Source organism: Xiphias gladius, chromosome 21 (genome assembly GCF_016859285.1).
Source record: "Xiphias gladius isolate SHS-SW01 ecotype Sanya breed wild chromosome 21, ASM1685928v1, whole genome shotgun sequence".
NCBI lineage: Eukaryota > Metazoa > Chordata > Actinopteri > Istiophoriformes > Xiphiidae > Xiphias > Xiphias gladius.
Window position 1 is genome coordinate 20,417,032 of NC_053420.1, and position 72,089 is coordinate 20,489,120.

Here is a 72,089-nt window from a genome sequence, read left to right on the forward strand (position 1 = left end):
TTATTCCACATGTATTTGCCCTGTCTATACCACACACACACTTACAGCCCTCAAGCAGCATCCCATTATTTTCCCTGCTACCCCGTCATCACCTTCTTGTCATCACTGCCCTTCCTCTTTGTCGCCATCATCAGCCTCCGTCAGAAAGGGGAACGGCCATTAAGTAACCATGATTTAGACGTGATGTCAAAGAACTGTCACTCACACACATACATGTTCGAAATGACTGACAGGAGGTTCCTCGCTAGGGTCAGCACACGGGTTAGCAAATGCTCAGGGAGACTCATACTGTACATGCACACATATGTGTATAAAGAGATTTTTTCAGAGGGTGGAAAATAACTAAGTAGATTTATGGTGTGGTACTTGGTTGTAAAATCCTGAGGTGCTGGTACTTTATTTGAGTATTTACAGAATGTGCAGTTTTATGTTTTTATTCCACTACTTTCAGAGGCAAATAATATTGTACTTTATAGTTCACTATATTTATCTTAAGGCTGTAGTTACAAAATGATTTTACATGAAAAATATATCATCTACAATTAAAAAAAAAACCAGATGGGTTTAATCAAACTTTATTTGTGTATCACCTTATATACAGGTAATTTTACTTTACTATGTTATTCTTAAAGCGGCAGTAACATAATGGTTTTACATGCAAAAAAAAGTAGACCAATATAAGAAAAATAAGATGCTGCATTCAGAAAAAGATCAAACTTCATTTGTATAGCATGTTTCCTACAGCTTAGATAAGAGAGACAAACTAAGATGGTTATACAATGGGGCAGAAAAGTACGCTAGAAAATATGAGATATATCATATATAGAGAAATATAAGCTTTTAAAAAATAATATACCCAGTCATATGTATTTAATCTTAGCATCACCTGGATGACCTGCAACATTAAAATGCTGCTTACAGGTTAATGCATCAATAATTTAACTCTCTGAAAGGGATCGTTCCGCATAATGAGCACTTTCACTTCTGATACTTGAATACATTTTGTTGCCAATACTTCCATGCTTTCAAGAATTCTACTTGTCGAGGTGTGTTTTTAGATTTTGGTATTGTTGCTTTATCTTAAGCATCTGAATACTTGCTGCACAGTTGTAGGCACAAATGCAAAGGTGTGGTCTTACGGGAGAGAACTAACCTGTTTTCTGAGACATTTAAACTTAAGCCAAGCTGAGCTGAACACTGAAGGGACCAGAGGAGGGCAGAGGGGTGACAGAGAAGCGCCTCTGCAAAGAAAGACAAGTGCTATTGAAGGTCTAAATAAGTAACATGGTGTGTCTTGCTGTGTAGGTGAGAAGACTGGTCTGTGTTTCTCCGTCCTCTCATGTATAATACATCTCTCTCTGTTTCACCCCAAGGTTCAGAAGCCCAGGGCCCCAGAGACCAACACAGTCTTTTAAAGATATGTGCTCACTTAATCACTGAAGAAAAGGGCCCCTAGAGCTAGCCTAATATTATAATTAATTAATTCAACCAAAAAGGGGTATTAAATTTCCTCCCTCTTAGGATATCAGCTGAATACATTGACCTTTGTGGAAATCACCCTCTAATTCGAATCAGGTTTTCGAGCCGTTTACAGACGAAACTTGTTTCTTTTTCTCCTCTCTCGTCTTTTGCTTCTCTTTTTCCATGCGAGTTCATGCAATAGAGTCAGAAAGCTTTATATGCGAGGGTGAAGCCTTTCTGTGTGAGATTGGAAGTTTGCCTCTATATTGTGCCTTCATTTTGTGTCTTCCTAGATTTTGTGTATCTCTACCGTGTGCATTTAGGAGATCATGTGTGCGAGTGTGTTTCTGAGCACATATATGTGTGAAAGTGCGCACAAAAGTGCTCGTGAGTGTGAGTGATCCCTAGTTTTATCTCTCTGCTGTAACACAGAAAAGAACAGAAACTTTTCTTATTACCAGAGAGAGTGGTAGAATAGCAGGCAGCTAAGTCTCTGTCTATCTCTGTCTCTCTCTCAGCAGTGTAGCTGACTCCCTAGCGTACTCCAGGTCTTCAGTAACTCTGACTGAAGTTCAGAGGGGTTAGGTAGTATACTCAGGAGGAAGGGGGAGACAAGGGAAGGAGGAGGAGGGGGGGGTTAAGTAGGATTGGAACAGTGGCAGTTTTAAAACAGAACTTTAAATCTCCACCTACGAGAGAGAGAGGGAGGACAATGGCGTCATGTTGTATGCCGTTATCTTCAGGTCTCTGAAAGGCGGGAGACGACAGGATGAGAATAAAAAGAAGCTTGAAGAAGGGCATAAATGTGATAACAGCTGTAGGCTGTATAATCTATGCTGCTTTTCAGGGAGGTATGGAAAAGAAAAGTCAGATCTTTGCGACCTTCAGATTGTAAGTTCACCAAAGCAGCCTCTCACTCACAACAACACCAAATGAAATAGAAGAGGATTTGCAAGATGGACGGATGAATGGATGAGTGGATGGATGGATGGATGGATTGGCAGAAGTAAAAACAAACACAGCAAAAGAACAAATAGAACTCAGGAGCTTAGGCTAGGATGAATCGTGTGTGCCAGACCATTAGTTAGTCAGTAATCTTCATGGTTTTTTTGGTCCTCAAGGACGATAATGTTGTCCATCATTTGAGGTCCCGCTCAAGATAAAGTCTGAAAAAAAAACCTTCACTGAGGATATGATACGGGACTCATCACTCTCATAGTCACTCCATCAACTGCCGGGGAAAAGGATGGAGTGGATAACCTTCAAGATGTGACAAATTCTATGTCAGTCGTGTTATTTATCTTAATAATGCTAAGCTTAATTTAGCACCTCTCCAACCAACCCACAGTACTAAGTTGTGTTACAGTATTTGTGTTCCATCTTTAATCATTCAAACAGCTGAACAACAGTTCGCTGTTAGCGGGCAGCCTGCCGGTGGAATTTAGAGATTACACTAATTTTGCAGAGGTTGCACCGGATGCTCTTTCTGTCAGTGAATGACATTAACTGCAATTCCAAACAACATATTCTTTTTCAGTGCTAAGAAATGTCAGTCAGGCCTTGTTTGTCTTCTCTCCTGCCTGTGCTAGACTGTGTTGTGGACCACTAACTCCCCCTGCTGGCCATTTAGGAGGAAAAACACTCCTTAATAACATCTGGGGAGACATTATTGTAAGAATCCAGGATACATGGATTTCATTTTGGTGCAAAATTGAATTTCATCAATAAAAAAAGCAATGATGAACTGATTTCTAATTTATTTTTCATGATGTTAGGGAAAAAATCTGAATCACACCTTTCACAAAGTACTTTTTATGCCTGTTCCAAAAGAACCAAAAGTCAAAGACTCAATTGTTTTATCATTGATGAGTTTTGATTTTTAACTCAAATGTAAATTTGTGACTTTCATTCATGCACACACACAAACCATCACTACCACACTTTTCTCGACGACTATCTTACTCTCTGCAGGCTATAATATATATAATAAGTCTCCATACAAGTCACTCATCCTCTCACGTCTGCTTCTTCCTCTGCTGCAGGCAGAGCAAAGTTAGAAAGACCACAGCCCACCCCACCACCACCACCACACAGTCTTCACCTCTCCTGTAGCTCATCTTTTCACCTCCACACATGAAAAGACTGATCCGTCCATGCCACTGTTAATGGAGGGGACATTATTCATCTCTCCAGCCAATTTGAGCTCCTTTTCTTTCAGGAATAGAGGCACGAGGGGTTGAGAGGAGTCAGCGAAGAGTATTAAATATGTAGAAGAAAATGGACAAAGGAGCGGCAGAATAAAGAGGGGCAGGAGAGGTGGGAATGAAGAAGGAGAGGAGGTGCGCGGCGACGGTGTCAAGACCAAGTTAGTTAGTGAGAGAATTTGGGGAAAAGAGAAAAGGAAGGAGTGGTGGCTTTGCCTGTGTGATGGGTGTTTGTGAGCTCTAAGTTTCGACCTTATCATAGGAATGCTACTTTTACCATGTGTGATAGCCTTTATTCAAGCCTTTTAAACACTGAACTGAGCTCCATTATAGATCAACTGAGCATGGTTCGGACTGGGAACACATGTATGTAAACAAGCAAGCTGTGCACTGCCAAAATCTTGTAAAAAATGAACTAACTTTGGAAAACAATTGAAGAATAAGTAGACATCAGTGTTCCAGAGGTGCTCCAAAAACTTTAGGACAAACTTGAATCTGCAGTGTTGATGATTTATGGTTCTAAAGCAATGTTGTGTCATTGTGCCATCTTCATTAGTCTTTTTGATAGCGGGCCATCAGGTCCTATGGGAGTATGTATGCCTGCAGAAGCTATAAAAAAGTGTCTGCAATTTCATCCGTGTGGTAAAAGCCAGTATTTTTGGTGAGTTCCAGTCTGCCTTTCAGGGAGGATATGATTGGCCCGCGCAGGAGAGATCATAAAGCAGGCTGTGATTGACGGTATCTTAATGGAGGAGGACGGATCAATAACTAATATCAGCAGGTTTTAATCCAAGGCAACACACATAAACCTTTACCAACTTCACAATGTCACTCAGTGTTCATAAAAGTTTTCTCCACATCCCCTCGGACAAAAAGAGATAAATCCATCAAAAAGTCGTCTCAGTTTTATAGTCCTCCCTCCTCTCTTCTTTCCCTCCTTTCACCCCCCCCACTCATCTCCATTTTGATGTCTGTCTATTAGCAGAGGGTGAGGCCTTTCCTGCTCTCACATCCAGGGGCTAAATTAGCTCAATCAGCCCCCTTTCACCTTACTTCTGTGGGCTTCAAGCTGAGTGACACACTGCTCCCCTGGGAAGGGAGGACTCATACACACACACACACACACAACAAGCCCAGCAGCCAGAAGAAGACTATGGAAGGAGAGAGTGAGGGAGGGAAGGACGAGGAGAGCTGTAGAGGGAGAAGATGGAATGAATAGGAGGAAGGATGAAAAGGAGGAATGGTTGGAGGAGAGAATGAAGCTTCCACAGCTCTGAATGGAACTCCTTGCTCGCTGCTTGTTGAAATCTATGAAAAAACCTCTCTGATTGACTCGGTGGTTCTCAAGGAGCCGTGCCAAACCCACTTCAAGAGATTTAACCATCAGAAAAATAGGTGATGAGAGTTTCTCAGTGTGTCTCAGCTCACTCAACCCCCGGCAAACACTATGCCAGGGCTCAACTCTGCACTCCCATGCCAACATCTCTTAAATTGCACCTTCATGTTTGATTTGTCTCAACCTTTCCCATCTCTCCCTCTTACTAAACAGCCACCCAAGTATCTGTGGAAGTGCAAGGCAGGCACTTCTGCTGCAGTAATGTGTGTTGGGGGGGAGATGGGCGAAAAGGTGGTGATCGGAGTGAGCCATAAGATCTACTCTTTGCAGCTCTACAGGGATTTATTAGACTTGGGAGTACATTAGCATCATAAAGACCCACGAGAATGGGCCTGTGGATGGGCTGCAGACACCACCACTACACTTTAACATGCTCTGCGGCATCAGTCAGTGTGAATGTGTGTGTATGTGTGTGTATGTGTGTGGATAAGGAATAAGATTAACCCGATTTAACTTAAGAAAAGCTGTTAAATGGTTTATGGATCAGCCTGAAGCGGCCCTGGACTAATACATCAGGAGATGATGGAAAAAGATGCAAAAGAGGAGAAAAAAGGCCAACAAAAGAAGGAGGCAGTTGAAATGTGAAGGCCACCACATCTGAGAAATTATGATTTTACCAAACTGGCACCAATATATTTCATTTGTCAATACCTTTTTTTATTTTCTCGTTGAAGGTGTGTACTGGGAATGCTGTCCTGCTATCCTGGGATTTTATAAAAAGGATCAATTCACCAGGGCAAACTGCAGAAAAAGCATAGTTTGAATCACTCAACCTTGCCATTTGTGAACAAGCAAAAGTGAGATTGGGTTGTTAAGTAGCATTTAAAACAGGTCAGTTGCACGGTGGCTCAGTCCTTTCTGCAACTGCTCCGACAGTGGTATCGCAGGAAAAGGAGTCACTGGGAATTGTCATCTATAGTATAGATCTCTTGTGCCCCCTGGTTGACATATAATGTAATAACATTTAGTGGGTTTATATAACCTGTTTCAGTTTTTTGTCACCTAGGAGGAAACTGCATCGACTCATATTCGTTCCCAGGAGACTAACACTAAATTTTATATTTAGTTTCCCCTCAACACATGTTTCAAGAAATAAAAATATTGCTTGGAATAATAAATTGTCTCAAAATTAATAAACTACATTTTAAAAAATCTTAAATCATCCCTTTCTCCCTCATTAAAAAACACACAATCTATGAATATGCAAATATTGTTCATTTCAAAAGTTTAACTACTAGACACAGGATGTCTTTCTACTTCACTGAAAATTCTGAGTGCAAGTGTACCTGAGGTTTCTAGTTTCATATTGGACCATGACTGGCATCCAAACTAGTTGTGATGTCACAAAATCCTCATGTATGTAAAAAATTCTTCAGATTTTTGAGTGGAAGGGGATCTTTGTCCATTTGTCCCCAAATGGACAAAGATTTCCCACAATGTGACTCTGTGAAACAATATTTTTGTCTCCACACACACACACACACACACACACACACACACACACACACACACACACACACACACACACACACACACACACACACACACACACACACTCAAGTCATATTAATGAAGAAAAACACACCAAAAAAATGGTTTCTGGTAAAACATTTTATGTTCTCAGTAAAATCAGAACCACTTTTCCCTGTGTAGTTTGCTCTGCAGAGCGCCCTCTAGTGGAAGATTAGAGGAGGCCTGAGCAGCTCTTTGGAGTGTCGACTGGGTGACAGTACAATAGTCAAACTGTGGCTGATAGGGAAAAGGCACAAATCTGGCTGGCAGACAGACAGAGGCAAAGGCAGAGTCAGTGATACAAAGCCATGGCAACCACAACTCCTTGGCTCAGAGTTTATGAGAAGTCAGTCGTTTTCTGGTCTCCAAGGAAACCAAAGTCAGGGAGGAAGGAGGCATGGCGAAAACGCCAACCTGCTTCAGTCTGACCAGAACCACTGGTAAACCTTACATTCATGAAATGAGCAATCTGAATTTAATCATATCAAAGAATCACCTTTCATCTACGTATGGCTCCAAATTTCAATGTTAAAACAGAGAGAAAAATAAAATCCCAATCATATAAAAATGGCATCATAAATGTACATAATCTCTTCATCTCTCTAAAGTCACTTGAAATCTGAAAGTTTAATAAATGGCTCCCCACTCCTTCCCCAATGAAACATTGGTGGCATAAATGTCTTTACAGTGTACTTCCTGAAAATGGCTTTGAGAAGAAAGGGCAATTTTGGAATCAAACTGAAATAAAACTAAAACAACAAATACAAATAAAATACATTTAAGTGGCTTAGTGGCATAAAATATCTGAAATAAATCTTATTTCATTATTCTTCCATGTACAAAGTCAAAACAATAATATAGTTTCCAGTGCTTCGGGAGATAAAATAAACAACAAACTATAATAAAGAAAACAAACACTTCTTTTAATCAAGAAAAAAAAATCACCATCAAAGTTATTTCTACCTTTATCTGTACTGATCATAAGCTATATCAAATCAGAGCCAAGCCCCAGGTTTACCACAGCAGAGATACAACTCAGGTACACCTCAACCTGCCTCAGCCACGCTGCAACAACAGTAGCCAGTGGGATAACGGATTCCCTTTGTGTGGCAGCTTGAACTGCGGGCCTGCGATTTACCTCTGCAGCTGGCAGCTTCACTCGGCTCATCAGGGGAGAGACTGAAGCACAGAGGACTTGTTAATGTGCTGATCTGAAAACAGCCTCAAGGCACACTGCACTGTACGTATGTGTATTCATGTGTGTGTGTGAGCACTGTAATGCACTGTGTGTGTGTACTGGGCGGGCATGTGTGTGCTTAAGGCATGCCTTTTTTCAGGAGCCACATGAGGGCGTGAATGCATGCAAGTGTGTGCTTATGCTGCGATTTTACAGTGAAGACCACAACTACTGCCGCTTTCAGCTGGGACAAACTATCTCTTTCTCTCTCTCTCTCTGCAGTTTCAAACTCTGTTACTCTATCTTTCCTTCATCTGGGCCTCTAGTGCAAGCCCTACAAAGTCACTTGGTGAATGAAACTTTAACTGTTTATCTCCTGCATTAATAAAGATATAGCTGGTATAGAAGCAAACTCCAAAGCATTTACAGGCATTACTGAGCTTGATATTAAGTCTAAACCCTGGTCATGACCTCTAACCTATAAAAGCATGCCTTTGAGGAGCAGCAGCTGCAAAAATCTAAAGGCACATTGATAGGGGTCATGGCCTAGACACAGTTCAGGTTAACATCTGCTTCTACTTACAAACAATCCTGCTTGTGTATTCTGTTACATTACCTGAGTATTTTGACACTTCATAGATTTGGATGACACTGTTTTTTGAAGACCATCAGATGGTTTTCTTTCTTCATGCTCTTTCCAAAGTCAACACACTTAACAGTGTCTGTGGCTAAGCATCATGATAGTGTAAAGTGTTAAAGGTGTAGAAACTGAGGGACAGCAGTGTGTGTCTACGTATTTGTGATGAGACAGCAATTACATCTAAAACAGATCTTTGTCAAACACCAAACAGCTAGCGCTATCTGTAATTCCACAGAAAACTGAGGAATAACAGACTGAGGAACAGAGCAATGTGACTGGACTGCATCCCCTTAAGATAAATTATGCATGCAGGACCATAAAGCTATTTCCATTTTATTCGCTATCGTTCATTCAATCATTTATGGTTCCTAAAAGGGGGTGATGTAAAGGGGAAAATAACTTGTCCTCTATTGGGTGAGACAATGCACTTGGTTGTCCTTGTATCTGATAACTTCAATCTAATTAACTGCTGGTTTTTGTCCCTTGTTCAATTATGATTCAGAGCCACCTTTATGGAAACAAGGCCAAGTGCGCTATATAACTCCTGACCTGGCAGTGTTGGTTCACCCCTTGTAAATGCTCAGTCTGTTGGGCAAAGTTTCAAGCTGCTCAGGTTATCTCACACTCACTCGTGCATGTGCACAGATGGTTGCACTATAGAGAATGTTTGAGACTGTGTGAGAGCTATGTACCTTCTTTTGCTTGTACCGTTACCAGATAATTGTACAACAAATGAGTGTCATTGGTGTATGTTCAAATTGTGTGATGTGTATAGTATGTGCAGCATGTTGTGAGTTTGTGCTAGGTGAATATCTGATATGATGTCTAGTGCCTGATTTCTTTTTGTTGTATGTGTTGTACTTGTGTCACAGTTTTTCAAGCTGTTTACATTTTTACTGCACCCTCTGTGAAACCTATGCACGTGCATGCGTGTGCTTGTATGAATGTATGTGTGTATGTGTGTACGCGCATGTGTCTAGAGTATGTCTCCATCCTCTATGCTGAAGCTGGATCTGCGGCTGGAGTCGATCGAGGCTTCAGGGGACATAGCAGAGAGCAGCGGGTCTCCGCCCATTGGGGACAAGGGCTCGTCCATCATTAGGAAGCCCAGCTCGCCTCTCCTCCCTTGGACGTCCAGTCCACCCAGGTCGCCCAGCCCCGACATGCCGTCTGAGAAGCCTGGTATCCCATCGCACAAGTCCAGCGACTGGGCAAAGTCAAAGGGCTGGGAGCTGCCTACAGCTGGGAACTGGATGGGTGGCTGGGGCTGGAGGTGCTGGGGGAGTGGCGGCAGCTGCCTGGGCTGAGGCTGAGCCTGGCCCTGAAGGTGGAGGTGGTTTTGTGGGAGGAAGTGGTGCTGGTGGGCCTGGGGCTGAGCCTGGTTCTGGGATAGGTGCTGGGGCTGGTGATGGGCTTGTACCTGGGGGTGAGAAAGCTTCTCCTCTGGGCTGGTCTCTTGTTTTATATAGGGGGCCATCAGGTCAGTCGAGTTAAGGCCAGAGGGAGAGGTGTTGGGCAGGCCATGCAGTTGAGCCTGCATCTCCAACTCCTGTAGACAGTGGGCAGAGGGCAACACCATCACTATCAGTGTATTTGCTGTGTTTGTGTTTTTCTGCATGTGTGTGTGTGTGTGTGTGTGTGTGTGTGTGTTTTACCTGGATGCGTAGCAACAGCTGTTTGTTGGCCATCTCCATCCTCTTGAAGTTGTTTTCCACCTCTCTGGTCCTCTGCACATCCTTCTGCATGCGTTTGATGTACTCGACAGATGCCCGCAATATAGTGCCTTTGTTCCAGCGCACATCACTATACACACAGTAAAGTACGAACAGGCAATTTCATCACATAAGTAACTGGCAGTAACTGATTTCTCACAACAGTTCCATCTGCACAGCAGAGCAAAGCAACTCACAGGTCATTGGTTTTGGGGATCATGGTGCCCAGCTCTTTAATACGATCATTGATGTTGAATCTCCTCCTCCTTTCAACTATTAAAAAGGAAAGAAGAGATGAAGGGTAGATAAAATGGGGAAAGACAAAGGAAAATACATTATGAATACAATAGTACAGAGGAATCAAAGGCATGAAAAGGGACAAAAAGATAATTTGTGCAAACTAGATTGCGGACTCACAGTGCATATATCCAAAGTACACATCAGTCAGATCGGAAATATACAGTAAAGACGAAAAAGGGACAAACGTTTAGGCACAAACACATGCAAAACACACACACACACACACACACACACACACACACACACACACACACACACACACACACACACACACACACACACACACACAGAGTCACAGGCAATTACACTTTAGTGCCAGAACAGCAGAAATGAGCAGGTTAACCATCCACCAACTAGTTGCACTATGTCAGCTAAATCAGTGCAAGGATGTATAAAACTGTTTTTGCAAGAGACAGATTATGGCATGTGTGCATGTGTTTGTGTGAATGTGTGTGTGCTGCTTGCAAACATTTCTAGGGGCATGTATAGTGTCGGGGTGAGAAAAACGACAATTTGGGCAAAGAGCATGCAGAGGGAAAGACTTACTCAGATTGTGGTTGTCTTTCTTCTGTCTCTCCTTGGCCAGTGCACGGGCTTCTGTGTCTTTGCAATAACAAAAAGTGATTAACTAATGGCTGAGACTGTGTCGCGTCCCAACAGAAACAGTTTTTCAGTGGTGTCAATGCCACAACATGCACCGCAAATCACAGGACAAGGTAGAAGGCAAATGTTTTAGATCCACACAGTGACAAACAGTCTTCTATGTAACTTGTATAAGATCTTAACAGTTGTTATTATAATGTGCAAAACTTCGTCTTACGCACCTGACAGTTCTCGTTTGATGGTCAGGTTGGCGGGACAGGAGTTACTGGTCATAGCAATGGCTGGCCCCTTCATCCCAGGACTTGTATACACATCCAGGTGACTGCTAGACAGAGGGAGCTGGGGACACATGTAACCACAGACACACATGTACACAACAAATACACACATTTAGAAAACGTTTACACATGACATTTACTTTGACTGCAGTTCATAGATCTCTGTGATACAAATAAAGGAGCACAGAGATCGGAAAAGCATTTATGTATCCCTTTATGCAACGATAGTTGTCACATTAGAGTGTGAAGTAAGCTGTATGACAGCTTTGTTGTCTGTGAACAAACTGGTTGCCAAAAGCACTCAGACACTCAATGAGTTATGCTCTAGCTCAACTCAACAAAGTGAAAACCCTAAAAACAATTCTCCAAAGTCTGCAATTTAACATGATATCACATTACATAAAATAAACTTTACTTGTTCTTTAATTATGACATGAAAAGACTGAATGTTGGACTTAATCAAATTAAAAAAGTAATTAAAACAAAGTGATTCAAACTTAGGTCAAACTGGTGTGAAATCCAAATTATTTCTCTCTGTTTCCTAAACAACTAATTTGCAGCTTCACACACCTTGGTGAGTACCTTTATAATGTCAGTGTTCATGTTTAGTGTGCTGTAAAAAGCAGATAGCAGGAGATAAAGCAATAATATCACACCTGAGAATGGCCTGCCATACACACAGCAATGATTGACTATCATGCTATCTATCTTATCTCTCTTTTTGGCTTGATTCTCTCCTCTGCCTTGTCCAGCTCCTGAACTCACACTTGTGGAGAGGTCTCCTAACTCTTGTCCTTTAGACATTGTGCAACAGCTGTGATTTAGTTTTGTGTGGACTCCTTAAAAGACATGATTAACTTTTAATTGTATGGTTTAATGAGTGCAATGGACTTGTTATGCCTTTTTGCCAACTGTGTCGTACTCCCTGAAGCGAGGGCAAATGTGACGCTGCTAATGAGGCCCGAAAGATAAAGAACTCAAGGAAAAGATACCTTATCTGCTGGCTACTGCATGAGTTGTGAGATCCAACATATTCACATACACAAATAAACACACAGACCTCTGCAGGTTGACTTCTGGATTTAAATTATATGCTCTTTTAAAATTCTCACAAAAGATCTAAAGAACACAGAGATGAAGTATAAATGTTCTCTTGTAACAGGCTTTTTTTAATAATGTTATAATCTAGAGCTGTATCTGGAAAAACATCCCAATAACCAAATCTTGCAATATTGATGAACAATATTGATATTTCAGATCAGCTTTTTCGACCTGAAATATTGATGTTGATTGATTGGTCCCATGGCTTGCCACGTTGCTTGTTATTTCACTGTTTATGTAGCTAAATTACTAGTGTTTGCGTATATGCAAACTTAGCCTGCTAAATTAATAAGCTAGCCAGCTGATAGCCATATTCAAAATTTGGCTGTATGAATGGTTGCTTTTCAAGTGATCCTCAAGTGAAAAGGTTCTGGCACACTTTTTATGAATTTCTTGTGAATGGTTAGAGCTGGGAAAACCCTGTAATTCTTTGGGGAAACAGTAGGCTTGTAACGTTACCTAGCGTTAGCAGCTAAGTAGCAGTTTAGCCACATATTAACGGATCCCCAGTAATGATAATAGCAAAGAGTTGTGTTGTCAGGTGTGATACTAATAGCAAATGAAATCCCAATGTCAAGTTTTATTTTTTATCTAAGGCTAGAGACTGTCAATAAGTTAATTTGCCTGGAAAGTAACATTATAGTAATGACGGACAGTGTCTGTTAAGAATTTTAAGTGCTGGCAGATACATGCATTTGGTCAGCTGTCTTATTTGGGGAAAACCCATGTTTAAATAAATCTCCAAAGTGACTCATGTGATCTTGTTGATGGGAATATACAGAGGAAACCGCTTGTAGCGTTCGCAGTTACAGTGATCAACCGCTTATTTGGTTCAGTAATAGTAAATGAGTAGTCAGCTTACACTTTTCATTTTTGTTCTTTTCATACATGACAACATATGGAAAACGAATTTAAAACTAATGTAGTCTACTACTGCACGTTGTCATGTATTTTGGACTGCCACAGTGTGTAACGAACGTCTCTGCCGGCTCACCCAACATAAGTTCACTGTGTCTGAGTGAGTGAGAGTGTGTGTGTGTGTGTGTGTGTGTGTGTGTGTGTGTGTGTGTGTGTGTGTGTGTGTGTGTGTGTGTATGTGTGTGTGTCTGTGTGTGTCTGTGTCTGTGTCTGTGTCTGTGTCTGTGTCTGTGTGTTTGCGTCTGCTGTGCCCACCATGTGATATCTTCCTCTACTCACACCACCATGGCTCTGTGAGTTATTTTGCCGCTTCTGCTCTGCCTACATGCTGGGACTCTTGTTAATTGTATGTTGTATGTTAAGTTTTTTTAGCGTAGAAAATAATATCTTAACATTGTCTACTTGACCTTAATAACATGGACTTCAAGGTAACAAGAACTGTGGTTTTCAGATGACATTCTCAAATACTTCAAACATAATTTGTATAAAAATATAACTTAATAACTGTTATCCAAAGTCAATATTAAAAACAAATCTGTGTATCATGATAAGTGACAAAATCCCATATAAAAACAATACAAAGCCCCATCCTTTTATGGCTGCTTCATATTTTCTGATTTCAATTTAAAACTCACTCCAATAAAAACCCACCTAACTCATTTGATAAAGCCAGCATGACTGGGACTCAGCATAGCTCAGTGTAACCATCCATACAGACACACACTCACACACACATACATTTAGGAGTCGCATTGCTCAATTGTGCCTGGTATTCAGTGGTGTTCCTGGCTCTCACTAAACTTCGAGATTCCAAGAATTCCATGGAGTTTGCTGCTTTAATCCGCATCAGGATTAGCAGGTGAGTTTTACTCACTGGTCTGTCAGTTGGGAATAAGGCTCTATGTACTGTTTTCAGGGTGTCTGAACACAAAACACTGCTTCATATCAAACTCTACAAAGCATCAGTAATATGTTCTGAAAATGCAGCCCCATTAACGTTCGACCTGTGGTTTGAGTTTCTATCTCATTCAATCTATTGTGCTAGTTTCACGCACACTGATCATCCTCAGCGTTGATCAGTTACCTAATCTAATCAATCAGTGTGATGTTATACATGCACACAACATACAAACACATGCATGTAGACTGACTCAAACTGATTAAAGTAATCAACGACAGAGGACATACTGTATTACCAGATAAAGCTACAGGAGTCTGTTCGGCCCTCTCTCTCACACACACACACACACACACACACACACAAACACACATACACACACAGACACAGACACACACACACACACACACACACACACACACACACACACACACGCAAACACACGCACACACACATAGCTGTGAAGCAGTGTATCAGACCACACAATGTGCCTGACCTTGAAGCAGTGTAGACCCCAACATGATGCTCAACATCAACTCAAACCAGGGCAACAATCCTGATTTCCAGTGCAGTAACATCCATCCACACACAAATATAAAACACTTAGAAACTAAAACTCCTCCACCCCACTGACCCTGCGATGGCTCATCTTATAATCAGGGACCCGAGGCTGGGAGTTAGAGCCGCCACTGCATCAGTCCAAATTGTGGTTTTCTCCAAATGACAGCCAACTCCCACAACACCAACCAAAGCTCGCATCTAGTAGTCTTACAAACAACAGCACTTCTGTGTCTTACCAGCTGAATCTGTTCTCCTTCAATAACTTCCACAATGGCATACGTCTTATTCATCTCCTTCATTCTCTACTCTTTCCCTCACTTGGTAGATGCTCTTTCTTCTTCGCTCTCAGGCACAAGCAGCACAGGAAGCTCTCTCTGGCACTGCCACCCCTGTCCAGGGAGAATGACCTCGGCAGCACCGATCCCGTATTTCTTCTACCTCTGTTCCCCACCAAACAAGAGTGAACTTTCCCCTAACTGGACTTTCAGCCTGTTTTCCCCTTGCACAAATTGCCTTCATCCCCCTTTCCCTCCTCCCATCTTTTTTCCTCCCCCCTCTACTTCTCCACCTCTCTCTCTCTCTTTCCAAATGTGTTGTAAACAAGTTGAACTGTAACTGCTTCCAGTTTAATTGTTAATTTTCTGAGTTTGTTCCCTCAAACACAAAGCACTGTACAGTCCTCATCTTACATGTCTTCCCTACAGTTTCTAACTATGTCCTACGTGGATTAGAGAAGGAATTTTTAGGGTTTAAGTTAATTATACACTTTTGCATTTGTGTGTGTTTGTGTATATGGCTGTATAAAGAAATAACGTATTGCTTCCTATTGGGGAAGTGCAGGCACAGACTGAATGCCAAGAAAGCAAGTTTAGAGTAAAATGAGAACGGCTACCTTGCAACACTGAACATTTGTTACACTCACTGTGGTTGAACAGGACTAACAACTGTATGAACACCATCACTGTCCCTCATAACAGCACAATAAACAAGGAGGGTGACAAAGAGAGAAAGAGAGAAACTACATAGATGCAGGAACAGTGGTTACAGGAACTACTGAAAAGCCAGAATCTGCGTGAACTACATATTCAGTGAATACAACATTTGGGAATTCTAGTGTTATATTTTAAGGGCGATGCATTAAAGGTGTGAAAAAAATGTAAATCTATACAAAACATCCATGCATATATTATATTACACTGCAATTTGTGATGTATTTCCTATAAATTCTACTATTAAACAAACAGTACAAACATAAAATGTTTCTTTAATTGCTTATTTTGCCTATTGCTGAGTCTTGAAAATATTATTTTCCTTAAAGCAAGTTAAAATAGCTGCTAGGTTATTACCAATCAGTTCATTTCATTTTACAATTTTCAGTAATTTTCTTGAAAATGTTCTTGATAAGGTGAATAAACCCGTACTGGACACTGCCATCAGTATCATCATCAATAGATTACCAAACATATTTGTAATTTTACAGTTTTGTTCTGAGGAAAAAAATAAGTTGTACCACAAAGTATCCATCTTTCCTAAAACACGTACTGTAGCAAGTCTATGGTGATAATCAAACCGAAGCATATGACAGAAAAGGGAGCCAGCTGAATGTAAAGTACATTTGTCATATAAAGGAAAACAGAACCGAAGCGTTCCTAAAAGCACACCTTATGGTGCGTTTGGCCCTTCTGTTTGCTCTACTTACTGTGTTGGGCATCTGGACAGGGTCAATGTATGCCTGAATATCATCGTAATTGGACTGCATGCTGATGATGTCATCAATGACCTCATCCATCTGAAAAAAAGCATGGCAAGTGTGTTACCTATGTGGTTATGAAAAGCTTAATGAACCAGCATGCCTGACTTCAAGACAGAGACCGCACCTCATTTCTTTTTAAATGTGAAGCACATGCCACACTGAAAATACCGTCACTACTCATACATTTACTAGGCCTCCACAGGAACGTGCCTGCAGGCGCAGGCACTCAAGAGAAAAGATGCCTTCTGTGTCATGGAGGCTAACTGGTAAAACAATTTTCTCTGAGACACAGAAAAAATGGGGTCGAGTGTTAGAGGAGGAGAGCTGGTCAAAGTCTGCCAGGTTCAAAGGGCCTTACATTCTGCTGTTTCTCTGTCACCTGTTAAGCTGTAATTACTGTTACAAGGCCATAATAGAGCATTTAAATTCCAATGATAGCCAGTGTCAGTTATTGCCAGTTACTCAACAGATACGTCCACACGCCTACTGTGCGCACAACACATTAACACCAGTGCATTAAAAAAAATGCTGCTCCAGCCTACCAAAGACCTATTAAATCATTATGATGCTTTCATAAAATGTGGAGATAATGCCACTGTTGGGGTCATTTTCAATCCTCATAATTTTATATACAAGTCTAATCAAGTCATATTCTAGGGATATTTGTCCAATCTGCTTCTTGTAAAATGTACTTTATAACATGACCAGGAATTAATGTTTATGCCACTGTCTGCTCAGACTTGCAGGCGACTACCTCATTCTCGTGGCTGGAGCCGATGTTGAGCATGGCCATGGGGCTGTTGGGTGCACTGTTGCCAGACATGAGCTGCTCAGTGCGCATGTGTGGAGACTGGAGGGGTGGGGGGGCAGACGCTGAACCCCCTGTGGGTCCCATGTTTGTGGGAGGAGAGGGTGGAATCAGCCCTGCTACTGCATGGACCGTCTAATGACAGAGAGAGAGATAGAAGGAGGGGGATGGCGGTGTTAATGACTGCTAGAGTACTGACACAGATAAATGTATTGCAATACCATGTGGACTGTTGACAAACCAGACAAAAACAGAGAGACAGATCATATATACCTGGAGTTGATCTAATGAGAGACAGACAAGCATAAACAAACACACAGTACAGTACTGAGTAAAGGCATCCAGACAGTTACCTGTTTGGTGGCATAGGTGGTAGACAGGTATTCTTTCACCTGTTGCTTCCGAGACTGACGGATGTGGTAGTCTGTAGGATTCTCAAGGTGGGTCTGTACCTGTATGAAAGATGGAGAGTAAAAAGATGTGATCAATTCTTATTCCAATATTATTTTGCACATCCAATCCAACTGATCCAACTCCTTGTTGATCATGTTAATGATTCCTCTTTGATGAATTGTTAGGTGGAGACGTAGCACATACAGGTTTTATAGCAGTAATTTGGTGTTGCTGAAAAATTGCAATCTTTGATCCAAATCTATGTTGATTCACCTAAAATGATAGACAGTTCTTTTAATATAGGGACTGGCAGCCTATAACTTATAGGGACATAATACTATGGGGATTTCACTATGATTGAGCAAAAAGAAGCTTAAGCTGGTGGTTGACCTTAAAAACCAAATAAACCTGTCAAAGTTGACAATAAACTAGTTAATCTATAAATCAGACTATCATCTACAATACAGTGTATAAAATGAGACAATATTCATCATGTTTTTGCAAAACCCCTTTTTACTTTAGGTATTCTTATTCTTATTGCTAAGGCTGCTTGAGTGGGTCAGTTTATAGATTCACTAGCACTAACTTGATGGGAGGCAGCTCTTATGTGAAAGCCATCAATCACAATATATATCACAATATATTCCTATAATTTATGTAACCATATAAAGTAAATATATAAATGTATATGTGGGTACACTGATACCATTGCATGAAATCAATGTTTTGCAACTACTACTTTTATAAAATCCACCCAGAGAAATGAGCATCTTTTTAATTCTGCCACAGCTCAAGTGCCGCATGAAAAAACAAAATAATAACAGTACCTGCTTATCAATTCCCATCCCTAAGCCACGCTAAATCCTCTGGTGAGGCTACAAAGAGCAATGGGCTGGCTTCATTTCTTCACATCAAAGAGTAAACCTCAGTAGAGAGCAGGACTGCTTCCCATTACTACAGAGGAAAGACTCAACTCCTCAGCCCTTCAAACCCCCAGCCAGATTATATCAAATGAACCAGATAACTTTTCAGTAACTACATATTTCTACTTCTTCTTTCAAATTTGTATACACATATCTTTTTATTTACAGCAAATCTTGACACTTTGGATAAATACAAGATTGGCTGTCAGCTGTCCGGGTCTCATAAGGCAGCAAAACAACTATCTAGTTATAACAATTTGACCTATTTGGCCAAGCTCTGTCAGCACAGATCAAGTCCAAAGAGGCACAGTAGAGGAGGTATGACAGGCTCGGTGGGCCCTGATGGACAGACAGCTCACCTTATCTACAACATGAAGGGGAAGATACTGACAAGTCTACACAGTGAGTTTTCATAAACACCATTCCACACACAAACACCCGCACACACATGCATGCACACAGAGTCAACTGTCATTACATCAAGTTGGCCAACACAGTTACCAATGCATACAAACTGTAGATTTACATTTCCAAACACCATAAAGCAACACACACAAGCTCATAATGGAGTATTGCACAAACCCATACATACACAAACACACACCACAGAAGATAAGGACACACACAGGCATCTTTGGAATCAGGCAAAATGTCACTTCAGCTTTATCTGTCCCCGTCTGACTCAGACTATCTGCATCGCTCCTGTCTGTCCTATTGCAAAACATGTCAAACCTCTCTTATCTATGGGTCTTCCTCCCTCGTCTGTCTCCCTACCTGCTTGCTGCTCCACCGCATTTTTCTCTCTTTGCCTTTTTTCAAATCTGTCCCTGATTTTTCCCTCTGTGGCAGTGCTGCTATGTGAGAGGCTATGACATCCTGTGAGGTCTCTGCTGTGCCCTCCTATCCTGTCTCCTTCTAAGCAACATGTGAGTGGATTAAAGTGCTGCAGCCCCTTGTCATTTTGATAACCCCCTTAGCCAACATCTACTCCCTCTTCCGCCAATCCCCTAACTGAAATCTGTTTAGCGCTCTGTCTTTGTGATGCGATTGCATTTTGACCAGAAGTGAGTCACAGAGATTTCACTGCACTCATTATTTTACTCCCACGAACTGCACGGTGGTCCAGTCCAAGTCTAAAAAAAGAGAGTATGCTGAAGGATAGGGGGGGTGTGTGTTCAGCGGACAACGGATCAAACCACAAATCCCCATTAAAGTTTTTGTTCTTTTCCTGCCAAAATACTTCCTTCTCATTAGATTATGTATCAGTCATGCTTTGCGAAAGAACTGCATTCACACACTAACCTGAAACAATAATTTGATTAAGTGATCAGTATATTAAAAGAAAACCCAACTGTACTTTCATTTTTCAAGTAATTTATCAAGCAAAAATGACAAGCATTCGCTGGTTCTAACTTCTCAAAACAAACCATTTGCTGCTTTTCTCTGGTTTCACATCACTGTAAATTCAATATCTTTGACTTATTGACAAACAAAGACAAACAAGCAATCTAAAGACATCAACCTGACTCTGGGAAATTGTGACGGGCATTTTTTCAGCATTTTTTGAAATTTTATTGGCTAATTGAGCAATTGGTTAGATAAAAAAATCAGTCGAAAACAGAAATGACGAAATAATCGATGATGAAAATGATCTGCTGTATCCCTACTGACCTTAAGGACCTCCATGGGGACTTGCATGCTTTGGTAATGCTGTGGGGTGCTAATGGCTGGAGTGGGTTCAGTTGGCCCGCCCATGCGATGCTGCATGTAGGGTTGCAGAGCTGCATTCTGTTGCTGCTGCTGTTGCTGTAGCTGCTGCCGCTCACGCTGCTCCTCTTGCTGCAGCTGGTCTCGCATCAGCTGGACACACACACACACACACACACACACACACACACACACACACACACACACACACACACACACACACAGACAGACAGACAGACAGACACACACACACACACACACACACACACACACACACACAGACACACACACACACACACACACACACACACACACACACACGCACATCTAACATCACAAGAATGCTCATAAAAGCATTCTGACCTATAAACTGACTGTGATGGTTGATGTTGCTTTTGGCTTTTCTCTGTCCCTCTGCTTTTTTAAGAGTGGACATGAGGGGCTGGCAGCTTGTTAGCAGAGAACAACTGGTGACTCACTGATCTATTAAATCACCCTGTAAGAAAAGTATGTACAGTGCACAGAATAAAATATGCAAGGGTCAATAGCATGGCCAAATTTATCAGTGGAAAACCAGTTGCTGCATGTGGATGCCCTTCAAATAAATGACACACCCAAATGCACTGACCAGAATACCTTCCTCTCCAATATCCACTAAATCAAATAACACTAAAAACAGACTATGATGTCCATAGCTAATAAAAGGCTTGTTTGTACTGTATATTGGATAGTGAAGGGTAGATGTAGTTGTGTGTTGTACCTGCATCCGCAGCCCGATGCGTGAGGCCATTGCTGAAGGCCGAGGGGGCAGGGGAGGGCGAGCCGACGTCAGTGCACCGCAGTCCAGCCCGAGAGGTAGAGGAAGCTGTGGAGGAAGAGAAAAGGGTAGGGAAAAAGTGAGTTTGGCAAGAGGAGGAGTAGAATGAAAGGAGGGGGAAACAGGTGAAAACAGAGACGGATAATGGAAATGAACAGAATTGAAGATAAAGTTAGGTCTGATTTTTGCAAAAAGAAACCTTCTCTATCAGAGATCTGCAGTAATTCCTAAATAAGAGGAGTACATATCAGGAGTGGATGCTATGTGAACAATTCTTCCCCACGGACAATCTCTCTTCATACAAGCACCTGATTCAGTGTTTAGTTTTTAATGGGAGCACTATTCACATGCACTCAGTGTTCCTACTGAATTAAAGGCACCAGGTCTAATTTTTGTCGTTCAAAGACCGGTTGTAAGACTCCTAATTCTAGTTACCAAGTGTATATGCTCTAGAGCATTCACTGCAATATTTGTGTCTTTCTGTCTGCATGTGGCTTCAAATAACTGCCTCCGGAATAGATCAGGCTTTTTAAAGGATGTGCAGTGTACCCTTGATGTCTGCCTTGTACATAAACGTATAAAAAACAGACGATATGGCTTGTAAAAGTGTTAGTAGCATACGCGATGTTGTGATGCAGCATCCTTTGAAACCGTTTTTGTAATTCAGCAAAAAAAACCCAAAAAAACACAAGCTTCTGTAAACATATCAGTGTTTAATGCTGTCTTTGCACACTAAGAACTTTGCAGGAATATAATACGGTCTACATTTAAAAAAAAAAAAAGGGATGTATTAAGTATGACATATTATTAAGTAATACCAGATAATACCTGTTAAAAAAAATAAGTTATCTAAGGATCTGTCCAATAATTCTTTCTATCAGTTTATCTAGTTATTTATCAATCATTTGTGTCTCTGTTACTCAGTCATGTAAAAATTAGGTTGATTCAAAATCCATTCCAGAAATTACACATCACATGAATTTGTTTTCACCTTTGAATTGTCCTTTTAAATCGACCCCTGCTGTACAAACTAAAACAGTAATAAATCCAACCACTATAGCTACATGCACTTTTCAATTATCTATTTTTAAGTCAAGTAAGGAGAGGGATAAAAAGAGCAGTAGGGAAAACAGTTTAAAATCCACTGGAGCTAAATAATCAAGTGGTCATGCATAAATCACAGTACCAGTTATACAGGATGTAATTTAGTTATAAATTAACAACCCACTCAATATGACTGACTGTGTGTAGCATGGCCAAAGGCCCTGTTGTGTAAACAAGTACAGTAACTAACTCAAAACAAGGAGCATCTCTAGGTAGCATCTGCACATTCGCCGTGTCACTCGGACAGCATCTATTTAATGGTAGGTACCATATCTATTTTCATGGTCAAACAGGGCACTGGGGGGAAGGATGTTAGCAGTAATAATTGCTTGCCCTCAATTCTGTTCCTCCAAAAAGTAGGAAACTAAGGAAGACTTCCTCGATGGTGGACAGGTCATGTGGGAGTCATGTGGTCTTGTTGTTCTTGCGTGATCATGTGAGCAGAAAGACCAGGGGGAACAACCATCACCCCTATACAACATCTCCTCCTCTTTTCTCTCACATATACACACCACAAACATGCATGCACACACTCAGAGGGGACTCCCAGAACTGACAGTTCCCCTTCTGCAATGACTTGTGTTCATTTCCTGCATGACTAAGGTGGTCTGGACTCAAAAAGGTGAGACTTGGAGCCTAAGCTACTGTGGGCCATGTTTCTACTCTCTTCTAATGTATCTGCTGTTTGCAATTTGTTGTGAGATGAGACACAGAAAAGTCGTGACAGAGACATCAGTCAGAATCAGATTCCTCCAGTCTCTCATCAGAAACACTGTCTGTATATGGTCATAAAGAGAGAAAGACACAGAGAGAAAGACAGAGAGAGAGAGAAAAGCTCATTGTGTGTGGGGTACAATAAGAAGGGCAGCTCCTATTGAGAAGGACTGAAGCCGCCTGTTGTCCGAAGTGTACATTTCAGCACCCGAGGGGGCACACACTGTCCGCTTTGTGCGCATTGGATGGCCCACATGAAAAACACACACCCATGCAGAGATACACATTGAAACACACATTCCAACACAAACATGTACCAGAACTTTGGCTAAAGGAAAGGCTGACTCCACACTAGTAACCTCAAACCGCAAACAAAAAATACTCTCATCTCCATAAAGAAAAGGTACAGAAGTAGAGACACAACAGCGCTTTCCTTGGACACTCATACCTACTGATGCTGGTGGAACAGTTTGTGTAGCGACTGCTACCAAGTGGAGCTTTAGAGGAAGGCCCTCCGGTAGTAGCGGTAGTAGCGGTAGTAACTGTGTCTTTCAAGGTGCTTAATACTTACACAAACACACACATACGCACAGTGGCGGAATGCTGTGCAGTGTATTTATAGAGTCTGACAAATGGGGTGATTACATCTCCAAACTCAATCGGTAAGGTAGGAATGCCAGCCAGAGAAGGACGTGTGCTCTATGCTTTGAGAGTCTAAGGATAGACCTGTATGCGGTAGAGATTGTAAAACTCTTTGAGGCAATATATTTTGGCAACATAAATAAAAACAACATTGACTCCACTTCCACCAAATAGAGTATAGCCAACCACAGTAAGTTCCACTGTAAAGGTCAAAGCAATTCTTCTAGCATTACATGCTATACCCAAAGCCATAAATTTCATACATGCTGACTTAACTATCTTGAACTATAGACTTCCAACTTGACATGCTAAACAGAGTCCATTTACAGCACTTTTCCAACTTATCCATGGCTTCTACTTCATAACACAACAGGACAGATTTTAGGACAATATTTGGTTGCTTAACTGAAAAACCAAGACTGAAACAGGGGTGCTTTTCAAAGAGCAACACATAAAACAAGACTACAGTGGCATTTCCATTTTATGTGGCATGGCAGAGTTTGGCTCTTAGACACAGTTTTGAAGGTTTGCAAATGTATGCAGATAAAGGTCACATGCAATTTATTGCCCAATTGTAATTTTAAAATGCTTTTTTAAACCCCCCAACTCAGCAAAATGGAACTGTTCATGACACTATATGTGGTGGCTACAGTGTTTACATAACACTACCTAACTTTCCGATACATTAGTATGTAACATATAGCCTCTAGCATTGACTAAGCTATGATACATGACATACACATAACACATGTAGACACAATGACAGGACATCACTTCCTGATATCATATGGTGACACACTGCTACCAGGCAGCATGATCTCCCACATGGGCCTTCCCATTGCCTGGCATCCACTGGGGTAAGCAGGCATCTGTGACGCAGTAGGAGCACACAGCGACCATTGTGTGTCCTGTGCTGTGATGTCACAGTCCCTTCACTTCAAACACTGACAGCCAGTGGGAGGATGCAGAGCGGAGGAAGCCTGGGTCAGAGGTCAACTCTAGATTGTGCCACAGATTAGTCACAAACATACATGCCAAAAATACGCACACAGTGCATAAAGGTGTGCAGAACATAAGATTAAAATACATGCCGTGCACAATGTGATGAAAGCTTTAGTTCCTTCCTATACATACATGGGCAAGGTGTGATACATACACATTCACAGACACAAACACACAAAAGTGCACACACATATGGGGACAGTGTGGGGCCATGGCACCTGTGCTCAGGGACATGGTGATAATTTGTGGGGTATATATTTTTAGAAGTGACTGTGCAATGCCAGGGAAGGCCTTTTTGACAGCCAACAGTTAAATGTGTGTACATACACACACACTGTACACTCAGCTGCCCTCTAACAAAAATTGTGGGCATTCATACGGATGAGGCTACAGCTGCATAATAAAATTCAAAGCGAATTTACAGCCATATTTTCAAAAGGCTGTGGGACAAATGCAAAATCGAAAAGAAACGTTATTTCTGTATCAAGAACACAGAAGTTTTGTACAGATTTAGTGAGACTAGAGAGAAATCCCTCAAGGTCACTCAAATGCCTCCACATCCCTTGACAACACAGTGATTTTAAGCTAGCCAGGCCCTGCTCTGTCCCAGAAAAACATAAGAAATACAGCAAGAGATGTTCAACCTCACTCATGACAGGTTAAAGACATGCAGGTTTATTCATTCTTGGTAAAAGTTTCAAACTATTAAGCACCTAGTCCACTTCCCTGTTAAGATCAATAAGGTTCCAAATGTGACACTGCACTATACACTTCACCAGCTTTTCCATCATTGCACAGAAACATGCGCACTCACATAAACACACACCCTTTCCGCATTAAGCTATCTGTCTGCCTGCTCTAATGACTAAAATAACCCCCCTGCTCTCTGTTCTCCTTTTCAGGAACACCCTGTTCCCCTAAGCTATGGTGTGTTTTTTTGTTTTGTTTATGTGCATGTGTGTGTGTGTATCTGCGTGCATCTGTACGTGTCTGTTTTTGGGTAGTTGGGGGTGAGAGCAGGCCATGCACATAAAGGGTAGGCTTGCTTGTGTATTACTGCTCTATAGCGTCTGTTGGGTTTTGAGTAGGCTCTTTCAGAACATATAAACAGATCTACAGTATCAATGTACCTAAACCACCACCACTGCACACACACTCACCGAGTAAGGCTGGTAGGATTATGTGTCAAGGCCGGCATGGCAAGTATGGGGTCCTTACCCCTTCCTCTTTGGTCTCACACACACACAAACTGCTGTATCACTGAGTGACAGAACACACCGAACTCTTCTGCATTGATATGCAGACAGATGGACTGGCAGGCAGACAGAGAGTCAGATCATGTTCAAACGCTTAGGACTGGTATTCTGTTGAGTCAATTGCTACTTTAGATATAAAAACCTTTCTGTTACCAACTCACATCTGTATTAATTACAACAGATACTAGGGATTTAGTTACAGCACACAGGGGTTGTGTATGCACACCAGAGTGGATGAGCTAACTTATGGATCCTAGAAATAATTTTCTGTTTCTATTTAAGTCAGGATCGCCTGCTGTGTTAATGACGGGTAGATCAGCAATCACTGAATGGGTGGATTTCTGCAGTAGCATATACACAAAGGCACATAAATGTACACAGACAGCCATACAGACATATGCAAAATTACCTGTTTGAGAGGAAAAGATGAATTCACAAAGACGAATATGCTCTGCTTACGCTGCTGACTACATTTCTGGACGTTGGAGTAAGTGGAGGGCAATCTGCATGGGGAGGTCATGGAGCAGAAAGGGATGAAGAAAGGTGATGAAGGTGCAAAAGGAAAAAGAAACAAACAAACAAACAAAGACAAAAACAAAGAAGGAAACAAAGAGAAAAAGATGATTGGTTATAAAATGTAAAAAGTGCAAATGGTATGAATAGCTGTAACATAAAATATGTGACTGTGGTAGCTGTGGAAAAGCAACAGAGGAGCAGTGGAGTGTTTAAGTGGGGGAAGTAGCAGGTGTGCAACACACACTGAAGAACTCAGAAAAGAGAAGAATTTCCACGGCGGAAGCAGGGGAAGCAACAGACCATGGTTAGATGCACTGAGAGGATATTCTCAACTGTTTCACGATTTATCTCGTAATTCTATCACATGAGACACCTTTGATTCAGTTGATTAGCTTTGTTTTCTCCTACAGTAAATTGCTGTGGCTCTTCTGCAGCTGATTTTTGGCCAACATGGTGTCAAGTTTGTTGAGGGCTTATGGCACATATCTTGTTTTAGCTATTTCAACACCTCCATTTTTCAAATGAGTAGAGGTTCAAGCATGTTCTCGTAGAAGGTTTCTATAATTAGAGTAATTGACAAATAGACTAATTGAGTTGTGCACACAAGTAATATTCAAAACACTGCATCCTCTTCCTTTTGTTATATATTTTATCACGGTTGAGGTTAAGAGTTGGATGCGTGACATCTGCTATAAAATAGTCAGTGTCGTTATTTAGTCCTCTAGCAAAATTGAGGTGGACAGAAACTTTGGTGTAATGTCTCCAAAAATCCTTTGGTATAAGTTCATCTGAATGAATCATCACAACTCATTATCACTGTGTGTGAATCACTATGCTTATCTTGCTCTAAACACAGTCTATATATAGCTGGCCAAGAGAGACCCTTGCGCAGAGTGAATCTGTCAACTCAGCCCTGCTTACCTCAGGTCACTGTTTTACAGATCATACAGAGGATAGTGATGTAAAAATAATGTATTGAGGAAAGGACAAAAATAGGTTATCAGCACAAACACACTTTCAGCTATATCTTATCAAAGTACAACACAATGAAATACAGGAAAGACAATAGACCAGCATCATCAATAATAACCACAATGCATCACTTCCCCTTTCCTTCCATCAGTTTTCACAACTCCCAGTTTTGTCAGGGGTGAAGCAACTTCCTCTGCAGGCAACCCAGGAAAAGAACAAAAGCTCTTTGTGATACCACAGTCTCTAGGACTGAGGCATGCTTTAGGTATAAATCTTTGCTTGTTTTGATTTCGATAGCCATTCAAATGCAATGCTTGAAAAATTAAAAGAAAAACTCTAAAATAAAGTAAGTGTTGTCTAATGTGAAATCAGCAGGCTATTCCCGGTCTAACCAAAATGGTTAGACACAAACAAGACCATCTGGTACACACACAAGTCATATGCAGATCATGTAGCAAAACAAACTCATGCACATACAGATATTCATTCTCAGATCTTCAGAAATACATTTAGTCAACCTGTGATATTGCAGTTGTAGTACAGCAGGCCTCCAAACACAAAAGATCTCTCAACACTCTGGCCACAGTTTACAATTTCTATTTCTTAGATTTCTTCTGGTATACAAACAAACTGTTGTATTTTATGTAGTAACTTTCATTGTCTCCCCACCAGACTGGCACACAATCAGTACCATCTCCATGCCTCCACTTAGCTGCACGTAACCAATCATACATTGCTAAAAGATGAAGTAATGACTCTAGATCCAATTTTTCTGTTTTTGAAGGGTCAAACTGTATGTATAGCAATCAATCAGTTTACTCCTAACAGCAATTTAAGGAATGCTTTTTCTGCTGCTGCTACTGCATCTATTAAATACATGATACTAAAATCACTTCACACAAAATCTGCTCAGACATTTTCAGTTTGATTTCTGGATCAGCGGTAAATCAGCATGAATGAGGCTCAGACTGAACGGTTTCCTGCAGCCAGCCAGGCAGCGAGAAACACTGATACTGTTATAGGACTATACTGCATAGAGTATAGTATGAACTTTTTCTTACCAGCAACTCTCCAACTATCCCAAAGACAACATTGCATATCCAAGAAATAGCTGCTCATCCACGTGTTAATGTGCACACTCTCTGACAGGGACAGACAGTTGTCTGCTGACTGGGCTAGACCAACTACTGCATACATATGCTGGTTCACTGGTTGTGCTGCCACTCCTTCCTCCACCAGTCGAGTTACAGTAGGCTGAGTGACATTCACTATTAGTCACCTTCCTCCCTCTCTCAAACTACGAGCTCAGCTTCCAATTTCTCCTCCTCCTCCTCCTCCTCCTCTTCCCTTAAATTAGCCTGAATGCCGTAGCCTGGGTCAACAACAAGGAGAGCCCTGTGTCCAGCAAACTCCTCTCTCTCTTGTTCTCTTTCTCTCTAATCTGGAACTCCTCCTTCAGTCCAGCCTACTTCTTAAGCCAGTCCACTGCATTTGCATACAGTAACACTTACCAATGTGCGTGCATAAACACCAGAACCCGTGAGGCAATTACTTTTTTTGTCTGCCAGGTCATGGTGTGTGTTTTTTTCTGGACTATGAGGCAGTGAATCAGCTTATTTACTTCTTTAATTGCACTCCCACAAACTGTCATCCTGCCACACGCATGCAAATGCAGACACAAATCTGAGCGCTTAGACAACGTAAGATTTAACAAGCCTGCAAGCACAGTTATGAAGATAGTAAATAACAGCACATTCATTGTCATAGATAATCTGTGTTCATTAGTTAGTAATCACCCACTCATGCCTTGTCATAATAAAAAGACATATTCCATCGTTATCATTAAGAGAAATTCCCGGCCACTGCATTGTTATGGGAAAATGAATGGGTGTAGAAAAATACAAAAAAAATGAATACACATTGAAAAATATGCATAGTTGAACCAACCACAGAGCTCTGGATCACAGCAGGAATCTAATAACTGACGCAAATTTATCTTGATAGACATCACAATTGTGGCATTGTGCAGGTGATAAAACAAGGGACACTATTTTTTCAAATAAAAAAAAGATCATTTTAAAGCATTGAGATACTACAGTGCAGTGCAACACATGGTTTTGTAACTTTCACAATTAAAACATTACAGAATATCGTTGCATTTCAGTGAGCACATCAAACAATGAAATATTATGAATCCAGGGCTATGTGTAGCTACACATGAATGCTGAACTGTATGCAAATTATGCAGGGCTTTCGTTCCATCTGGTTGTGTTATATGTACGCATGATGTTCACTTATAAAAATCATGAGCTGTCAATTGCATACTTTTCAGCTGAGGTGGAGCTGTAGAACAGTATGTTTACTTCCCAGCAATTGGCTGTTCTCTACAAACCCTGCAGCAGGCTGGTGAGTTAAAATAAAACTTCCTCTGAAAAAGTGCTGTGAGATTTGTTTACAAGAAATAGTAGTCACAATGTGAATCAGTTCTCCGTACCACTCCTCTGTGGTTTTGCACTCATTCTCATGTATGCACATGCAAAAACACTCACAAATGCAAAATAGTGTCTCAAACAGACATACTTAATAAAACATATACACACCAGCAAATCCTTTCAACGACAGACAACCAACTAAACAAACAACAGGATCTTTGACAGGCTCTTTAAAGCAGCCTCCTAGTGGTGAGATCATGCCTGTTAGCAAATAATTTCACTTCAGAATGTGGAAATGCTGTACATACAAGTGTCAAAAATAAGGGAGAATATGATAAAGGTTTGAGGGCAAAACTTTTCTAAAAAGTTTTTAAGTAAGCGATCAGCGCAGGTAGCTTATCGTCTGTCATACCTCCTTATGAGGTGAAAGGACTCTGATTTCTACTGTTTTTAAGCCCAAAAATGGTACGTATCACTGAACAAATTCCTCCTTGTTAGTCCTTAATGTGAGCTCAACTAATTTAAACAAGAATTCAGAGTGACCAGCTTTAAAATCAATGAGCAAATCAATCTGCATCTGCCTCTGGTTGTTCCACATACAGTATGGCCATACAAGTATACTGTAAAGGCCACATGCAGGATATCCACTATAACCAGCAGCTTGATTGAATGACACTCTTTGCATGATGTTTGTTCGGTATTGGGAAGTGGAGTATTGCCATGTTATTAAAACCTTCATTTCTTTCCAGTTTGGAGAGTATGTAGTAGGCATATTTTCCAGTAGCTCCCACTGTTAAGTTTTGCAATTTTAAAATATCAACCCATTTTTCTGTCAGTGAAAAGAGTATTTGTTTGTTGCAGTTTGACAGCTCTAAAAATTGCAAAAGATGCCTAAAGCGGGGAGACAAAGAAGATCAATTACTTGGAGATACTGCTGCTAACGATAGCATAACAATGGCGGACATCTCTATTCTGGCCCAACACAGGTCGGTGCTTGTCGCAGACCTCAAGTCCTCTTTCCGAACTCTGGACACAAAACTTGAGAAGATCCAAGCTACAGTTTTTAGACAGGAACAGCAGATCACTCCCTTGGAAACACACATGGAGGATGCCAACCAATGCTTAGCACATCTCAATTCCACTTGCTCTATCCTAGCTCAAGACAACAAGAGGCTATAATCTAAACTTTACAATTTGGAAGATCCAGGAGTCAAAACATCCGCACTGTGGGCTTACCTGAGTCGATAGAAGGTCCACACCCAACCAATTTTTTCCCTCAGATGCTTATTGATGTCTTTGGCAGCCAAACAAATCCTTCACCTCCTGAATTAGACAGAGCCTACTGGAGCCTTGCGCCCAAACCCAGACCACGGGACAAACCGCACCCGGTCATCATTCGCTTCCACCGTTATCAGATGAAAGGCCTAGTTATGCATGAGGCTCATAAATGTGGCAATCTGGAGCACAATAGCCACAAAATCAGATTTTATGATTTTTTTCAGAGTCTGCCAACTTCCTCCAGACCTTCCAGGAGGATTTGGCGCTTTCAACTTAATGTATCAGCCAATTGTTGGCTACATCTATTGGTCTGAGGCTGTTGGACTGCAGAGGGATAAACGTACATGTATATTCTGGTCGCTGTTCTGGTCGTACATGTCATCAGATTAATTTTTCATATGGTGTGAAGAAGCAAGAATTGCAACAGTTACTCTTGGCTCTAACCGGACTTTTGTATCGGCTACCCCGCTAGCTTGATTGTATCTCCATTCCACTGAGAAAAGATGCTGAGACTGTCTGACAGAAATGGGACTTACTTCGTCCGCTCAGTGAGTATGCAACAGACTGTGATTTTCTATTGTTTTGACCGGTCACCAAGTGATCTTTTCAATTTCAGTATAACTTAAGGTGACAAGGACTTCTGCAGGTGATTCTGGTTGGAAGGAAATTGGTCATGTCAATTTCACAAAAAATTTGCTTTAAACTATTTTTCCCTGTTTACTGCTCTGTTAACTGATCTGCTCTAGACCCATATAAATCCGTCATAACAGGGTTGATTTTGGTTTTTGTTTTCGCGGGAATACAGTGGAGATTGGAAGTTAATGGATTGGTTGAAATGGTCTCTACATGATGAGATAATGTTCTTTCAAGTTTGCTTTTGCGGGACACGAGAGGAGGGGTAAAGTGACCATTGGTTTGGTTATAGTTTTTTTCTCTAGTTTTTTTTTGCCTTCCTGTCTTTATGTTTTCTCTTTGCAGTTTGTTTATTCTGTTCTGTTGTGTATCTTTTCTCGTCAGAGCAACTAATTTCATCCCGTTAATAGCATAGTGAGGCTTTGCTGCCTTTTCACTTCTTACAGACCCTTTATAGATCTAAATGGCCAGCAATCTCGATTTTATTAGCTGGAATGTCAAGGGACTGAATCATCCAGTAAAAAAGGAATAACGTTTTGGCTCACCTTAAGCAGTTGAGGGCAGGGGTGGCATTTTCTTCAAGAGACCCACCTGCACAATGCTGATCTGTGGCATCTAGGCAATAGATGGTCAGGGCAGCTTATTCATTCTCAGTTTGGGCTCAACGCTTGGGGTACAGCTATTCTCATTAATAGGAATATATTAAAAAAAAACATCCTATTCTATCTCAGATAAAAATGGGCATTTTATTATTGCTTCAGGAAAACTTTACGGCAAGGCTGTGACGCAAAGTCAGATGATGTTTTCTTTTTTTACAAATTTTTCTCCCAGCTCCATGATTTGATCTCACACTTGTTAATTCTCAGAAGGTATTTCAACTCTTTTTTGGATGCAGTCCTAGACCACTCCTACCTCAAATCCACCTCTCTTAGTATATCTGCCAGGCTCATTAAATCTTTTCTTGTAGATTACAGTCTTTTTGACCCATGGCATTTTTTACACCCTACAGGTAGAGAATACTCCTTTTTCTCTCACGTTCACCAGACCTATAACCACCTGGACTACTTTTTTATAGTGTTCTCCCTAATTTAGATCATGTTCCTATCAAAGTATCGTAATATCAGACCATTCACCTCTTTTTGTTGAACTAACTTTCCCAAATTTGAATTTTACAGGGTAGCACTGGAAATTAGACACACTGTTGTTGAATGATGAGCACTTTATTGCCCATATTTCAACTCAGATTAATTTTTCTTAAGTATTAGAGTAACTGGCATTGTCTTCAGTAAAACCAAATGGGAAGCCATGAAAGCATACATAAGAAGAGAAGTGATTTCTTTTGGTGCATTAAAAAAGAAATGCTTGAGGCAGAAAAAAAATCCAAAAAAAAAAAAAATCGACATTTCTAATCAAATTTTAAGTTTAGAGAAATAACATGCTAACTCTCTCCATCAGATTCAGGACCAACACGCTATCCGACTCAAAAGGAGAGATACTGCCTGGGAGTGAGACGGAGAGGACATTATGCTGTGTTTGAAACTTGAAAAAAATCAGTCACTCCACTCAAAAGTCAGTGAATAGGTTCTATAAAGTACTGGGCTCTTTTCTATTCTTTTTTTGAAAAACCTGAGACTTTCATCTCTGAGTAACTGCTACTGACTATTTCCATTATACTTCAACTATTTATTTATTATTTTGTATTTTTGTTTGTTTTTTTTTAATTAATTTACACTTTTTTTTTAGTATTGTGGGTTTTATTTTTTTATTTATCTATTTAATTCTCTTTGTAACTTCCATATGCAACCTTTTTGGTCATTGTCATTTGTGAGTTAATTATGTGTCTGTTTGTGCAGGTTTGAGCCATAAGCTTGTGTCTATCATATGTCAGTGGGATGCCTGGGGTTGGGATAAAAGGAAAAATGTAATTTGTTCAAGATGTTTGTTTGTACTGTTCCACACTGACATTCAATAAATAAACCTTGGGGGGGGGGACTTTGTCTCAGGCCTTGATCTTCCATCTCTGTATGTAAACAGACTATTAATACCCCTCCATCCATACTCTCCTATATGCCCTCCATCCTGTGTCCATGAATGCTGATACACAAACATTGCTATCAAAGTGCCACTCAGCTAATTGTGCCTATCACTACAGAGGAGAACACTAGCCAGCATGGTTCAGCGGTGCCCAACTAACAAGCATCCCTTGTTTGTACACAAAGCATTCACCAGTAGGCAGGCTCCAGTTCTCATAGTGCCCGCAGTGTATTTACTGGGTTATTTTGGTCCAGGGGCAGGACCCCTCCAGGCCCTCAGCTTATTGGTTGGGAAAGCTGTGTTCCTGTCAAGTCTGGCCAGTCATAAGGCATATGTGTAGGAGGGGAAATCATTAACCAAGACAGTTTTGTACTCTTTTGACAATGGCCTATGGAGGAGGCCGGACCCAAACACACATATGCACACACACATACGTCCACACACACACAAACACACCCCCCAAGACCCTCTTTACTTGTCCGGCGGGCAAGTTTCCCATCATTTACTCCATCCGTTGCCATTGTTGCAAGAAGGCTGCAAACAAATACTACATAAATAGACCATCATTGTAGCTCTATTGAAAGTGTCAAACGACTGTGCTGATATGTCTGAGTGAAGTCTGACCCAGCTATGCTAACCTTAGGCTATCTATCTGTTAGTAGGACAAACAGTGCTGTCAATATACCAGACAAGTTATGGGTAGTGTTGCAGATGATTAGTCTGCCTTTAAATCATTTAAACGTGGATTTGCACACAAAATTTCGAATGTTTTTCTAAAACTTTGTTTGTATGATATATACTCTGTATCTGAAGCTATATGATGCTGCTGACACTGAGTGAAATAATCAAACAACATGCCATTTTTAATGGTCTCACATCAAATGGAAATATTGTAGATATATCACTCTTCATTTTATACACATTATCCTCTACATCAGCCTTAAATATTTGGTATCTTTTCAAATAAAGTTCTGTAAGTTTAAACAATCCTAGGTTAAAAAATGGTGAGTTTGCAGTGGGTCCAGCATGACACTGCTGTCAATATTCACTTTTCTCAGACTTGTTTTCAATTCAAATAATTTATCCATTACATCATGTGACCCAAGGTGACCTCAAGTTGTGTGCATGAGTATGTAACCTCCTTTTGTGGTTTAACGATACATATCACCAGCTATCTCTGATGACATTAACCAAATAAAAGGATGAATAATGATGAATGAATAAAATTGATTACAATCCCATGGATCTTTGTATTGTTCCTCCATAACTTTGAAAACTTCGCACAAATAAATGGTAGTTGATTTACAAACCGAAAAATACACTAGGATCTAGTGTTGATGTATTACATGGGCTGCTATGAATGGATGTCCCAATCACATTGCACTTATCCACCAGATGTTTATTTTTCACTCTATTTTTATTCTGAGCATATAAATTATCTGTCATTAATACTGAGTAAACAAAAGTGGGGATCTATGAGTGTGCTTGTTTGTCATAGAGAGAGAGCAGTGAAGTAATCAGCCAACCAGCCACACAGCATTTCTTTTTGGATGGGTGAGAGTCACCATGTGCGGGGAGATGGAATGGAAGGCATTTGGGAGATGAGTTGGAAGATAAGGCACACACATACACGCACACAATTAATTCCACTACAGCCGTCACACCACAAAACCTGATTCTTTACAAATCTTTCCATTCCCCCTCACTCTCATTCTCATTATCCCTCTTTCTCCCATTCTCCTTCTCCAACTTTCATCCTCAGTGTGTTGACAAGCTGAAAACTAATTACCATTAAGTATGAAGAATTTGGCTGCCTTTGACCTCTTCAGACTTCTGAGAGGAAAAGAGAGAAAGAACTACAGAGAGAAAGGGGGAAGACAAGGTAATAAAGAGAGGACAGGAACAATGGAAAACACGGGGAGAGTTCAAGGACAGGTCAAGAGGGTGATAATCAATTAGATAAGCTTAAAAAAGAACTTCGTAACTGTATGTGTGTGTGTGTGTGTGTGTGTGTGTGTGTGTGTGTGTGTGTGTGTGTGTGTGTGTGTGTGTGTGTGTGTGTGTGGGTGCAGGATCAGCATTCGTTTCTTGTCCTCTGACCAAATATGGGGACAGTTCTTGATTAAACAGTGCAGACAAAGGAAAACGGTGTCTCTATACACAGATTCACAGACAAAAGCTTATACAGCGTATCACTGAATTTTTACTACAAATGATTCCGCTAAAGACTGTGACTAACCCTGTGACTAACAAAGACGAGAAAGAAACCGTCTATTAAAAATGTCAATAAGTTTTGGCTGCGTACAGTGCTGACGTTTTCAACATTACTAATCCTAACAAATAAGAGCCCTTCTAAAAACTGTTCAAGGAAAGAAGATGCCTGCTATTGACTGAAGGAGACTCCCTTGAGTTCTTCAGCTGAGCAGTGATATCACACAGGTTTAAAGTGATAATCTCCACTAGGACAGTTTCACTTCTGCTATAATGAAGTTCAGTATTGATCAAGGCCAATTTAATACTTTCCCCTCTCTCAACCAAAGTTGTCATGTCACTTAATGCAAAAAGTATTTGTAACAACAGCACATGTTCTTGCTGATTTTCAAAGTGCAAAAGGTTAGATTCCTTCTCTTTCCTCCTGGCAGTTGACAAACATCTGTTTGCCAACTGCCAATAAATAGCTTTGTGATTTGACTGAGGGTCGTAAATACTACTTGGTAACACAGACTAGTTCCTAGACTACTGCAATGAGACCCTGAAATACAGCATGTTTTAGATCAGGTCATCTTACAATGGAAACATTGAAACTGAAACACATGCATAGTGTGATACAAAAAAAGCAAACGAAAAGAAAGTTGGAGGGGGCAGAGAGTGGCATTACTAATAATCTGTGTATGTTATGAAAGGCTGACAAGGTGAAAATCATAATGTTTTCAAGAATGTCAATTTTCACCAGCCTAGACTTGAAACCTGAAACAGGCATTTTAAAATGAAGTTTGCTGAGATGAAAAAGGGTGGTTTAGTATAGTTAATGCACAAAAAGATGCATTTTCAAATTTGTATGCATAAGTGTGAGCAATCTTAAAGAAAGAAATGGGTTTAGAGGCTGTATTCAAGAATGTCAACAGTGGAAGCAGACTCGAGATTAAAAGGGGAGGCTGTTCCACAGTCTATGGGTCTGATCCTCATTTACTTCAGCAAACAAACAGCCAGCAGCTTCAGGTCCTATGACATACGGCAATACAGAGAAAACACTGGTGATGCAGGACATCAGAGACATTTGAAGGGGCAAAGGTATTAAGAATCTGAACTGAATCTGATATAATCAAACAGTAAGTGCTTATATTTGATTCTGAACGGAAAGCCAAGTGTCTTCAAGATAAGTGGAAGGAAATACTGTACTTCTCAATGATCAAGAGGAACCATGAAGAGCTATGTAACCTAAAATGGGGCCCTATGTGAGCCCAAAAGAGCTACCACCTTTTGTATCCTAAGGAGGATAACAAATTGTCCATCTCAACTGAGGTTGACACTATAAAAAGGTAAAAACCAGTCCACGTACTCTGGCATTAATACCAGCCACATACTGAAGACAATCATTAAGTCATGGTCTACCTAATCACAGGCAAACATAAGATCCTTAAGACGAATAAAAGTTGCACAATCATGTCATGAATCATCAGTGGGTCTTTCAACATCCTCATATGAGCTCATTTCTCTTTCTATAGGAAAAATTGAAACCAGTCAGAAGTTGATCAAAACAACAAGTCCTCCAACCTACAGGAACATATAGGTCATTTGTCTCTGCTCTTAATTCAACCCATAGATGTGTGCTGTATTGTATCGTAGCATTTTGTCACAATCAAATTAAGTGTGGTGCTTGGGAACAGTTAAGTCTATATTTCTAAAAAGCACAGCAGAGATGACTGCTCAACATCTATAGTAGGGGATAAAAGTATAACTCTGTCACATTTATTGTGAATCTCTGAGAGAGCTGAAGTTGCAGAGAGCTACAACCACGAACTACAGATGATCCCTGCAGTTCATACTAACAAGCAAATTGTCCAAACACACACAACAGGGCAGCTGCAGTGTGTGCTTCACAGATGCGGCTGAGACGCCATTCTTTCAGATAAAAGAGTGACTGCGCTAGGCAATCACTACTGTCTGTCAGTCACAAGAGGATATGAAACAGTGGAATGGCAATAAGATGAGGAAGTGGAGTCACACATTCAGTAGATGCTCTAAAACGTCCCACCCACACTCAACTCTGATAGATCATGGGTCATGTTGTCACATAGCACATGCCAAGCTGTCATTCCTGTGGATTTCTAGAAAAAGTCCAAATGTCAGTGACAAACTCATATTGTGGTTTGGTCTTGTGTTTGTCTTTTTTTTATTTTTATTTTTAAGGGAAACCCAGTATACCACAGAGACAGTTCCTCATATGCCTTTTCCTGAATCATGTCACGAAACGGAGAGAAAACTGTCCAGGTCACAGGAGAGCTGTCCATATGGCAAACGGATGAAGCTGTGTTTACGCACAACTAACACTCTCTCACACTAGGGAACATCCACTGAGCATTTGCCAGTGTGCCTGTGTGTATTAGTGTGTGTGTGTGTGTGTGTGTGTGTGTGTGTGTGTGTGTGTGTGTTTGTACATGTGTGTGTGTATGTGTGTTTTCCTCTGTGTGTGTTTGTGTGTGTGTGTGTGTGTGTCTGTCCGTACGGCTGCGTCTGTTTACCTGAAGAAAATTAACCCTATCGCCAACACTTTCAAGTGGACATGAGTCCAATGAGGCTGAAAATACAACCCACACAACACTTTTCCATATACACAGCACACACAGGGCGCAATGCTTGTGCTTTTTTTTGGACTTTTGTGACAAGGCGATCAGGCTGTATATGTCACATATTCGGACACAAACATACACTAATGAACACAAGTCAGAGCATTAGGATCTTGATTAGAACAAGCAGTCAAAGTGATCACCGTTCCTGTTAGGTTTTAGTGCTTGAAACTCGACTCTGTTTTCCTTTGTTGGCCATCTGAGCAGGTTGCAGCTGTGCTATTGGGGAGAGAGTGCAATCACTTTGTCAGGCGTCAGTGCTGCTCCAAATACTGGCCAGTGACCTCCGACCTTGCTGACAGTCACCTCACAGCTCGGCGTGTTTACTGACCCCTGATCTTTCATACAGTGTGCACTCCGTAACCCCACTGACTCCTCCATGTTCATGTTCTGTCCCATTCTCAACCTTGCCTCAGCACTATACACACTTGTTGTTCTAATAATCAGAAAGGAAGCGAGTGCAGTGCAGGTAAAGGTCAGCACAGCTAGACTTACACAGCTGGTTATTATGTAAAAATATAGTCTCATCAGTAAATATTACTTTGACACTGTTAATTAACAGGCAGCAGACACATCTAGAGTAATGTTCTAGGAATTTTTTTTTTCGTCTAAAGGGAAATTTCTCAGAAATGCACTAAGAATGAAAGTAGACAAATCATGAACGTACAGTAAGCTTGCAAAAAATTGTGTACTCGTCAGTTACAAGCTATCAGACCTATTGTGACCGACCTCTCCGCTCTGACCTTTGAGTCTTATTGTGTTCTCTGGAGAATGGTTTGGTTGATCCCAGAGATCAGGCAGAGAGTTCAGGGGTCAGCGAACAGGGTCTAATGTCAAGCACTTTGTTGGTGTTACGTAAGGTAGCCCACATACTCTAAGGAGACATGTAGGGCGGCCTACTAGATGGATTTCTATATAAAAATACAGTCAAATAGTTTGTCCATAGTCTACAGTAAATCCTGCGGTTCCTTCTAAAATTATAACGGGTATATCGCATATGTCATTATTGGAATAACATAATGGCACTGCATTAGTGGTCAGCAACTAGCATAACAAACTGTACCCTCCATTCCACATGCAGGCTCACTAATAATAAACACGCGGTATGTAAATAAAGACCCCTCTGCGGAGAGGGGGCAAAGGGGAGAATAAGTAATCGGTGGTGCCTTCATTATTTCTGTGTTGGCAACATGCAGGACTGTCAAGGAAAGTACTTGAATAAGCAGCAGAGTATTACAGTCTGTAGAATTAGTCACAGCTTATACATAGAAGCATGCCCCCAGGGCTGAGGTGTTGTTACTGATACCAGCCTGGCTGCTGCTTATAAATGGCAAGCTGGGCAGCTCCTGGCAGAGACTCGCAGATGACAGTAAAAGGGGGAAAAGTGGTGCAATATGGTCTAACTCTAACTCAGTGGGTCCTGAAGTAGTATCAGTGTCCCTGTCAAAAAGGCAAACAGCAGAACTTCAGAGCTATTCTTTTTCCATACTATCGTGTTATTCTATTTTAGAAAGATTATTATTGTGTATCAACATGCACTTTAAAATATCTGAGAAAATAAACGAATAAACTATAAGCGAACTGAAAATGGCATCTGAACGTAAGCATTTGAAAATGTACTGAATGTCTATTGTGTTCTTTATGTTCTTTATGTCCTATTGCCCAAGTCAAATTTCCTCTCAGGGACAATAAAGTATATCTTATCTTATCTTACACGTCTCGGTCTTTCTACAATTATTCCATTCAGATTCATAATGAAGTTCTCAGGCGCTGGAGACAAAAACAAACAAACAAATAAATAAATGGTGCTCAATGGTGCACTGTGATTGTGATGCTTGCAGCCCGTATGTCAAGTTTTAGGACACAGTACGGCTGTAAAGCGTGCACAGCTACAGGGCTTGTCTGGCAGACAGGCAGAAATATTTATTTAACAATCTGGAAATGACTTCACAACACTCAACTTAAAAGTACAGGACAGTGCTGCCTTAAATTTCCGTCCTTTGATAATTCGGCGACAATTCGTTTCAAAGTCAATAAATCGTAAAACGCTGCACGTAAAGCGGAAAATGCGCACTTAAGGCTCCGACTCGCCGGGCTTTCAGGGGTGTTGGTGTTTTCGCAGACGCTAAATTTCGGTGGCGATGGTGGAATATGACTTACCCGCTCTGAAGGTCAGACAGTACGAAGTAAAGAGTCGGGTTCAAGAAAAGTGCGTGCCCACTTCTCCTCACACGCTCTGATAATAGCGAACCTGCCAGGCGCTACCAGAGGCGCGGGCTGGGGCTGGGGGGGGGGGGTCGTGATTAAGAAAAACCCTGCAGTGTTTCAAGTTTCTCTGTATTTCCACGGGCGGCTACGGCGTGTGCAACCACTGGGACCTCGGAGGTTAATTTGTTTTCGTTTTGACGGTCGAGATGTTGTCACAACTCGGAGCGTCCGCGGTCACCTGTGCCACCACCAATGGCAAAGCGCAAGGGGGCTTGTGGGAAACGTAGTTTTCTCACATCCTCCGCAGACTGCGTTATTTTGAGGCCATGAAGTGGTGCATGTTGACAGCAAGCAGAGTTTTAAAGAGTTCCTCCAACCTCCCAGACGAACACGACTAATGGGAGCGAACTTCATCTTTATTATTTTTTCTGGTCTGCAATTGAGATGCTTCTTTCAGTCTATTTCTATATTTTTGCTTCAGGTTTACATATTTATGTCCCATTTAGTCTAAACCCTATTAAGTTTCAAGGGTAATAGATCAGTGTTAGGATACACTGGTTAGTCTGCCTTATTATTATGTACTATTTGTGAAACCCTGTGCAATACAATGTGAACCAATAATATCCGATGAGTGACTAGTCCCTGCAAGTATACATTTTGACCTGGTGACCTGGTATTACTGAGGCCAGTTTGTGATTTCTGTATTAGCTTCCTCACCTTCTTTTATCATAGGGTCCACATATAGTTGCTCCAGCTTTAATTCCCAACTTCACATTTCAGCCTGTTTAATACTGTACTGACATTGCACTGCAGGTATGGGTGTATCCCCATGATTTTAAAGACCACCTAATGTGGGTGATATTGTGACTGCAGTCTGCATTGCAGGGTTGCGAATTGTCTAGTTCTCAATGTGTCATGACCTTTTCTCACTGGGCAGAAAATATATAGAATGTTAAAGGGTACGGGTATACTCAAAGCATGATAAGCATTCTTACAATTATAGAGATGTGAGGGAAGGCCTTGTATTATCCAGTTACAAGACATCAAGAAAACTAACTACTGATATGAGGAGAATGGATGACTGGGGTGTTCAGCACAGGTAGTACCAAGTATTACCACCAGTGGGAAGCAAAAATGACTAATGACATTTATGTACATGTACATTTCATGACATAAGACCAGAGGCATTTATCATTGGCAGTTTCGGTTTTTATTTCAGTGCAGCAAGTTTGTCTATCAGTGGAACTCTCATCTGATAAAACTAGACCTCCCACTAATACAATCAACTGCTGGTAACCAAAACATCCAACTGTCTTCTGTTATGGAATCCTGCAATCAACTATCTTTTATTTATAGAAGTGTAAACTTTAGGTGGCTGATCTAATGTTTTTTTTTTCCCTTCACAATATATGTATATGTGCAAATCAATCCATGTTAAACGATTTTACCTGTGTCTGATGAATGGATAAATCAATGTCAATTGTAACTCTCTTTCCCTCCATAGCACTCAATCAAGCATGTGATTGGTAAGATTCTACTAACATTCAATACGCACAGGACAGACCACTTTAAACGCTTTGAGCCATTCAAAGCTGAGACTGAGATTCCAGAGATGGCAGCGGGGGTCATGGCTAAACATAATCAGCAGGAGACAATCAAGATGTTTTTAGCCATGAAACACAAAAAAAAAAAAAAAAAAAAAAAAACAAGAAACACTGCTCAAATCAGCAGATGATTGAATGACGTCTGAAGTAAATCATCTCTTTGGCCCCTTCAGTGTAGAGCAGTGTCATTAATATTCACATAATACTAAGTGAGGCTGCCATGAAAATGAAATACATCCAGAAAAAAAATATGGTTTTAAAAGAGTAATACCACTAGGTTGGTACAACATTGTCAAAATTCAAACCAATGCAAAATCAAGATATTTTAGAGTAACTTTCAAGTGAACATAAAGGAGACTATGGTGAGGCAGTACAAATGTTCGACGGAGTTTTAAAAACTCTTCTTTAAAATGTGTCACACATGTAGGTTCAACATGCAACTATGTTTGAACCTGTGGTTCCAAATACACATTCCTCTCTGCAATGTGTGTAGGGTTGGGCAATGTATCAATCAACTACCAATGTCACTATGGTGACTTGTATAAACATAATAAGCACAGTGTCCCTAGGAATAATGCTCATATAGGACAAGTCTGCAGTTCACAATTTACATCCGATTCAAGTGCAGGAAGAACTTAATAACACTATCAATATAATTCTTCTGTTTGGTGAGAGGAATGAAATTAACAGCCGGGGTCAGCAGGAAGTGACGGTCTGCTGCAGCAGGAACCGAGGGGACAAGACTCCTATGTGGAGGGTACATAGGGGTACTGTGGATGCCACCAGTCCATGAGCCTCACACTGTGTACAGGATCCAAAACCACCTGGGTCCCGCCCTGATCCCCCCTCTTCTTCCCCCGCTGGAGTGGTGAGTCATGGAACACCAGACGAACACGGTGGTGGCGCATGTCTGTGCTGACATTGATTGTGAACTATGAGAAAGACAGCAACAGACCAGTGTGGATTAGGAGAAGAGTTAAGGAGCTAATACTGGGTGCACAAGTTCATTTTCTCATCAGTCTGTGATCAGACGGAGAAGACATTATAAGCTAATACTGTCTATTTTCAAACATAATAAAAATATATTAGTTAGCATATCTTTAACAAACATACTGCTAGTAGGTGGAGACATTCTCGATGTCTTTCTAACATGATTCACCTAAGACTTCACTTCTCTGTCTTCATTGATATTGAGCTTTTATGGGGCTGCGATGAAGACCTGCAAACTCTTAGAGTGTAACTTATATAAAAACAACTTCCTGCTCCCTAGGAGTCACCTGAACTAAACTTCTTAAAGGAGTTGTTATCTAGCTTGTCCCTGTGTTCTCACTAGTTAACCCCTCACCAATCTTTGGCCTTGTTCTATCACATTTCAAGCTCATCTCAAGAAACTTGACACAGATCCCTTAAAACCCAAGCAACTTTTACCAAACTAAAAAGCTTCCTTTCCTTTCTAAATTCTTAGAGGAAGGCATTTGTGAACCGCTAACAGATAAGTCACAGAGTACCAATCTGATGTTTGATCAAATTATAGCAGATAAAGATCTGCTAATATCCTCTTAACCTTCTTATGGCCACAGATACTGGGCAGGGTTCTATCCTGGTTCTGCCTGATCTCTCAGCACTACCCTGATACAGCCAATTCAACAACAGCAACTGAAAATCTAAGGAATCATTTGAGATTCAAAAGTCACTACTCTTACTTTTTACTTAAACAGTTTTTACATTATCATACAACATGGAAAGCTCTATCAAATCTTTAGCATTACTTAACTGTGGTGTTTCCAGGGACTGATAGCAGAGTTGGAGATTGGATCATTAAATAAAACCAAAATAACCCACAGGTTAGTTGTGTATGCCACAGCCTTTTCTCATTTAGGCACTACACAGTTACTTTCACTCAGTAAAAACTGTCTTAATGAAGTATATTCAGATTTAAAATGTTAACGGTAGAAATAAAACCCATCAACATTTGCAAATAGTTTAAAAAATGGACAACCTAGTGGTACTAACCAGGGTCAGTGTCATGCCCATGACCACAGGAGTGAAGATGAAGTTGAGTGTGGTGACCTGAAGCACATAGCAGTCAGAATCCGGGTTTGTGTGGACATCTTCGTATTGTCTGGGCAAGAGCAGGGACTTGGCACAACCATTCTTACTGTGCCCGTGCTGCGATGGAGAAAGAAAACAAAACATAAACATGACAGTAGGAGCCAGAACGGGCTTCTATCAGTTTGTTATGAAGCTAGTATATTGGGAAAGTAATGTAACTGGTTTTTAGGAAGCCCTTTACCTGCTTTATAAACTTGAAGTTGAACTCCCACAATGCCTCTGGTCGAGTTCCTGACACCCTTTTGACCCAGAACAGTAAACACTACAACAAAAAAAGTTAAGCATATAAAACAGCGGTTACTACAATGCAAGGCTGGGAGGTCAGTTTTATGTCTTAACAAACGTACAGGAATGTTTGTTTCTGATCTATTTCCAAAACAGAGAAATGGGAAATGAGAAAATGTATTTTCTGTTTAACCTCAAACTGTCTACAATTGGTTGAGAGTAGAGTTTTTTTAGTCCAAACAAACAGATCAACTTAGTCTGGCTCTCCAAGGGCTACCTTGCTTCATTAAGTCTAAAACTGCCCAGGCAACTGGTGTCTATATAGGCTTGATTAAAATTGACTTTTTCTCTCCAGTCATGAAGACATTCACATGAAAAAGGCAGAGACCTTACATTTGAGCCAATCACATGCAACATGCAATCAGATCAGGGAAAGGAAAAGAAAAAAAAACTCTTAGCTCTACATCCCTATAGCTACACAATGAATACAGTAACACATCTGATCCTTTACCTTGGAATTGAGCAAGGTTGTGGGCGTGGATTCTGGCAGGGCAGGGATTTTGGAGACACGTGAGCTGAAGGGCTCATACAAATGGAAAAGGGAGCGAATGACGCGGGCCCGTAGACAGTGCATCATGTGAATGGAGTCAGGCTGGAGACGAAACGGCAGATCAGCATCAATCCTGTAGTGTCTTTGAAAAAGACAGATGGAATAGGGGGAGGGAAAGATTACATGTTGTCAAGATATATGTCAGTTTACTTCATTACTTTGCAAATTTATTGGACCACATTCAAGACATTTTATCTTTTCTCACACATTGCTAAAAATAGATAAGGTCCTCAGTTTGACAATAAATCATGAACTTTACATGTACATTATTCTCAATTCTAAGAAATTTTGTATTATTTATGCACCGTTTCAAAAACTAAGTAAAATACAATGGGTAGCATAGCGACTCAGGTTTTATTTCCAGTTGCACTTGCAAGAACCCTTGGACTTTGAGTGAATCAGCAAATTAGCCTTAGACTGAATAGATGAATCATTCAAAATTGCCTTCAGTTCACCACTTGGTGAAAATAACTGAAGCGAACGCTGTTGATCGATAAAACCACCTCACCTTCTGTACAGCCTGGTCCAAAAAGCTGCAGTGCATGTGACTGTCCAGGCATTCCTACAGATTAGAGCGAATTTGCACACATCCTCAGGCCGAATATAGGAGGAGAGCACTAACCAAATATCCACTGGATACTCCTCCCCATCAATGCTCTCACTGCTCTCTGTGAAGAAAACATGTAAACATCACAGTAAATAACCAGGAAATCTTCAGTCCTGCTTGTTCACCTCATTCGTCCATTAATGTACCCAAGAAGAAATTACAAATAATACCCTTTCTCCTCTTAGTTTTCTTCTTGCGGGCTGCTTTAGTTTCATTTTCTCCATCTTCTTCGGGGTCCAGGTCATCACTGCTGTCCAAAGGATCTGTTTTGACACTAACTGCAGAAGAGAGGACTTCCTCTACAGCACCCTGAGATGCTTCCAGGCCGCAGAGTAATTTTACTAGAAAGAACATACAATACTAAATTAAGCACCTGGATTACCCTTTTTCAGACAAGGTCAAGTGAGACTGTACGCCATAACAGGTTTACCTTCTTTTGCAACTGCATTTGCAACAGCCTTTTTCACTCTCCCCGACTTCACAACGGCTGGGTCGGCATCAGCATAATCAGCAACGGTCACTAGGAAAACACAGCATCATATTTTCGAATAATTATACTGTTTAGGAGACATTTGTCTTTAAAACAAATAAGCAAAGCCGACTATCATCACTACTTACACTAAGTTATAGATACAACCCATCTGTCAAGACTTTAGCAGTACATTAAAGCGCTAGCTAATATTAAAAAAAAAAAAAATGTGCCCGTAGAAAGAACTCATTTCTAATATAATGTAGTATAACATTTGAGTTAAATAACTCATATTCCACTTTGTAAAATGAAGGGGTAAACTATTTCAATTCCAGCCGACTATGGAGTGCTAACAGTGGACGGGCTAGCTTCCTGGCTGGCTAATATAAACGTAACCTACCTGATTCCGAACAAACGTCCCCGGCCCTAAATTTCAGCCGTTTTCGGTTCCCTTTCTTGGGCATGTCGACACCAATGATCTGCGAACGCTTAACGGGAATGCGAGTCCTGCCATGTCTCTATGGCAAGCTGAGGTAGAGAGAAAGAAAGAAAAATTATAGAGAAATTGAAAAATGTTCCGCCAGGATCTTCAGCCATCATGGAATGACGTATTGTTGCAAGTAACGCGAGATAATCGTTGTCGGTTGTTTTTTTTTCTTTTTCGTCCGTTGCTTTACTACCATCTGCAGGTACATACCAATATTTCAACGATTTCTCTAGATCAAACGTGTAGAAAAGTGAGTCTGTTCCATTATATTTATCAGTTGAAGGGTTATTTTTATGTTTTTATATATTATCTTGTTATGAGAATAAAAGAAAGCGGCTTGTGGTGCTTATTAAACTCAGGTGCTGGTACTAAACAGAGGTGTTATTCTGTAAAGAATGCAGCCAAAGATATATGGTTGTCTATATGTGAAAAACAACCCCTTATATGGAGGCGGCATGACAATTTGAAAAAACGTCCTTGGGTGGTGTATAGTGTCTTGTCTTTTTTCTACCTCTTTTTCTACAGATAAGTCGTTAAATAGGGAGAGTCAATCATGTCCAGAGTGAAATGTCCGTACGAGGGAGGCACATACCCGAGGAGGGACTGAGGTCTCAGCCAATAAGAAGATGGCCGTGCCGACAATGTTATTTACAGTGTTTAAACCTGATATCTGCTGGACCAGGGAGAGAATAGACACTCAGACTTGGTGAACTGATGTGAATGCTGTATGCTTGTCAGGGATGCATAGTCTGGTCCAGAGCTCTGTAAGCAACCTCAATCTTTAAGGCACTGCTGTATTTTAATAAATAGATGTGAATTCAATTTTTTGCGTCCTGCATACTTCACTAAACGAATGCGCAAGTCCTGATGTTTTGAAGGATGGACTCAACACATTCAAGTAAGACTTTTATAAACATATCTTGAGCCTTTCCTTAATTGACTGATATATATTTATGTTTTAATAGTAGTTTTGGAGGAACAGGCAACACACCCTGAAGCAACTGGGCGAAATTCCAGACACTTAGGCCTTGATGTACCCATGAGAAAGTATTTTCATTCTGAATTCACTGTTAATATTTTTGTTTTAGTGGCCTTTATTCATTTGATATTGTTATCTATTATTATTTCTGATGCCTGTTTAATGTGAGAGGGTAGTTCACTACTGTGGTGCTGATTGCCTTCATATATGGTGGTTCTAAATGATGCTGGTTAGACGTTATTTTTTGATCAGCGTGGTTTATATTATCATATTACACATATATATTATATGTGTTTTTTTTTGCACTGCTCACTCACTATGGCTATCAGTATTGAACTGAATTATCAACCTAATCCTCAAAGTTTTTCAAAAAGACTGCAAGAGCAGACAAAAAAGAGGTCAGATAAAGTGACACAGAGTGACGGGGCACAGAAGGTCAGCTGTTATCTAGCATATGATATAGCATCATATAAGGAGCTGTCTGTAAGTGAGGACTCCAGTCAGACATCCATTTCTCCTCTTTTTTAACATGACCATCTATTATTTTGAATACTTTTTCAGTAAATGTCTGTCACATTAACTGACAATGAGGGTTCAATGATACTGACCAATGAAGAAGCAAATAACTTGTCAGCATACACAGAGTGATTGATCAGGAATCCACTGAAACTGAAGGTTTTGGAGAAAACAGTGTTTGCAGTATTCCTGCAGTGCCTGCTGCCCATCTGACTTCACTGAAGTGTCATGACATGGTTTCTGTGTCACTCGTTTCATCTGCCCATGCACTCCTCACTCAACAGCCATGTCAGAAAGGGACGGGAATTACTGATACTCATAAGGGTGCTAATGCACAGGTTTAAGACATCACTGAGGCAGGTAGACGTTGATAATAACCATCTTTCAGAGAAGGAAGACACTTGCAGAAATCATTACCACTGACAAAGTTTTCAGTCCCAAGAATTGCAATACTAAAAAAAGGTCCTCTATTCAGTGACCAATGTAAGTATTTTGTAAAAGTGCTTCAGGCCACCTCAGAATCACAGAGTGGCTGTTGACAGCATTGGTTGGTAGACCTTGAAAACTCAACAGTACTGAACCACACTCCTAGGACAAATCCCTAAAGCAAAATTAGTTTCAAGAGAAACCTGTGGTGCAGTTTAACGAAGACCAAAGAAGCAGAAGTAATGCTTTGACCTCTGGCCATTACCAATTCCTCCCTGACAATTAAGTAATCAGCACTAATTGTATTACAGTAATTAGTAATCAGTGATTGTTTCGTATTCTTTTACAGATGTGTCAGAGGAAATGTCAGGAGAAATCAGGTTCTTCTTGTCGTGGCCAGAGTTCCCATGAAGCGCCTCAATGTCTGAATCTGAGGGTAGCTTCAGTGTTGTAAAATATCTTATGACCACTATGCATTTTCACAGCCATCCCCTTCTTGGAACACAGACTATTGATTGCACCTTAAAGGGCAAACAATTCACTAGGTTTTCACCTGATAACAAGATTATCTGTCCTTGTATAGCAAGACCTTTTGCATCAATAACAACAAAAAGGTCTATTCTCAGTGTTACTCTTCCAACCTGCAACTGCCCTAAGTACCTCCACCTCCACCCTATTTGAGTAAGTCTCACTTGCCAACAGAACCCAGTAATTTGACCTCAAACTGTACTAAGATCAACACATTAAAAGCCGCCCTTATATCATGCTATAACCTCAATACTAATTATGTGTCAGACACTGAGGACAGAATTTTCCAATCAACGTCCAATAAATGCTCATTTGCATCATTAATTGTAGCTGTTGTCAGCTGAATAAAATGGTGCAAAAGAAAAAGGTCTTAACCGATCATGTCATAAGAAGAAAATTGCTTAATAGTAAAGGTTAAGGTGGGGGGTGGTTTCCTCTCACACTCCAGAGTTATAAGTATTGAACAGATCGAAGCAACAATAGTCTTACTTAAAATACAACAGTACATCACGTGAAGGTCAGAAGTGGTCAGAGTTGAAAATACTGAAGTTGGTTTGCAGGACTGCTTCAGTGAATCTACTCCGACCACTAGGTGGCAGCAAATAGCCATCACTGTTTCAGGTATTCGGAGCTTCTGAGACGTGCATCAGACCTTAGAGGTGAAATGTATTTGAATGAATGCTTTCAAACTCATAATTGTGCACTGATTATGTGAATTTATACATGTATGTATCTGGATTTAATTGTGTTAAAATCACAAAGGTAATATACATTGATAGAAATCCTCATTTTTAAACAAAACCATCTATACTGAGAAAATATTTTGAGAAGATGAATGAAATAATGTCTGATGTGAACACAGAGAAAACCTGAGTACACGACACTGTTTACACTTCAGAACCTCACCAGTAGAGTATCTGTTAAATCTGATGTATGAATCTGATTATAGTGTGGACAGTCATAAGTGTGCTCTTCAGTGGTCGCTTTTACCCTGAAGGCTATTAATCATTTTCTCTTTAAACTCAACAGAGATTGTCGTCCAACCATCATTCCATTGTGTTTTTTTTTCTTTCTTAAAGCTAACACAGTTCAGAGTTTTAAAACATCAGCCATGAGATAAGGGGAAATTTAGGGCGCTGTGGGGCTTTACGGCAAAATCAGGCCTGTATCTTTAATGTGTCCAAATTTCACTGAAGGAGGCACAGTGACTGGCCTAATTATGAATCCTTTCCACTACAAGAATGAATTCACCAAATCACTTGCACCAACCATCAGTTATAATTTATATGAAAAATAACATGAAAAATAACATGTTTGTTTATTACCAAATGGATTGTTGGCCTTCTCAACAACATTCTTACAAATAAATTAGAAGATTATACTCATTCCTCAGAGTTATGTTTTAAGTCAGGTAACATTTTCTAGACTCTTGTTCTTCTTCTTTCAACAGGTGTAGTACTCACACTTTCGATATTAATACCTGACAATAGGCAATGTTGTTTGAGTCTGATACAACGTTTTGTTTTGTTTTTTATGTAGCAGGGGCACCTTTTTATTTTATGAGAAAGGCGAACACAAAAACGGAGTAGGTAGACTGTAAATCTTGGTCACTTGCCCAGTGTATGGCGGATATACTTCAGGGTCCTGGTGTCGTGGAATGCTAACCACCACACTGAATTTAGTGAGAGTCAGAGCAGAGAGCGGGGCACAGCTAAAACAGTGCGAGGAGATGCCTGATTTCCCCGCCTTTTTCTTTCGGATTTTACTGATACTGATGATCTTGAGGTTCATTTCAATCCTGCAGGGTGCGCTGCACACACTAACTGCACAGCCTGCCCCTTTGGCTTGGTTAAGCTGATGCCACCAGAACGCGCGTCACGTCTCGGCAGCTGACAGGTCGTGGACGTGCTTAGTGGTGCAGATGTGAAAAGTTAATTCCATCCCACCCAATTAAGGGTCAAGTCTGTCCTAGGTGTTGTAACGTGATATCAGTGTAGAATTATGAGTACTGTAGATGACATGAATGACCGTCCAGCTAATTTCAGTCCTCCGTTTTCCATGCGCATATGGCGCAAAACGCTTATAGGCTGCTCGTGGGGAGTTGGTCCCGTATTTCCAGAGCCGTAGCACGGTGGTGACAACTGCAGATTCCCGTGCGTGTGTGTGTGTGTGCGTCTGCGTGTGTGTGTGTGTGTGTGTGTATGTGTGTGTGTGTGTGTGAGACAGAGGGACTGTTTGTGTGTGTGGGAGGAGGAGTGAGCGTCGGTTCGGTGGCGGTGTGGGGAGATGGAAGCGGAGAAGGCGAATGCATATGAGACTCGCTCTCGCTGTCTAAGGACTAAGGACGCAGATTAAACGTCTCCCCCCTGGAAATTTTTCGTGTTTTTTTTTTGTTTGTTTTGTTTTGTTTTATTTTATTTTTATTTATTTATTTTTGTTGGGGGGTGATTTATTCTCCTGCCGATGCAGGCTGCTATGATCTCCGTCGTGCTAGCGGGCGCCACCCCTCCAAACGCACCAGTCTATCTCTGAGCTGTCAATCATATCACGCCGGGATTTCTACATGTGAGTGCATGGCGCGCCGGGCAGGGCGGATCTGCTCACTGGGTGAAAAAACGCCGGTTAATATGGATGAAAGGTCAATCATCCTCTCGTCGTTTCAATCCCTCTGATTAGGTAAGGCGGTAAAACGCTTGAGAATGCACGTTTGATGCATGGGGACTGGAATGTAGCCCAAAGGGAATAAGGCGCGTATCAACCATCGCACAGTCTCTCCGTTGCTACAGGGCGTTAAACGGCCCTCTTGTCAGTTATTGTACGTCTGTTTATCAGGCTCCTAACCCATATATTTGCCTCCTCAATCCCCGACAGCGACTCCGTCCTATAGCGCTGTCCAGACCACAGAGCAGGAAAGATGATGTGCGAGGTGATGCCGACCATAAGTGAGGGAGACTCGGCTGGTCCTCCGAGAGGCACCGGCGGCGTCCCGAACGGCTCGGACCAGGAGGCCAACTTCGAGCAGCTGATGGTCAACATGCTGGACGAGAGGGACAAGCTGCTGGAGTCCCTCAGGGAGACTCAGGAGACCCTCATTCAGTCTCAGACTAAGCTGCAGGGGGCGCTGCACGAGAGGGACGTGCTCCAGCGGCAGATCAACGCCGCGCTGCCTCAGGTGAGGAGCAGCCGGCCTCTGGAGCTGGAGGGTCGGGCTGTGGGGCGAGATGGATATGGTTTTGTTTGTCGTTTGGTACAGCATGACATTGAAGTGGACAAGTGTCTACGTAAGTAGACGTATGTGAGAGGATAACAAGTCAGTCTTGAATTCAAGGATGGATTATTAACCAGGCGGAGCAGGCAACTCACCTGGAGCCTCAGAACTCCAGCAGCCCTGAAAGATCCGGTCTAACTTAATGTTTGTCCCTTGGTTTGTGTTAATGCAATTGGAAATCTGATTGGGAGGATGCATTACAAAAGCACAACAAATGACACGGTAAGGGCCTTAAGGTGGGTCCTGCTTTATTATACCTAATCAGAAGGGCCTGTCTTGAAAGGGACCCTGTGTCCAAAACTAATTATAAGACTTGTTTGCTATTTAAACATGCTCATATGCTGCATATTTATAAATTAATCAGGCCCCCCCTGATATTCTGGTTTAGAAAAAGCATACAGATGCACAGAGATTGAACAGGGACCCAGTAATCTTTGGTCCAGAGCCAACCAGGAAGTTAATCCTGCCATGGTGCTACTACTTTGACTGATTTCTACAAAATTAAATCACACTATTTCTTGCTTTTGGGGGTATATAGGGCCAGTGGTGAAAGAGAGCAGCAAATCTAGAAGCCCCCGCTAGAGCTAGACCTGAAAAATTGAATAGTATTGTTTAATTTACAAAGAGGGTTGCAGAGCAGTGTTCCTTTAATAGGCTCAGGTTTTCTAGGTATACACCTCTGCTGGGGAACCCTTCTAACACTCCTGCATGTCCCGGGATCTCACCATGAGAATAACTGTGAAGATGATGGGGATATAAAGGCACATACCCCTTCAAAAGCTCATAAAGTGGCAGCATGCCAAAAAGGAGGATCTAAATGTCTAGTAGGTAGAATGGTAATGTAGTAGGTTGAAAGGTGGATAGGAGGTGGGTGTAGGGTTTATACTCACTAGAAGAATGTTGACTCTGATTGTAGAGGTCTGGGCCAGAAGTTGGGAGGTCTGCAGTATACAGAGGAGGGCAGGGCCCACCTATTAGCCATTAGCTGGATTGAAACACCTTCACCTCTGTATTTGGTGGCCTGCCTGTCAGTGGTAATGTAAGTGAAAGGAGCTGGGGTAAACTGGAATATCTTTGACATTTGTAACCTTTTTGTGTGAGTGTGTGAGAGACAGAGAGCTGAAAAAAGGCTGGTGCAGTCATCGAGCATGACGACAATGAAGCCTCACACATAAAGCTGTGTTACCCTTTGACCCTCTGGTCTAAATGCGTGGCATGATGTCACAGAACGATGTGTGTGTGTTTGTGTGTGTGTGTGTGTGTGTGTGTGTGTGTGTGTGTGTGTGTGTGTGTGTGTGTGTGTGTGTGTGTGTGTGTGTGTGTGTGTGTGCGTGCGTGTGTGTGTGTCTCTGAGTGTGCGTGAGAGCAAAGGAGAGAACCATGCTGACGCTGACAGCCTCACTACACCCTCTTGTGAAAGAAACATGGCCGCCTGCTAGTGTACATGGCCCTGGGCTGCTTTCTTCCACACATGCACACATGTCTGTGTGTGTGTGTGTCTGTGTGTCTGAGTGTGAATGTGTGTCAGGAAGAGAGAGTGGGAAGAGGCTGTCATGCTTCTTTTCTAATCCTGCTTGGTTCAGCGTAATGTTTTATTCTAGCAATAATACAAGTATTAGTTATACAGTCATAAACCTTGGGGACATTATGCAGACATTATGACTGGCGTGCATATACGTAGGCTGTCTCCTGCTCTCTCTCTCTCTCTCTCTCTCTCTCTCTCTCACACACACTACACACACACACGTGTACACAACCCAACATACGCGGCAGTGGTCATTTCAACCCCAGCCACAGTGCGGGGAGATGATGCAATGGACAGTGGGTGAAGCAATACTGAGAAATGAGAAAATCTCATTTGAGATTGATTTCTACTCAGTTTTGCTCTGCTCAGCTGAAGATTTAGGATAGTCTGGTCCTGATGCATCATTGGAAACTGCAGAGTGCGTCTTGTAATGATGAGGGGGAAGTGTGAAAGAAATAGCATACTGTGTCTGATATGTCAAGTTTGGGTGTCATGAATGTATTAGAGCGGTGTTGTAGCGGTTGGCGGTTCTGCTGACCCCAATATCCTATATGTGTCAGTGGTAATTAGGCTGGTTCGCAGCTAAGCTCAACATGACCATAGTTGGTGTGTTTATTCCCTCGACTGCAATACAACATTACAGCTACCTGCTTGCTGTTGCTGCCTCTTCTGTGTAGCCCTCCAGTGAGCCGTGTCTACGTATGTGTTGTATGTGAGATGTATATTTTACTCTGTGTGTGTACCGTTCTCTCTGCTCCTAAGGTGTAGACTGATATATGAGTGTTGGCACAGCCTTTTTTTGCTCAAATCTAAGCGCTTGTCTCTCTCCTTTAGCCTAATAAACATTTGTCATCTTCACCTACTAGGTATTTGCATGTGTGTGTATGTGTGTTTGTGTTTTGTTATGTCTTCTGTAGGTTTCCTGACTCCATGGGACGGGTCTGACCCAGAACTGTCAGATCTTTGTCTCTCCTACACACACACGCGCGTGCGCGCACACACATACAGACAAACTGTGTGAGTGATTCAAAATTCAGTGCTCTTCAGTTTCGTCTTTGTTAAAAATACATAAACCCCCGTCATCTTGGCATCAGTGTTCAAATTTATATTTGCCTCAGCAGCGTCATAAAAATGGGACAATGTTGCCATTTTACCACACACACAAACACCCCCACACACACACACACACACACACACACACACACACACACACACACACACACACACACACACACATACATACACACATACAGAGACTAGGATGGATATGTTCATTAGCTACAGAGAATAGAGTTTCAGATTAACATGTCAGCCCATTACAGTGCATAATGCCTCTAATACAGCCCTCAGAGATGGGCTTGCCCGTAGACAAATTAGGTTTTAAACACACACAGAGAGACCTATGCACGCATGCTTGCACATACACGCATGCTTATATATACACACTTAGCGCAAGCACACATATACACACACACACAGACACACATGCACACACACATACGCATCTAGCGACCCTTTCAAAACAACAACTGCCTCTTGTTCTAAATTCTAAACGCTCTGTCCCCACTGATAAACACCTACTTACACACACACACACAAATTTAGTATTTTGTGTTGACCTCACGCGTACCACCTTTGACCTTTTATAGAAGTGATTGTTGCTTACCCTTGTACAGACACATAAACACAAATTCACACACACATAGCTTATGCACATACATTCACTGTGAGTATATGGAAAAGCACGTGCCTCTGTGTTTATTTGTATGAGCCTCTCTCTGTGTCCTTCCTCCCGTATCAGCGTTTGCAGGTTGGTGTATCCTCTCCAAAAATCTTGATTGATTTTCTTTTTTTTTCGCTAAACGCTCTAATTCTTGCTCTCCTCCTCTCTTTCACACTCCCTTTTTTTTAATCAAACTTATCAATAACTCAGTAGTCCATGAACTGCTCCTTCAGAAAATTGCGTCCGCTCCTACTCCTGCAGCTGACTTTAGCCCACAGCACAGTCCGGTATGGAGAGTGACACAAGCTGCTCACTTTTCAAAGCTCTGCGGAGCACCTTGTGTCTGTGTAACAACATAATAGCCAGGCACCGGTTATTTCCTCCTTTGGTTTAAATGGAGATTTGGTTGAATTTGACATATGATAAGATATTGTGGGGATATTGAGATGAACTGCTGTACTGCCATAGAATAATAATCTTGAGGTTGAGGAGTAGCCTAACTATAGTGCCGTGAAGCAATAATATGCACTGTTATATCTGTAAATCAAATAATTACCAAAGTGGACAAGAGTCAATTATACTAATGGAAAATCAGGAACTTATGCAGTTTTTCCCTGAAAATATATTGTAAAACTTATAAATATATAACTAGGGCTGGGCATAACCCTGTGGTCATAGCACTGTCAAGTACTGTAGGTAGCTTTACACTGTATTTTAGACTGTATTTTATGTAAGCCAAGTTCAAGCAAGTTGTATGGCTGCTTGTGTTAAGGCAGCATTACAGATCAACTTTACACCAGCTTACATCATGTTTTTGCTGACATACAGGGGTTTAACTTCTCAACTTGCTTCAGTGACGTACAAGTGTGCGACAGGACACTGGGTGTGGTCAGAGGTCAAGTCTGCTTTTCAGCCTAATATTAAAGTACTCCAACGTTTGAGAAATTTGGCTTCTTTCGCTAAAAGTATCGCTTTGGCAGTAGTATCAAAATATTTTAAAAAATACCCAGTCTTCTTCATAACTTAATTTTAATACTACCTACTTTGAAGAAAACAGTTTTTTTAGCTCATGAAGATATCAGTGTGAAAACATGTGTAGCCAGGATTGAAATTCATCAATGTAAGCCTAATAAAGGACAAAGAAGTTGATCCTAGACCTTAATCAACCCCAGTATTGTAATGAATAAATATACGGGCCTAATACCCCCATTCCTACTATATAGTAATGGCCGGGTCGCCTAATAGAGAGCAGGGTAAATCACACTACTTGAATCAAGGCCAACAGAAGTGAGCCTTGCAGGTTTGGTACTCAGCCATCATAGTTACTGTACAAGAGGTGTCTTTTGCTTACAGGTACAGTGTGAGAGGGAATGAGTGTCAAAACTAATATAACCCTACTCTGCAGAGGAAGGAAGAGGAGCTCCAAGGTCTCCCTGTGCAGTGCTTGGGGATGGCCTGAGCTTATCGTCACACACACACACACATTCAGGAAGGCACAAACACTCTTACTCACGTATACACCCATCTACAAACAAATAATAACACACACACACACACACACACACACACACACACACACACACACAAATACACTGCCTGTGTTTTCTTAAATGTCAGCATGCGCTGTCTACATGTCGTCCTGAGTCTGTGTGTTTGTATGTGTGTGAATGAGTATGCCCACGGCTAGTGCTGCTTATGCATGGATGGCTGAGGCAGCTTTGTGCACGATAATAGGAGAATATTGAGGAGGGTGGGCGAAGTCAGTAGGAAAATTACCACATCTCATTGGTCTGCTACTACTGAAGCCTAAATCTTATGCTATGTGTTATGTAAGCACCAAATACTGGAATTTGGGTTGATGTGGAGGAAAATGGAGCATGAAGTGAGCAGTTGAAAGTCACCAAGAAACCCAGTAAGGGAGAGAAAAGAGAAGGGGAGAGGGTATGAGACTGAAAGAAAGAGAGAGGGCTACGTTCTTACAGACTCAGCCGAGATGGACGTCCAATTCACATTCTGACAACAGACCTTTGCTTATTCCCAACCATCTCCAATCTTTCTCTTTAAGTATGTTTTGGGGCATTTTAAGTCTTTTTCACAGAATGACGAGAGATGACCAGAGAATGGAGGGGTAGAGAGATGACAAAAAAGGTCTCTGATCGGATTTATGGACATTGTGTTTCACATTCGGCATCTTAACCCCTAGGCCAAAGGGGCGCCCTGAACACCTCCAGTCTTAACTTAAACATATTATGTTTTTCCCATTAAAATCACCCATCTACAACTTGTCCGTGTTATACCTAAGCAAAGGCATTTTTAAAGACTACACTAAAGACTAAAGACTTTCACTACTTTTGTCTTATTTCACTGCTTTGGCCATCATTTCTTTTGGTTATGAGATCTGGGAATGTGGCAACACCTGCTAAAAAGAAATCAGATGGGGAAAGAAACATGAGCCGATGATCAGGGCAATTTATCCATACTTATCCATATCATCAAAACCACTTTATGTGTAAGTAAAGCTGTAAGCCAACACACCTGAAATGTTGGTAATAATCCCTCATTTGACAGTAGAACTGTGTATGTGCTGTGATGGATGTTTACAGTAACAGTTTCGGTAATGTTTTCTCTCAGAGTAGCTAACCTGGAGTTTTGTTTAAAATCTGTATGATTCTCTGACTGCTCACGTTTCTGGCCTTGTTAAAGTTTTTTCAATTGTTCTGTATTTCTGGATCTTAGCAATTAATTTAGCTTGCACAAAGTATTATCACTGATTAAAATTAGGGCATAAACTGCAAAAATAAGATCCACATTCTAATAAATGATTCTTTAATATCATGCCTTTATCTAACCCCTTATATTGTGATAGAAAAGATAGAAGGTTTCTGCCCATAATCGTTGTCAGATCTATAATTTTGGGAGAGAGAAAGAGACAAACTGAAATTACCCCAGAAGAAGTGAGAGGTAAGTCTAATTGACAACATATTTAGCTCCGAGCAGCCGACTGCCATCACACCTCTCTCTCTGTCTGTGTCTCTTTCTTATCTGCTCTTCCTCTCCTGCTGCATCTTGACAGCTTTACATCATCTGCCAGTCTCTATTCCTCCTCTGCAGTTTACTCCACAGTCCTCCGTCTACTTCTTGAGTACGTTGTCCTGCCTTAATTAGAGCACAACCAAAAACTCTAATCGGGTCAAACTGGCCCCTGGCAAAGGCTTGTGCACAGCTTTCCAGCCCCTGAGCACTAATAGATTATCAGTGTGCAAAGCTAGCTCCCCCACGCTGCCCTGCCACACCATGGCTTCGGCACTCTATTTCTCAGTAGCATCCATCCTTCGCTCACTCCATTCCTCTGCCAGTACCATCTGGCTCTCAGCACCAGGCGCATTTAGCTCAGCTGGGCGCCAATTTGTCCCCCTGGCTGCCTGGGAGAGAGAGGGACAGTGAGGGAAGGGAGAGGAAGAGTGGGAAAGAGGGACATACACACACGCGCACACACACACACACACACACACACAAACATATATATATATAGTAGAGTAAGATTTAGCAAGGAGAGACGAAACGAGAGTAAGTCAGGGGGAAAAAAAGCAGAATCAAGCATACCTGACAGTCCCCAGCAGCGAGGGACATGCTTTGGTAATGGGGAGACCGCATAGTCAGTATGTTTGTGTTTGTGTGTGTGTGGTTGTGTGTGTGTTTGTGTTTGTGTGTTTGTGAGAGAGAGAGAGGGAGAGAGAGAGAGAGAGTTCCCTCTCTCTGGTAATAAGAGCAGAGTGATTGGAGTTGCAGGACCACCAGGGGGGAAGGCGAGAGTAATGAAGAAGGGAGGCAGAAAAAGACAGATGATGAAGTTTTCCAGCCAGCAGATAAGCCCACGGCAGCCCTGCCATGTCTAACAACTATGCTATTGGAACTCTGTCAGTTCACTTTCCCTACTGCAACTCCCTCGGAATAGAAGATAGGGCACCGGTGGGCGGGGGGGGTGTGTGAATGTTGCACTGGGGTTGGGGTGTAAAGGTAGGAGAGGCAGAAGGGGGTGTGTTTCAAAAAAGTGTGGGAGGGTCTCAAAGCCTGTGGTTATAAACTTCAAGGGTATACACTCTAATATTGTAAACACCCACATGTGCAAAGACACAGGAGAGAAACCGAGACAATACATGCACACAACCCCTCTCCCAAATACACGCACTCACAAATAAACACAAACACACACATACACAGTGGTAGGGGCGACATCTTCCAGACCCCAGTTTTTCTTAGCGAGAGACTTAGGCAGCAGAAGCAGAGGCGGCGGCATCAGAAGCTAAGTCCGCAGCTGGACCCTTAAAGGGATTTAAAGAACTTCAAAATGCTTCAGCTTCTCCATGAAATACAGCTTGTCAGTGTCTAACAACATAGCACACACCCCCCGCTGCTGTCTGTCAATAAAATCCGCACGCGCACCCACACACACACACACACACAGACAGACAAATACACACACGTGCACAGAGATCTGAGAGAGCGTGGCGGTGCAAGTAAAATGCAGGATTTAGGAGAAGGACACACTGGTAAGACAAATATTGCTCTATATAGCTAATGGCTCCCGTGAAGCATGTATTTCTCTATGTGCATGTTATGTGTATAGGCTACAGAACACATCACACCTTAATGTGTTTTTATCTGTATTTGTTTAATCATTTATGTTGTATCGGTCTCAGGATATGAATCATAAACGTGCGAGTGACATTTTCCCAAGTTAGGAAAATATCAGTATTTTTCGACATTTGCAGACCTAATGAACTGATATGATTAAGCAGCAAAAATATGAGTGATATGCAAACTATTTTTCAGCAGTAGTTCAGTAAACAATGTTTTGTAATTCAAATGACAACTCAAATATATGAAGCAAAATAAAGCTGAAGTAGGAATTTATTTGTGGGGAAGAAATCTGTTTTTCTTTATTTTCAGTTTTGGCCATTATTGCCTTTTGTTGTAAAAGCATTCAGTTCTCAACTGAGTTGTAGATGTTCGGGGGCCAGTGACACTGACTGACACTGCTTTATTATTGTGTGTCTGGGGCATTGCAACATGAGCAGATTTGTCATGTTTCATCATGTCTATTTAATGCAGCATTAATTGATTTTTTTGTCTACTTGGGGGCAACGCAGCAAGCTGTAAACACAATGTTGACATATTATCTCAATTGATAAGATCAAAGTTGATATGGCTAACATGTGAGCAAACATTTTATTTACACTTTTTTGGTTTCCACCAACTCCTTAGGGAAAATATCTGGCTCTTTGGACATCCATTGTTACTATAAAAACATTGGTGAGTGCAGTTTTAACACTCCAAATTCATTTATTGGGAAGTAAAAACAGGAGTCGCCATATCCAAAGGGGTGTGAACCAGGAAACTGCACCTCAATGCAAAGGAGATCCGGTAATAATTTATGTTCACTTCTATTTTCACGTCCAAATAAGTGTCTAATGTGCAGGTTAAACTGAGTTGTCCTTCTTGTCCTCCTCTTCTTCTTCCTTCAAATCACCTTTGCTCTGCATTTATCTCTGCATTTTAGCAGAGATATGGAGCGTATGTCTGTCTAAAAATGTAACTGATGGGAAAGATGGCCGACCTTTAAACTAAGACCCAGGTTGTAAAACATAGAATATCATCATTCCCTCCTATAGCATTCAATACTCCTGGTGAACAGATGCTATTGGTATTGAAATCTTGCATAGGAAAATGGTTCAGGTGATGAATTGCCCACACCTAGCCAGCATTTCCCAGTACTGTAAGTGTCAAACTGGGCTGATACATCACACACACGTACAGCCACACGGGCCAACGTGCATACACACGTATAGTACACTCCGACTTGGATGTGTCTCACAGAGAAAGATGTGTGTGCGTATGTGAATGAGCCAGCTCAGAGCACTATCATGGCTGGCCAGACACCAAAATACACTGTGTTCTGAACATAGTCTTTGACAAACACAGGATGGCGTACACTGACTTTACACCACTGAATAGATCTTATTCGAGGCTGATTTAAACAGCATGAGTTCACAAAGAACATACTGGAGAAACTAATAAGATATTTTTGGTGCACTTACAGCTACAGAAAGCTGTGACTAGATTGTCTTCGGTTGGTATTTAATCAAGACCTGTTTATTCAGCACCACCTACAACATGCCTCATTTCTCAGCTCCAGTCTGTTATTCATTTACTTCCAGCTCCATTCACAGACATGTGGGTTGGCGCAGACACCCAAGTGAGTGTGCACATTTATACACACACGTATATATACAAGCTCTCTCCCTGTTTCTCTGAGATTTGTGGGGAGCTGCTATTTTTTAAATTCATTTTTGGTTTGATTACTTTTTGTGTCTCCTTGTTTTCAGTAATGCACAAATAAACTCTATTGTAAGAACACCCTATGAATATACTTGTGATGACTCAGTCAAGATCCAATATTCATAATAACATTACCAACACACAGATCTGTTCTCTCTCCTCAAAGTCTCACTCTCTTCTCTTTTTTCTCTCTCTCAGTGTCGCTGTCTCTCTATCTCTCGCGCTCTTCCCTTGCCTTCTGTCTTATCAGTGGTGATGGCTTTAAGCATGTGTGCTGAGAGGTCTATTAGTTAGCTATCGTTCTCTCAGATAATGCTTCATATCTCTCAGCTAGCTCACTGTACTTACAGCTTTGCTCTGACTGCTTTAGGTGGGAGCACAGTTGCTCGGTTGTTATACTGGGGCACAAACCTCCACGTTTGGATGCAGCTTGTGATTGACTTCACTTTCTTGGTGTTAACTTCATGAAACAAAGCTGGGGAATCTCAAGATGTTTGATTAAGGGGGTTTATTAACCATATCAAGTGGAAGTGTATGTGTGTGTATATGTCCTTGAGCAATTGCATGTGTGCACTGAATTGACCTAAATCAGCTCATTAAACTAGGAGGTGCAGTGAGTCTTCACATCTCCATAGTAGCCTGAGAACATTACATTAAGTTTTATGAGGTTATGCTCATATGTGCATGTGTGTGTATGCATGTGCATCCACACGTTTTACTATTGCAATGCAGTTATTACATTGTCCCAATGGTACCAAGGAAACATTTGCTTTGTGATTGCATTGCATTGTCCATGTAGTACATCAATTCACAAGGCTGATAGCCCGGACTTCTCCTGCATATTGTAATTGTATGAATAACTGATGCACACACACACTATAATTTCCATGGTCAGCTCCGTCTGTCAAGGTCAGTAAGCATTGTGGTGCCCCATTAGAATAATGGGGGCTGTGACGTGGCCTGCCCCAGTGCAAGAAGAACATCATTCACACATAGCTGCTTTCCTCTCTCTCCGTCACCGTATTCCCTGCACCATCTCTTCTTGCCCTCAGTTCCACACTCTTATAGCCCTCTCATGTACTCATGCTAATTCGCACTCAGTCTTGCTCTCTCCCTCTTAGCTGTTTTTGAACACCTTGCATTTTAGCAGCTTGGTTTAAACCTCAAGCAAAGCGCTCATTGTAGACGCCCTAACAGCCGAGTACATAAACAATGAATATAAGTGCACTGACAAGTGATTGTGTCTGTTTATTTAACTGGAAATGTCCTACAGTACATGCATTTGGAAATGGCCCAGATCTGGATAACGACAGTATAATTAGGCACCTGTAGTCGACAACAGTCAGTTTGAGTCATGAGTGACGGTACGTCTGTCTGTTTGCTGTTAACATACAGCACATTGGGTCTGCCAGGACTTTTTCAAGAGGAGTTCTTTTCAGTTTATAGATACCTTTTAATACTGTAGTATTTATAATACTGAAGTTTTTTGGCAGTCTTTATTAGAAAAACAGTGCTAAGAAGCATGACCACCCTTACTTGTAGAGATATCAGTTAAAAGTGATTTTCCTAATTTCACTACATATATATTGATAATAAAATGTTAAATAATACTACAAGTAGTAGAGTTAGGGGTAGTCACATATTAAGTGTTCTTCTGAAATTTTACAGAAATGTTAACTATTTTTGCTCAAAAAGGAAATATACTTTAGTTTGGTTTATGGATATCTAGTGTATGTTTTTATACATACTGGGAGGTAATGGGGCAGCTTTCCTCATCTTCCACTTCCTGTCTTGAAAATTCTGAAAGGAAATGAATAAAACCCACCGTGTCATTTATCATGCATTTCATAGGACGTGATCCATGTCGGGTGCAGATTTTGAATTTGCTTACAAAATGTGTGACTCAAGCTTCTATAACAAGGCTCTGAACATGAACATGACATCATTTTCGCTCAGGTAAAAATGGGTCCGAGCGCTCAGATCCTGATGAGGCTCTCAGTTAGTTTTTTTATTGAATGCAGGTTCACAGGTGCAACCGTTTAAGTCTATGCATGTAAACTATTGTGCTAGTATCAGTTATAAGGCAAATATACTCAGTGCATTGTCTACTACAGGTGTCTGTTGTGATTCATACCATTTCCATTAGAGTTGTGAGGTAGGAGGAGTTTAAGAGTTTTCTTTTATTGTTATAATATCCTCGATGTTCCTCAACACGGAAAAAAAGGAGTCCTGGAAAATTCAACAATATTGTCAGGAGTTGTGTCGGTATGTCAATCAGTTTTAATTATTTCAGCTTTGTTTCTAAGGAATCATGTTTTTTTCAGTCAGTTTGGTACAGGTTGATGGCTCTTAATACTATGACACCCATTAGCTTCAGCTGCCAGTTTTATGGATAAGAAGCCAGTCAGAGCTGTCATAAATTCAAAATGTTGTTGTAGTTTGGAGCAAAACACCCCACCATAGTTGCCAAATTCATGCAAAATTTAACCAGAATCTGCACGTGAATAGATTAAAATGATGACAAAAGGTCAACTCTAGCTTCCGCTCACCATGATTGACAGAATTTTAAGTTCAGCAACTGGATATCTGTCACCGAAACATCTCTGCTCGATTGTACCTTGAACTTATAATCAAAGAGCCAAATATTTCTAACATAGTTGCTCGTCTTTTGTACTGACAATTCAACCTGGAGGGCTTCATTTCATTCCAAGCCTTGAAAGTGCTCCTTGCTGCAGTCACCTACTGCAGCGTTGTCTCTGCAGAAAATGAACAGGAATTTTATTTCTGAAACAATCCAATGTAAATCCTCCAATTTAGTAAATCCATAGTTCATTACTAAAAAATCCAACATTCTCTATTATGCCTATTCCTTGTGTATAAATGTATTTTACTACATTTAGCAATTTACAATGAGTCAACTAGCAGTGTATGTAACAGGGAAGATTATTGTGCATCACAACTATCTGTTTTAAAAAATGTAAATCAGTGGATTTCAGTTTGATGCTTCATATTCCATTATGTAGTCTTTAGGCCAACCCCTCAGATACACCTATCATTATTACAATCAGGTAAACCACTCCTTGAGAGTTAAAGTGAATGCATAACCCTGGCAAAATTATGAATTCATGCACTTGCCATTCACTACCTCTTTCCAGATGTGATAGCTGCTAGCTAACACCTTTTAAAATATCACCTAAGCAACATAATAAAAACGCAATTAAAGTTTTAATTGCAACCATTGAGTACAATGGTGTGGTAGCAAGTGGAGAAGTGGATGTGCACTCAACCTCTCCGCTCAAGTTTAGTGAAGGTGTCTAAAAGCCCCCTCGGAAAACTGTTTTTATTTTGACGACATTATTTGTCCTCTTTAAGATTAGACATTCAGTGCAAGAGTTAGACAATGAAGACAATTGTGAATGAGAGATGGAGAAAGACTTTGACAGAGAGGAAGTGGGTGTAGTTGAGTTACATAAAGGTCATATGAAGCTCTGCAGCTTGCATCAGACAGTGCCGCCCCCCCACACACACACTTCCGCTGTCATCCCCCAATATTCTTCTCCATCCTCTGCCTCTCCAGTTTCAGTCACATCCTTTTGTCATCGTCATCTGTTCATTTTTGCCTCCTCCTATCTGATCCTGTGTTTCCTCTCTCCATGTCTCATTCTCTCAGCCCTCTCTCAGCAAGTGCTGGCATGTCAGTATCCTGTGTCAGCAAACGATTGGCAACCTCTTCTCTTCTCTTCTCTTCCTTTCTCTTCTCCATCTTGCCTGAGCCGATTAATCGGGAGGTGTTAACACTCAAACACACACACACACACACACACTCAGGCACCCACAGATCTGTGTTTTAATTGGTCCAGATTGGCGGTGGACTTTCTGCCAGGGTGCTGGGTGCATCGTAGCATGTGCCACACACACACATACACACACACACACACACATACACACACACACACACACACAAACAGAACCCACACACATACACGCACACAGAATACTCTTTTTACAGTGAAAGAATTATTTCTATATGTCTTTCCTAGTCTCTCTCTTTTAAAAATGTTGTTGTCTGCTTACGCATTTGCCAAAAATTCAGTATAAGACCTCTGCTCATAAACACCTCAACATACTGAAGAGCGAAAGTAAGTGAGAACAGGATAACACAGGGAGCAGGATATAACAGTGATACAATATGTAATGGAGACCTTTTGTATTACTTTTATGGTGCTGTAATATTGATATCATCATGTGATCCAGCATATATTTAATGGAGGCGCTGTAGCTGTTTTGATCCATCAGTTAGGTTTAGTACCCCTGCTGTTTTAACAAGCATTCCATCAACCTTTCAGCCAGTTTCAGATTAACAGTTAATGCAGCGGCAACTGCACTTGCTCTTGATTGGCAAACCTCCATAAACAGCTGCTTAAATCCTTCCAATCTGGCTGATTTAGTGCATTTGAACTGACACACCCTGGGGAATTCCTCCACTGCTCTGCAAGCAAGAGTTTATTCTTTTTTCTTTCATGAAAATAAGTTCCCATCTAAGCAGCATGTTTTTATGTAGAGATTGAATATTAAAGATTAAACCCCTTTTAAAAGCTGATGTCATTTCTTCCAATGTCAAATAATGGGCATTTATTATTATTGCAACATCATCTTAATGTGTATAAGTGTGTGTGTGTGTGTGTGTGTGTCAGGTCAGCACATCTATTCCATCCTAGTCATTTTGTCAGGTTATTTTTATTCCTGTCTTTTGGCAAAAATGACTTCTCCCTGCCCGATACAAATGCCATTTCATCCCTCCGGTATATTGTTGTTATCACTCGCACACACACAGACACAAAAAGGTTCACACATACACGCTTACACACACAAATATAAAAGACTCCACACAACACCCCGGTGGGAATACATCACAGATCCAGTTGGCTCTTCTTTAATGCTGACCCAACGGAAAACATATCCATCCCTCCAGTGTTCCCCCTCACCCTGAGGGCACAACGCAAACGATTTCCACAGTCACCTACATACATCGACACACAACATATGCTATATATTCATCAAGACCCTGCAGTCCTGCTCTCTGTCCTTTTACTAACTCAAGAAACTCTGCTTGTCTGTCAGTCAGTCAGACTTCATATATGCCTTGTCTGTGTGTGTGTGTGTGTGTGTGTGTGTGTGTATGTGTGTGTATGTGTTCAAGGTTTTTTCTTTCCTCCTCACCTCTCAGAGCACTGCAAATTCAGTCTCCATGGAAACGGGCGGTTAGTTGGGGGGGGTGATGTTGACTTCCTGACACCTTCTGTCCCGTGGGACACCAACTGTCAGCAACTACGTATGTGTGTGTGTGTCTGTGCCCATGTATGCATATGTGCATTTTTTATCGCATGTGATTAGTATGATTTATAAACCTGACCTGTCCTGCATGAGCCTTAAAATGCTTATACCAATTGCAAGTAGCTACAAATAAAAGCTTCCTTAGATGAAAATACAAGTTGGCTCAATTGGACTTCAAGTCTGTTGTTTTAATGCATGTAAGTTGTGCGTGTTTGCGTGTGTGTGTGTGTGTGTGTGTGTGTGTGTGTGTGTGTGTGTGTGTGTGTGTGTGTGTGTGTGTGTGTGTGTGTGTGTGTGTGTGTGTGTGTCTGTTTTTTTGTGTGTGTGTGTGTGTGTGTGTGTGTGTGTGTGTGTGTGTCTGTTTTTGTGTGTGTGTGTGTGTGTGTGTGTGTGTGTGTGTGTGTGTGTGTGTGTGTGTGTGTGTGAGTGTGTATTTGTTGGCCTGTGAAGCTTCAACCTTGATTACTGCTTCTGATCGGCTGCCAAAGTGGCTCAGTGTGTTAGTGGGTCTGGCTGAAGGACTACGTGGAGGAATCCCCCGTTCACTGGGAAAGGAGGATGAAAGCAGGGATGGACCAGGGAGAGAGGCCAAACAAGAGGAAGCTGGTGTAGATTCTGTATTGGATGTAATAGATGTTTCATCCTCTGTTTACTTTGTTCCATCATCTGGGGTTGGGCAGTTAAATTCTGTTAAATCCTGTAATGAGCCCAAAAGTAAAACAAATCACATTTATCCCTAAAGCAAACAGTCCCTGTCAGTCAGCATGTGGTTGTATCCTTTTTTGTAGGTTCATTCTAAACAGAGGTGACAAATTATGTAGTATTTTTTGGCAATAACGCCAACAATTCACTTGTTCCTCCTCCTCAAATGTGAATATTGTCTTGTTTTCTTGGTCTGCTGTGTTAGTAAATTGAACATCTTTGAGTTTTTAATTGTTGATTGGACAAAGCAAGAAATTTAAACATGTCAGCTTGGACTCAGGGAAATTGTGATGGCATTTTTTTTTTAAATATAATTTTTACATTATATAGACCAAACAATTTAGGGTTATTGAGAAAATAATCTACAGATTAATCAACAGTGAAAATAATACATACTGCAGTTGGGGTCACGCACGTAGATGAGGAAGGAGCTGTGTTGCTATGTTGGTTGCGTGGCCATAGTTTGGCTTCGTAAAGATGAGGGAATGACAAATAAAGTTAAATGTAAGCACTGTCAAAAATAGTTCCAGCTTCAACAGGAAACCAGAGAAATTTGATCCATCACCTGAAACACAATAATATTATACCATATGATGAGTTTATGGCCAAGAATATTTAATATGGGAGCTATTTTAGTCTTTATTGATGGTAGTGTAGCTAGACAGGAAACAAGGAGAGAGAGTGAGGTATTGATATTGGCGGTCTGATAAACAGACCTAATATGCACAATTACACCACTAAAAGATTCACTGTGAGGACAGACAATCTTATACACAGGTCTATTTAAAAAGATGTTTTAAATGTTAAGCTTGTTACCATTCATGGCTATGTAGCGATATAAAAAACTTACATTTAGCACCTTTAAAAATGTGTCAAGAATTTTAAGATGCAGTAAAATTGTATTTTAACAGCAAATACTGGTAATCTGTAAATTACCAGCATGACATGAAGTATAACGGTTTTATTTAAAGTTTTATTTAACGGTTAAAATACTGATACTGTAACTTAAAAACATAGTATTGACATTCCTATATTACTGTCAAAACACTTACTATAACCAAAAACACAACATTTGGAGATTACTGTTTTATTTTAAAGTTAAAATACTACTACTGTAACTAAAAATACATTACTTGGAAATTACTGTGTTTCATTTGACAGTTACACATACTTCCATATACGGTCCATTAATTATTTTGAATTTCACGGTGAAGTAGATGTGACAGTTTATTAGTGCTGCAACTAATGATTATTTTCATCCCCAATAATTTGTCTGTTATTTTCTCAATTGATCATTTTAGTCTATAAAATGTCAGAAAGTCCAAGGCGATCAGACTAAGACTAAGAAAACCAGCAATGTTCACATTGCAGAAGCCAGAACAGTGATTATTTGGCTCCTTAGCTTAAGAAAATGAAAAAAGAAAAAGAAATTACTTATATTTGCCAAGTAAGTAATAAAAGAAAAAATGCAGGAAATCAAGGATATAGGAGAAAAGGAAGGAAATGTAGAAGTTTCATGAGGTTAGTGTTTGAGCTGCTGGATTCATCAAACAGCCGTGGGCTCTGCATCCCTACCTGCCACACCCCAGCGTTGCCATGGATATTAGGCCTTGGCAGCACAGCTGTGTGTTTAGAGGTGTGCCAGGATGACATCATACAGTAGCTTGCTGAGAAGGTCTACTGCAGGCACATGGCATCTACAATATTTATAGACCCCTAGAAGAGATGAGCTCACTCAGTCACTCAGTGTGACCGGTTTCACTTCACACACGCAAACACACACACACACAGAGACACACACAAGGAGCAAAGACGTGGCAGAGAAGTTACTCACGCAATCCATGCCACACCCATCCGCATAAATATTTCCTCGTCTCTCCTCCATTTTTTCACCCACTGGCCTTGAAGAGTTTATTGCATACAAGCTGACCATACAGAGACCATAATATATGCAATAATTATTAAACTACAGTTAGACCGGCTCTGATTCAGTTCAGGATTATTGCTGTTGCAAAAATATGAGAAAACACGCACGCATGCACTGAGACGTTAAAAGCGTCTGTATTCTCAGTTAAAATGAGCTGCCAATGTATGAGTCATAAGGAGAAGGAATGGTACTTTGTTAGGGATTAAACTGGTGGGAAAATAAGGGGCTGCTACAGTAACCATACACACACACACATACACAAAATATAGTCTCAAACACACACACAGTAAATGACCCCATTCCTCCTGTACATGTGCATATTACACACGCAAGATTTAAATCCTCATATCCCAAAATAAAAAAAAATCATTTCTTGGTAGAGCAAATACTGTACATCAGTATAACAGCAAAGTATGATTGAGAGGGACCACTGTGTGTCTGTGTGTGTATTTCTTGTTGTGTGTGTGTGTGTGTGTGTGTGTGTGTGTGTGTGTGTGTGTGTGTGTGAGTGTGTGTGTGAGTGAGCAAGTGACTGAATGAATGAGCGTGTGAGCTTGAGTTTCAAGGCTGGAGAGCTCCAGAAAGAAAAATCACATTTCATAAATAAATCAACCAGGGCACACACACACACACACACACACACACACACACACACACACACACACACACACGCAAGGCTGCGATGATTTATGCCATGGCCATCATAGTACAGACCAGATTAGAGGAGAATAATTTTTAAAGAGTGCTGCTGCTGTTGCCATGTGTGTGTATGAGTGTGTGTGTGTGGGGGTGGGCGTGTGTTTTGTACGTAGGAGTGTGGAGGAGTGTGTGTGTGTGTGTGTGTGTGTGTGTGTGTGTGTGTGTGTGTGTGTGTGTGTGTGTGTGTGTGTGTGTGTGTGTGTGTGTGTGTGTGTTCATTCTCCTAAGCCGGTGGCAGAGCCTTATGTGCCCTCTTGTCCAGATCTCTCTAGAATCAGGATAACATACAATAAAGTTTCAGCACAAGTTGTTTTTTATCAGCAGTACATTAATTGTCAAACAAATGTAACTATAGAAACATCTGTGTGTGTGTGTGTGTGTGTGTGTGTGTGTGTGTGTGTGTGTGTTTTAGGAACCTGAGAGAGAGAAAGTCATTCTTGCTATTTTCCAGTGCTTCTCTCTCTATCTCCTTGTTTCTCTCACTCCCCCTTCTCACAACTCCCCTGTTGAGAAAGTGTGGAATGAGCAAATACATTTTCACAACAAATTTTTATTTAGTTAATTCCCTTTGGTGGTGGATGCAGCTTTAAAGACATTATAAATGTGCACTATGTTCTTTTTTGATAGGTTTAGCAAACAAACAAACCTATTCGTCGACTTATTTTTAGTTCTAACCATTTTATTGATGACCAGATTGATTTTAATCATGTATAGTGCACTGAATAAGTTATCCAAAAAAAAACTGATTAAGAATGAAACGGACAAATACATTATATACTGTGCTCAGTTTACACCCAAAGTAATCTCACTCCTCTCGTGGGTATCTTTCTCCTTCCCTGCTATTAGTGGAAAACAGTACCATTTTCTGGCATTTCTTCCAATCTTCCTCCTTACTACTCATTTTCAGCTATGAACATTTCACACTGAGGTTACAGTGGCATTCAAATGTACTGAATTTCCCATACCCTGTAGCTACCATCATGGCATGGCAGTAGACTTTCCTATATTCTACAAATCAGGGCTGGACGCGTGCACATAACAAATATAAAAAGTTTCTCATACCAAAAATATAAAATAGTTTGCAATCTGTTTTTAAAGAAATAAGCACTATTACAAACCACAGAGCATCACATGAGATGCTTCAAAGTGAACCATCAAAATTGACACCTCTCAGCCTGGATTTGGTTTGGTTTGAAAGTGGTGCTTCAT

General features: G+C 41.0%; 3 protein-coding genes across 10 annotated transcripts in view; 1 reads left to right on the plus strand and 2 right to left on the minus strand.

Moving 5' to 3' along the window:
* Window positions 1-7,548: 7,548 nt before the first annotated feature.
* Window positions 7,549-40,858, minus strand: tfeb (transcription factor EB). 7 transcript variants are annotated; one of them, XM_040159515.1, is made up of 13 exons: window positions 40,753-40,858; window positions 35,535-35,578; window positions 26,290-26,383; window positions 21,106-21,210; window positions 20,310-20,498; window positions 17,676-17,774; window positions 17,269-17,457; window positions 16,461-16,550; window positions 11,227-11,344; window positions 10,949-11,005; window positions 10,300-10,375; window positions 10,046-10,202; window positions 7,549-9,939 (listed from the first exon to the last, which is right to left on the minus strand). In XM_040159515.1, the coding sequence occupies exons 4-13, from the start codon at window positions 21,133-21,135 to the stop codon at window positions 9,367-9,369; spliced, it is 1,578 nt and encodes a 525-aa protein (XP_040015449.1). In that variant the 5' UTR covers window positions 21,136-21,210; window positions 26,290-26,383; window positions 35,535-35,578; window positions 40,753-40,858; the 3' UTR covers window positions 7,549-9,366. The 7 variants fall into 7 exon arrangements, with proteins under 7 accessions (XP_040015449.1, XP_040015448.1, XP_040015447.1 ...); XM_040159514.1 differs by lacking the exon at window positions 35,535-35,578; XM_040159513.1 differs by lacking the exons at window positions 35,535-35,578; window positions 40,753-40,858 and adding an exon at window positions 28,430-28,816.
* Window positions 40,859-42,018: 1,160 nt separating this feature from the next.
* tmem183a (transmembrane protein 183A) lies at window positions 42,019-47,049 on the minus strand. The gene is made up of 8 exons (XM_040158511.1): window positions 46,828-47,049; window positions 46,389-46,478; window positions 46,129-46,299; window positions 45,860-46,019; window positions 45,253-45,433; window positions 44,698-44,778; window positions 44,418-44,573; window positions 42,019-43,336 (listed from the first exon to the last, which is right to left on the minus strand). Exons 1-8 carry the CDS (start codon window positions 46,889-46,891, stop codon window positions 43,151-43,153), a joined length of 1,089 nt encoding a protein of 362 aa, XP_040014445.1. The 5' UTR covers window positions 46,892-47,049; the 3' UTR covers window positions 42,019-43,150.
* A 13,339-nt stretch (window positions 47,050-60,388) lies between these two features.
* ppfia4 (PTPRF interacting protein alpha 4) overlaps window positions 60,389-72,089 on the plus strand; it is a 45,483-nt gene continuing 33,782 nt past the window's right edge. For both annotated transcript variants that reach the window (XM_040115677.1, XM_040115678.1), the window contains exon 1: window positions 60,389-60,429. The gene's annotated coding sequence lies outside the window, so the exon portion shown is untranslated. The remainder of the gene's footprint in view (window positions 60,430-72,089) is intronic.

Excerpts from the sequence above, each read along its gene's own strand:
- tfeb (XM_040159516.1), bottom strand. The coding sequence starts at position 21,135 with ATGGCCTCACGCATCGGGCTGCGGATGCAG. Across the intron at positions 17,775-20,309 it reads TCCCCATGGAGGTCCTTAAG|GTACAGACCCACCTTGAGAA; the intron begins GTCAGTAGGGAT and ends TCTTTCATACAG. Across the intron at positions 11,006-11,226 it reads CATCAAACGAGAACTGTCAG|ACACAGAAGCCCGTGCACTG; the intron begins GTGCGTAAGACG and ends GTTATTGCAAAG.
- tmem183a (XM_040158511.1), bottom strand. The coding sequence starts at position 46,891 with ATGCCCAAGAAAGGGAACCGAAAACGGCTGAAATTTAGGGCCGGGGAC. Across the intron at positions 46,020-46,128 it reads GAAAACTAAGAGGAGAAAGG|AGAGCAGTGAGAGCATTGAT; the intron begins GTATTATTTGTA and ends TTTTCTTCACAG. Across the intron at positions 43,337-44,417 it reads TGGGCATGACACTGACCCTG|TTCACAATCAATGTCAGCAC; the intron begins GTTAGTACCACT and ends TCTTTCTCATAG.